This window comes from Nelumbo nucifera, chromosome 1, assembly GCF_055504915.1.
Source record: "Nelumbo nucifera cultivar China Antique chromosome 1, China Antique-T2T, whole genome shotgun sequence".
NCBI lineage: Eukaryota > Viridiplantae > Streptophyta > Magnoliopsida > Proteales > Nelumbonaceae > Nelumbo > Nelumbo nucifera.
In genome coordinates, this window is record NC_142649.1 from 73,484,441 (window position 1) to 73,545,388 (window position 60,948).

At 38.5% G+C, this 60,948-nt stretch overlaps 1 protein-coding gene across 1 annotated transcript; it reads left to right on the forward strand.

Moving 5' to 3' along the window:
- Positions 1-42,043: 42,043 nt before the first annotated feature.
- LOC104604990 (gibberellin 2-beta-dioxygenase 8-like) lies at positions 42,044-53,998 on the forward strand. Its single transcript, XM_019199013.2, has 4 exons — positions 42,044-42,487; positions 45,484-45,923; positions 52,889-53,210; positions 53,292-53,998. The coding sequence occupies exons 1-4, from the start codon at positions 42,377-42,379 to the stop codon at positions 53,526-53,528; spliced, it is 1,110 nt and encodes a 369-aa protein (XP_019054558.1). The 5' UTR covers positions 42,044-42,376; the 3' UTR covers positions 53,529-53,998.
- The last annotated feature ends 6,950 nt before the right edge of the window (positions 53,999-60,948 follow it).

Below are 60,948 nucleotides of genomic sequence, written 5' to 3' on the forward strand. Positions count from 1 at the left end.
TCAAGCTCTCCTAAAATTCAACACACCTTTGAACCAAATGTGAGGCTTCCCTAAAGGATCTTTCTATCCAAATTTTAAATTAGGGTTAGGCTGAACCGCATGTGAATGGTGGTGATTTTTGGGCCAATGAAGGGTGATGAAATCCCCGCCTTATCTTCTTTAGGTTGGATTCCTTTAAATGAATTAACGAAAACACAAAATAAACACAACAAGGTGCAACTAACTACAATGCATTAACAATTATTTCTAAAATGTAATTTAGCAATTAAACATAAAAAGAATAAAGCAAACAACTAAGCAAAATGAACAATTAAAATAATAAAGAGAACACCTAACACATTCCAAACTAACAATAATAATTTCAACAAATAAATAAACCTATATGATGCATGCTCTAAATATCAAACCCTAAATAATGGAATGAAAATGCAAGAGAAATATTCAAGAATTTTTTTCTCGATTTATAAACACACACACACACACACACACACACACACACACACATATATATATATATATATATTAAAAATTTTGGGAGTTTAAATTCAAATTCAGATTTTGAAATTTAAATTCCTAAAATTTAAAATTGAATATATTTTTTTTTTCAATTTTCAAATTTTTTTATTTAATTTAAATTCAAAATTTTAAAATTTAAAATTTGAAATTTGAAATTCAAATTTAATTTCAAATTCAGATTCGAATTTAAATTCAGATTTGAAATTTAAACTCCAATTCAAAAAGTTCAACAATTTCCTATTTAGCAATTAGTTATACAATTAAACAAATAAAAGAAAGGAAATTAAATAAAGCAACAAATAATAATTGCAAACAAAAAAATAAAACAACAATTAATTGTGCTAAACAGAATTAACAACTACCAATAATAAATTCTCACAAACTAATTGCTAATTTGAAAATAAAATGATCAAAAAGAAAATTATGCAAGAAATAGATAAAACAAAAGAAAAAAATACAAATCTAAAAAATTAAACTAAAAATAAAATAAAAAAGAAAAAAATATACTGAATTTTTTTTTATATTTTTTTCGTTTTTTTATTAAAAGAAAAACACAAATCTAAAAATTAATACAAAAAGAAAAATATGCTACAAAAAATAAATAAAATAAAATAAACAATTTTTATGTTTCTTTTTTTTTGTTTTTTATCTGAAATAAAAGAGAAAAAATGAATCTATAAAATTAAGCCAAAAAGAAAAGAAAAGAAAAGAAAATTATGCTACAAGAAATAAAATAAAATAAATGAATTTTTTTAAAATATGAAATAAAAGAAAAACACAAACCTAATAAAGCAAAAAAAATGAATAAAAAATTAATATAAAGAAAGAAGAATAGATCTAGATACAAATTGGAAGCAAAATAATACTAGAAAAAAAATAAATTAGATCTACAAAAATTAATTAAAAAATCAAAAATCACTATTCAACTAAAAAAGAATTCAAAAATAAAAATAAAAAAATTGAAATTAAAATAGGACGACTACACATAAAACGCAATCCAATTTCTCTTCTCTTCTCTTCCGTCTCGTAGTTCCACAACGCTTTGGTAACCCACCTTTCGCTATTCCGTCCTGTAGAATCAAAGAGAAACAAGAATTAAACTGAGATAATGGATCAAGTAATGAAATGAAAAAGAAAAAAATAATGAAACAGATCCGAAAAAATAAATAATTTTTTTTCCGTGCTTCCTCGACAATGGTGCAAAAACTTAGTGTCTCCAGAAGCGCGTCATTAAACACCCCAGAACACCAGTTAAAACATTTATAATTTTTACCATTTCTCAAATAACTACTATTGTAGTAAATGGGTGAGAATGGGTCGTATCCACAGGGAGCAAATGAAAAGTTGAAAAGTTAATATATACTTAGATCTGGACAAGAGAATTCAATCAGGAATGGCAGAAAATACGAATTTAAATAAGATAATAAATAAAATTCAGAATTTAATAAAGTATAGGAATCAATAAAGGAAATAAAAGAAATAAATAAAAAAATGATCCAGAATCCAGATCCAGTGGTGGTAGTTGCATATTAGCTAAACAACTTGCAGAAACCCCTCTTGACAAGAATCGGGCGTCTGTCCTTTCTACAATCCTTGAGCTCCTCGAGACACCTTAGCCTTGAACCAAACAGATTCAGATCTGCAAAATAGAGAAGCGAACAAGAATTAAATCTAAAAGATAGCATAAATAAAAATAACTGAAAAGAAAATAAAGAAAAGAAGAGAATGATTGATCAGATCGAGTAGCAATAGTTGTAGAATAGTTGAACAGCTTGCAGAAGCCCCTCCTGACAAGATCTAGGCATCCTTCCCTTCTACAACCCTTGAACTCCTCAAGAAACCTTAGCCATGTTAATTGGGTGAATTGACCAACCCCTTCTACAGGGCCCCTGGTATGGAGGGTGTAGATTAAAACATCTAAGGTTGAAGGGTTAAGATTAAAAGAATATATGGTGCCCTAGATTGAATGGTTGGGATATAGGATGGAGGGAGTGGCTAAGATTTAATGGTAAGGAGCTGAATGGTGAGGATTAGCATAATAAGTGGCACCCTAGGGTTTAAAAGCTATAAAGGAGAGCCCTAAAATGACTGGTTGAGATTAAAAGAGGTTGAGGGTGGAAATTAAACACCTATGAGCGGTTAGGGTTTGCTAAGAGTGAAAAGATTAGGTTAAAAAGGCTCCCTAGGGTTTGCTAAGGAGAGGGGAGCATGGTAATACAATAGAATGTGCGCTAACTGGGTTTGGCAAATAGAGGCGCCCTCCTATTCTCAGTTCTTTACAAAAACACCCCCTCTCTCAGCTAGTCTTCACACTAGCTTCTCAAAAACTACACTTCAGCCTAGAAAGTTTCAAAGTTTTCTACATAATTTGCACAGAGACCCTTAGAGGTCACATAATTGATTTTAACTGGGAAAATGATACACTTTGACTATTCTAAGGCCAAAAATACCCCTGAATTTATGCCCTTAAGGCATCAAAATGCAGGGTTATCACTCTCTCCTAGACTGCCTGGGAAGGCTTTTGCAACTGTTAAAGGATCATGCCGACGTGTTCACTTGGTCGGTGGCGGATATGCTAGGGATTGACCCCAAAGTCATCACACACCGCCTAAACTCCTGAGTTTCATGGATGCCTTCTTGGGGAACTCCTGAGTTTCATCATCGACCGCGAACTATTCTGCTACAAGGTGATGCACTTCGGCCTCAAGAATGCCGGTGCCACCTATCAGCGGCTGGTGAATGAGGTATTTAAGGACCAACTCGGCCAAAACGTGAAAGAATACATCGACGACATGCTCGTGAAGAGCAAGAAGGCCAAGCACCACCTTGCTGACCTAAAGGAAGTCTTCGGCACCCTCAGGTAGTATAAAATGAAGCTGAACCCAACCAAATGCGCTTTCGGGGTCAGCTCGGGTAAATTCCTAGGGTTCATGGTGACATAGAGAAGGATTGAAGCAAATCCAAAGAAAATACAGGCCATCCTCGACATGCAATCGCCCCAGACTCACAAAGAAGTGCAATGACTCACTGGTAGAGTAGCCGCCCTTAGCAGATTCATGTCCAAATCTGCAGACCGGTGTTTGCCCTTCTTCAAAGCCCTCAAGCGACTGAAGGACTTCCAATGGACTGAGAAATGCGAACGATTTTTTCAAGAGCTGAAGCAGTATCTAAGCTTGTTGCCTCTCCTCACAAAACCGAGCCTAGGGATGAGCTATTGCTCTACCTCTCAGTTGGGGATGAGGTTGTCAACTCAGTGCTGGTTAAGGAGGAAGACTGGCTACAAAGGCCGATCTACTATACCAACAAAGTCCTTAGTGGCGAGGAAACCCAATACTCCCACTTGGAAGAAATGGCCTTGGCACTAGTTACCTCGGCCAAAAAGCTCAGGCCCTACTTCTAGGCCCACAACATTCGAGTGTTCACTGACTAGCCGCTTAAGCAAGTCCTCCAAATGCCAGAAGCATCTGACTGCTTGATCAAATGGAGCGTAGAGCTAAGTGAGTTTGACATTGAGTATGCACCACGACTTGTGATCAAAGCTCACTCTCTGGCCGACTTCATTACTGAATGTACATTCATTGCCGAAGATCTTGCCCCGCTACCACAAGTATGGACTCTGCATGTGGATGCCTCATCAAATCAGCAAGGTAGCAGGGCTGGCCTCATTCTCCTCAGCCCAAATGACACGGTGTTAGAGCATTCTCTCAGGTTCGATTTTAAAGCATCCAACAACAAAGCTGAGTATGAGGCCCTGATTGCTGGACTTCGCCTCACCTTAAACCTGGGAGCTTAGAGAATTGAAGCCTTCAACGACTCCCAATTGGTAGTCAACTAGATCCTCGACCAGTTCGAGACGCGGACACCTATGATGGCGAGCTATCTATAGAAGGTGCTAGAGTTCATCCACCGGCTTGAGCATTTCAACATCCAGTAGATTCCTTGAGCTGAAAATACATGAGTTGAAGCACTGTCAAAACTAGCTAGCTCCCCGAAAGTTGACCTTGATGCAATAGTGCGGTTAGATACACCGGCTCAGTTGAGCATCGCATTGATAGCCCTCCTCATCCTTCCGGTGTAGCATGGTTCATTCTGTATGGACCCCATCACAAAGTTCATCCGAGAAGGCATGCTTCCAGAAGATTGGACAGAAGCAAAGAGGCTCCAACATAGATCATCCCGGTATTGCCTCATCCAAGGTCAGCTCTACCGTCGCTCTCGCACTCTCCCCTACCCGAAGTGTTTCTCCCCAACCGAGGTAAATTGCATCCTCAAGGAGATCCATGAAGGTATCTGTGGAGACCACCCCGACGCATGCACCTTAGCACACAAGGGACTCTAGTAAGGTTACTTTTGGCTGACGATGAAGTAAGACGTAGCCCATCTAGTTCGGGAATGTGATAGTTGTTAGTGACATTCTAATCTCCATCATTAGCCCACAGTCCCCTTGAAGCCGATCACTAGCCCTTGGCCATTCGCATAGTGGGGTATGGACATCCTCGGTCCCTTCCCCACCGTGGTTGCACAGAAGAAGTTCCTCCTGGTGGCAGTGCATTACATACAATGAAATGCAGTTTATCGATCGAAAGTTCGATGCTCTCTGTCGTACATCGACCCCAGAGCAATGGGCATACCGATGTGACCAACCAGACCTTATTGCTGAAGGAATGAGAGATCCATCATATGGATAACCGAACCTTGCAGGAAGGTTAGGTGAAATTTCAAAAATTTCTCTCTTCCATCTGTGAATCACATTTCCTATTTTAGAAAACTGTATTTTTAAGGATTGTTCTTGAAACCAAAACCAGACCAGATCTAAAACCAAAAGAGGAGGAGAGGGATATACCTGATACGAAGTAGCCGTAACTCCCAATGAAGGTGTTCGCATCCAAGGAGAATACCAAAGCCCGCTTCTACCAAAGATGACATAGTGTGTAATGAAGCAGGATCAGCAGGATGACTCTTCAGTAAGAACCAGAATCCTTCAGCAAGAATTGAATAGGGGCTGGTGAGCACGACTTCAGATTGTTTCTTCAGATTGGTTAAGTTTGCATACCTTGTGTTCTTGACCTACAACAATGAATCATTGCGGTTGTTGCATGTAGATATCTTCAGTAATATCTCCATTCAGGAACGCAGTTTTGACATCCATTTGCCAAATCTCATAGTTATGGTATGCTGCTACAGATAGCAAGATCCTAATGTACTTTAGCATAGCCACCGACGAAAAGGTTTCCTCATAGTCGATTCCCTCTTTCTGAGTGTACCCTTTCGTGACAAGACGAGCTTTATAGGCCTCAATATTACTATATGGGCTCTTTTCCCTCTTGTAAATCCACTTGCAACCAAATGCTTTCACCCCAGAGGGTGGGCCCACAAGAGTCTAGACCTTGTTGGTCTCCATCGCATCCATCTCGCTTTCATGGCATCTACCCACTTTAGGGAATCTATGTCCAACATAGCTTCTGCATAAGTCGTGGAATCCTCCTAACTTTTCGTGGCTTCCACCAAGTAACTTTCTTGGTCATAGTCGTAATGAACTGGAGGCCTGAATACCCAGGTAGACCTTCTAGGTTGAGTATCTAGAGCTTGTCGGACATCTCCTACTACTCCTGGGCTCACTTCATCAAGAACAACTTCTTGTTGAAGATTCTCCAGGATGTAATCTTCTTCTAAGAAATAGACATTTCGACTGTAAAACACATTTTGTTCTTTCGGATCATAGAATGGGTAACTTACAAAGCCTTTGGGGTAACCTACAAATAGGCAATGGCTGGTCTTAGATTCCAATTTGTCAGCACTAGTTCTTTTAACATGTGTCGGACAATCCCAAATTTTCAAGTGTCTGACACTTGGATTCTTACCGGTCCAAAGCTCATAGGGAGTCTTCGGAACGGATTTGGTTGGAACTTAGTTCATCACGTAAATCATAGTCTCCAATGCGTATTCCCAAAAAAATGTAAGTAATTTTGAGTGGATGAGAAGTTATTGGACCATAGCGAATAGTGTCCGGTTCAACACATAAATCACAGTCTCCAATGCATATTCCCAAAAGGATGTAGGTAATTCTGAGTGGATGAGAAGTTATTGGACCATAGCGAATAGGATTCAGTTCCTCCTCTCTGACACACTGTTTAACCGTGGTATAGCGAGAGGGGATAATTGTGATACTATCCCACTATCCTTTAAGTAGTCCCTGAATTCGTCGGAGAGATACTCACCACCTTGATATGATTAAAGGGCTTTAATTTCTCTTCTTAACTCTTTCTTGACTTCTTGTCTGAACTCTTTGAACTTTTCAAAGGATTCAGACTTATGTCTCATTAGGTACACATAACCATACCGAGAATAATCATTGGTAAAGATTATAAAATAAACGTGTTGATTACGTGTCCTAACATTCAAGGGACCACACACATCAGTACGTATAAGGTCATGTGTGCTTGTTGATCTTTCCGGCTTACCATTAAATGGCCACTTCGTCTTCTTACCCTAAAGGCAAGGTTTACAGGTTAGAAGATCTTCTACGGTTAGAAAATCTAAAGGACCATCATTTATCAACCTTGTGATACGATCTATGTTAATGTGGCCAAGTCAGTAATGCCATAAGCATGTGGGACTAACTGTATCATGAATTCTTTTCTTGGGGATTATTTCCGACGTAGTTTCGGTAATGTTGGTTTGCAGAGAGGGATGGAGAACATAGAGACCATTCTTAAGTTCCCCATATGTTAGGAATTTGTTATTCCGTTTAATAGTAATACTAAACAAAATAGAATAAACATCCATGCATAATTTTGAGACAGAAATCAAATTTCTTCTTAAATTAGGTATGAAAAATATAATCTTTCAGTACAATAATTCATTCTCTCAAAACTAATTCTACAGTGCCTATGGCTGTAGCTGCAACAGTTGCAGAAGTCCCTAAGTAAAGTGTCACTTCTCCATTACTCAGTCTTCTACTTATCTTGAACCACTGCAGTGAGTTACATGCATGAGTCAAAGCCCCATAGTCAATACACCATGAAGTAGAAGTGACCAACAAATTGGTCTCTATGATGAAAGAATTGATCATACCTTGTTTCTTAGTCTTCAGAAATTGAGGACAGTTCCTCTTCCAGTGGTCGATTTGTTTGTAAAAGTGATAGGCATTCGATGCCTTGTCTTTCTTCTTCTTTTTAGTTTTTTACCCTTCTTTTGAGCCTTCCACTTTTTCTTACTCGATTTGCCACCTTTAACAAGCATGGCTATCGGCTTATCCTTCTTAATTAGTTCTTCAACCCTGTGCAACATATTGCTGAGTTCCTAAAGGCTAACGTTTAGGTTATTCATGTTGTAATTCATGATAAACTGATTGAAGTATGGAGGCAAGGAATTGAGGATAACATCAATTTTAGTGTCATGATCTAGCCTTGACCCAAGAGCCTCCAGTTCATTGATGTAACCCATATCTTTAGACAATGGTCATGAACTTGTTGGTTCTTGGTCATCTTTGTGGTAATAAACGATTTTAAGACCTTTTGTTGAGTAGAGCGGTTCTACTCTTCATACATAATCTTCAAACTATCCAATATATCCTTGGACACTTCGATTTTATCGAATTGTCGTTGTATCAAATTGTCTAAAGAGGCTATAATATAAACATTGGGCAAGAGAGTTTTCTCTTCCCATTCTTGGTACTCTCTTCTTTGGGCCTCAGAATCCCTGTCACCTAGACGATTCGGAGCAGGGTTCTTAACAAGTTTGTCCAATTTCTCAGACGTTAAATCTAGCATAAGGTTTCAGAACCAGTTAGCATAATTAGGGCCCTTGAGTTTGTTATCATCCAACAATTTGGTGAAGTTTCCATTTGCCATTTCTGTTAAAGGCAAGGCAGATTTGTAAGTCCACAACCTAATTAATTCATAACATCACATAGAAATGGCTTTTAATCTACGCTCCATTTCCATTTTGGGCATCTCTGAGATTCCCTCTAATCTTAGTGATGGAGACAGTCGTGTCTCTGGAAATGAAGGAAACCACATAAGGTGCATGAAGCCAACTGTTTCAGCTGCAAAACCCTATCACCTTCTATAAAGGATCTCATCCACTCATTTTATGAGCTTTCCCTTTGGCCTCTGTTAGACAAGGGTCATAGCCATTTTAGGTTAAGCATTTCTATCCAATAAGTGCTCACCCATCATGTTTGTGAACGCCAATGTACCATGAGAGAGTCTTCCATTTTAGGATAGGCCCCTCCCACATCGGTCTATGACGCCCCTATCATCTCATGAAGCATTCTAGCTAACTGCATTAGCAGATGGATAGCCCAATTTTTTGGTGCATCCCCACCCACCAATACTGTCAACCTTCATAAATGGAAGGCCTTTAGAGAATTCATCATATGAAATTCCCTATCACATGCACTTATATTTAATGGAGGGAACAAAAACCCCCTATATCTGATTTAAGTCAAACCAAAATGGCTCCCACTGGCTTTCATGAAGCTAGATTTAGGTGGGCCCTAAACAACTAGGGTTCCGCATTGTTCCTCTTGGGGAGGAGGCTGGTGTGGGGCCCACCACATAGGGAGATCATCCAATGATCTTAAGGATACCATGGCAAGGATGTGCATTCAACTATGGTGTGCGTAAGAGCCACTATCGAATCAGCATGGGCCAAGTGCTTATGACCCATGAACGTAGCACATCACACATCCATACATCAAATGCATGGAATCCATAATTGATCTAATCAAATAAATAACTGTAAAACCCATATATAAAGCCCATTTAATTTCATAATATTACCAATTAGTATTATCTGGGTGAAATTGCAAAGAGCAGTTCAGCCCATATAGCATTTATGTTGAATTGGGTTAAAGAAGTTTTAACAGATTAAAACTAGGTTTTACAGATGTGGGCTGAATTGCGTCTCGCAATTAACCATCAATCCCTCAGCCCATATAGAAAATTTTAGGGCTGAGAACAGCCCTCTATCGAACCACAGATTCGGTCCAACCAGTTTGGTATAATCTGGTTTGAATGGATCTAGGGTTTGATGTTTAATTCAAGATTCAATTCAAGAAGATGATCTGAAATTAAACAACTGATGCATGACAATTAAGAATCAGCAAGAGGGCTGTTCGTATGACTGCTACCCTGCAAATCGCATATCGTTGAACCAAAATCTACGAAATTCTCTCCTTTGCGCTTTTCTGCTTCGACTTCGAATGAAATAAAATAGAAAACCTAATTTTCTATTATTATTACATTAGATTTGAATTCCTATACATTCCGTCTAAAAATTAAAAAAAATATATATAAAATTAATTACAGACCAAGAATGAATAGAATAAATCAGTAGGTGCGTAGATTTCTTGCGCCATTTAAAGAATTTGATCTCCACCATACGAACAACCCAAAATCTAAGAAAAATATATAGAACAGTTCTAAATGTAAAACAAATAATAAAGATTTAATTTCAGATCATTCGCCCAAAAACTGAGAACCAATTTCCTAGAAAAATGTTAACTACGTAAATCAGGAAGAATGCCTTCTGCCCATTTGCGTAGATCTAGATCTGGTTTAATTCGGTTCAAGATTTGAACCTGGCTCTGATACCATTGAAGGGATGAGAGATCCATCATATGGATGGCCGAACCCTGTAGGAAGGTTGGGCAAAATTTCAAAAATTTCTCTCTCTCCCATTTGGGAATCACATTCCCTATTTTAGAAAACTACATTTACAAGGATCAATCTTGAACCAAACCGGACCAGATCTAAAACTAAAAGGGAGGAGAGGGAAATACCTGATACAAAGTAGCAGTAACTCCCAATGAAGGTGTTCACACCCAAGGAGATAACCAAAACCCGCTTTCACTGAAGATAACAAAGTGTGTGGTGAAACAAGATCAGCAAGATGACTCTTCAGCAAGAATGGAGTAGAGGGATGGTGAGCATGACTTCAAATTGCTTCTTCTACCGACAAGCAATATCAAAAACAATTCTTGATTATTCCCACAAGTAGAGATCGAACTGGATGGGGGCAGCAAGATCAGGGAAGAACTTTGTAGTTTGCTATGTCTTGTCTGGTATGTTTTGCATGTCTACCCCAGTCTCTTATTTATAACCTTAAAGAGACAACCTCCTAATCTGATTAAGAGTTTCCTGATCCAAATCTTTACTTGGATCTGTACTCTTTAAGTGATAAGGATAATCCCTTATCTTATTTGTAGTTTAAGATCAGCTTAATCCTAATCAAATTAGGAGTTTCCTGATCCAAATCTTTATTTGGATCTGGACTCTTTAAGTGGAAGGCTTATCCTCATATCCTTATCTACTAATCCAAACCTAGATTTGCCCTTATTTAATTAATCTAATTAACCTAGTTCGAATTGGGCTTTAGGCCCATTAAGTTTATGTGCTCACTTAACCTCTTAACCTACTGCCGAGTTGGCTCTCCTTGTATGCATGGGACCCAAACATTGATCTACACATCAACCACATGGGTTCAGCCCAGCCTTTGTTATAAGGCCTAGCCGAATTCACTGTAGGAGACAGTGAACCCCTAAGTCCATTACCATGGGCTCTTAATGGGCCCAACATTTACACTAAATGGTCCTTAGGTCCAGCCACCTTATGAAAACCCAAGGACTATGGGCAGATGCAAGATTAGCCCATCAGGTATTAACTTCAATGTTCTTACACTTAACCTCTCAACCCATAATGATCAAACACTGCCTGACAAGATAGGACCTCTCCTTCGACTGCAAGGAACAATGCTGCACTCTCTACTTACATGGATCCTGGGAATCTGGGAATTAAAACCTTTTGCAAACATTTTGAAAATATTATATATATATATATATATATATATATATATATATATATATATATCTTTATATAAATATATTTTGTAAAAAAAATCAACGGTTGAAATCAACTGCCGATAGTTTTAGGTTTCCATTAGAGAGAGTGTATCCCCGATCATTCACTTTGTCTAACAAAGGGGCTGATCTTGTCACTATGATCACCCACTCAGATGAACTCTCATATTGTCCCAACATATCCAGGATTTGACCCCCTCTAAGGATCTCACTAATTGGCATATCAGAGATAGCCCAATCAGGCACCTGGTGCAGTACCATAATCGAGTATAGGGGTCAGGTGTAACATTCCAGTTTTGCCCATTTATCTCCAAGGTCTAGGGTAATACTAGAATTTTGATCCGGTTCAGGGCTTCAAGAAAACCCGCACTGAATATACCTCAGGTCTCACCTTGAAAGCTGAGACAAGCCACCCCAACCAACTTGGTGGTACATCAGTGTTAGCCTTGGTAGGATAAATCTCCACAGATCTATCCAACGACTGTAAAGATTCTAAACTAACATGAATCTCATAAGTGTCTAGTTTAAGGGTATTACATAGAAACACACCACAATGGCATGAATCAATTATGCACTTTATTCATTTACACTAAATGTCAAAAGTTACATTAATCTAATTGGAGCTAAGGGTAGCCACTGTGTGGGTGGCCTCCTGTCGGATGCCCTACCTCGTCCAATCTTTGGTCTAGGTTGTCAAGCCTATCGAGGACCAGGTTGAATTTGTCCATAGTAACCAAGTTCTAAGCATTCTAGTGTGGTCTTGCTTATCGGCTATGTCGAATACTTAATTAATTAAGTTGAGAGTTTTTCTTTTCTTAGAGGGAAGTCTTGAAAATGTTCCCACAGATTGTGCCAATTGTTGCTGCCAAAGATGGGGCCAAGGGCAACAAGGGAATTTCGTTGTTGCCGAGGCTAACAGGTCTAACCTGTAAGCCTATCGAGGACCAGCTTGAATTTGTCCATAGTAACCAAGTTCTAAGCATTCTAGTGTGGTCTTGCTTATCGGCTATGTCAAATACTTAATTAATTAAGTTGAGAGTTTTTCTTTTCTTAGAGGGAAATCTTGAAAATGTTCCCATAGATTGTGCCAATTGTTGCTACCAAAGATGGGGCCAAGGGCAACAAGGGAATTTCGTTGTTGCCGAGGCTAACAGGTCTAACCTGTAAGCAGGAGAAAAGCACAAGTCAGAGACCCTAGGTGTTATCCTAGGTGCAGAGACTTCGATGGTCAACTTAGCTAAGTGCCAAAGAGGGGTCGGACCAGGCTTGAGACGAGGGTGGGGGCTTAGAGCTTAGTCCTTAATAGCCATGGAGAATTCTCGTAGGATTCAGAATGCAAGAGAGTAAGTGTCTTTACCTTGAGATGAGAACCCCCTTTTATAGCTAAGCTTACTGTGGAGTGGTTGGAGGCAGTTATAGATGTGCAGCCAGGATTCCATCTGATCGATACCACGTGGCATGATCCGAGGCTTGCCAAGTACACACCTTCATCAAATGGATTTATAAAAAAAAAGAATACGTATTAATGGAATTGTGGACAGATAAAAGGGTGTCTCAAAAAATGAAGACTACTCTTATTTTGCGATGGTGGTGGACCTTGTGGTTGCTTAAATTAACTAATGGTTAAAGGGTTGCAGTGCTGTTAAAGTACGTAGAGAACGGGGTTGGAGACTTGGATGGTTGGGATATGGGAGAAAGAAGAAAACTGAAAAAGGGTTCTAGGGTTTAGGAGACTAACTTTCAAAATAAAAAAAAAAAGAACTCGATTAGTCTTCATATGCAAAAAGAAGAAACAAGGACAGATGGTGAAGCCACAATAGAATATGTGTGCTAATTTTATTGGATACGTACACTGCATTAACATGAGCTTGTGAATATGTGTTACCCCATGTTGTGTAGCCCCTCTCGTTTTATAAAAAACAACACATGAGCTTGTGAATATGTGTGTTAATTGATGAGGGGTGATTTGGCACGACCTAGTAAGTGAAAGACACGCGGACATGACTCGCCAATAGGAAGACAACTCAGCGTGGAGAGTCTTGTCAGCAATTTGGGAGCTTGGGTGTTTGGGTACCTCAGTACCAAAGCCACTTTGGCACTCAAGTACCGAAGTGCCACGTAATCGACTCTAGAAGTTTCTCTGCGGACTCCAAACCTCTTGGGATCACGCCATGTAACAGCATGCCTTATCCTCTCCCTGCCGGGATCGAAAGGTAATGATAAACTTCATTGACTGATACATTACTCTCCTTCTAAAGCATAATGGATCCCAACTACATGGGCCGAGGATCCTGGAGCCATTTCGTGAGACCCACGATAGCTGAACTATATAAGGGAATCAACCCCCAAGGCCCAGATACACACGATTAAGTGCATTCTAACTCTCTCATTTCTTAAGCTCTCAGCTCACATATTACAGTTACTAACTTAAGCATCGGAGCGACCTCACCGAGTTAGCCACCTCGGGTTCTCTGATCCCCCTTTTCTTTGCAGTTCAAGCGATCTACTTGGCAACAGATGTCTGAGCTACCCTATAGCTAGGAGCATCCAGATTGCACACAATTAATTAGCGTCGTCTATGGGAAACAATCGAAAGGTCATTTCACATCTCATCTTCTATTTTACCTAATCTCAATATCGATGGCATCTTCCAGTAGCACCGGAAAAGGTATTGACATGAATGCCACCGGGGGGCAAGATCAACAGATAACTCTTCCCCAAGGTTCCTTGGTGACCATTGGACAGTTCACCATCCCCTTCACAGCCTCGGGGATCCCATCACTGTCTGTACTCCAGACCACCCCGTAGGTGAATGTCACGCTCCCCTAGATGAATACTACCCTCTTGGAGTTCTCTGTGATCCCACCTGGGTTCGGACATTCCCAGTTCACTGAGGTCGTTTAGAGCTTCCGGATGATGCAGATCCAGATGCAACAGATCAACCAGTTTCAATAGTTCCAGCAACATTACTTCTTCCAGCAATACCAGCTGTAGTTTCCACCGTTGTAGCCAAATTAACAGCAAATTCTGCCTCAGCATGCAGGTCAGTACCAGGGGCAGAATTAGAACCACCAGAACCAGCACCAGCACAAGGCCCACCAGAACATCCACCGATCTTCTCATCGGGGTGAGGGGACCTCGCAGGTACTGGTCTCTCCCAGGGGCCAAACCCCACCTTGGGGTTGGATGGACAAACAACATATCCCCCAATCTTTCAAGGGGAGAACCTGAAGGATAGGCCAGAAGTCAGCCAGCCCAAGAGGGACAATAAGCAGCAGCATTCACGGTTGGAGGACAACGGGTCACGATGAGATGACAACCAGCTCGGGGCCCAGGGTGCGGACTCAAGGTAAGCCCCCTCAATGCTGGTTTCAGAACCAAGAGGAACCGGTAGGAAGGAACCCTGAGGATCAAAGTGCCAGATCACACTGAAGCTAGTAGCACCAACGCCGTGCTGACAAGAAAGCAGGAGCGGCGACGTCGCAAGACTTGCCATTCCTCAACTAAGAACAACCCATTGGTGAAGCCCAGCCAGTCGGTGGAACAAAGCAAAGAAAGTGAAGAGGTAAGCTTGGTGGCTACGAGAACGACACTTGCTCTGTTGAGCCGGCCATACCCCTGTCACCTAAGCTCCTGGTGACCCCAATGCCAAAGGACTTTAAAGTACCTCCGCTGGACAAGTACGATGGATCTTTTGACCCCAACAATCATGTGGATGCATTTTAGTCTCAGATACATCTCGCCGGGGCTAATGAAGCTTATATGTGCGTGGCTTTCTCCACCACCTTTAGAGGTGTAGTCTAGACCTGGTACAGGAACCTCACACTGGGCTCCATTAAAATCTAGGCATAATTCGCAGACATGTTCACGTCCCGCTTCATCACTAGTAAGAGTGCTCGAAGTCGTAGGAGAGCCTTCTAAGCGTGGTGTAGAGGGAAGGAGAGTCGATCCGAAGCTATATCAAGCATTTTAATGAAACGTGTTTGTAGATACCGAACCTTGATCTAGCAGTGCGCCTCACCGTAGCTCGGAAGGGAATCACTCATAAGGATTTCAAGTGGCATGTCATAGTGAACAAGCCAAAGACCATCATCGTGTTCCTCAAGCTGGTTGACTAGTTCATAAGCACTAAAGAAGAAATCAACCCGAAGAAAGAAAATCAACAAGGCGAGAAGAGGAAGAGAGAAGAAGAAGGAACAAGCAATGGCAAGCAGAAAAGGAAAAGGAGCAAATTCCCGAGGAGAAGAAGTAAGTTGCCGTGCTTGAGGAGCAAGTCTCCCTCCCGAAGCTACAGGTCGGGTCAGCATTACAGGACCCCCTATAGAAATAACCAACTACACTCTCCTTAACGTGAAGCGAGGAGAGATCTTAATGGCCATCAAGTACTCCTCCATTGTTAGGTGGCCACCCAAGCTATGAGGAAACCCAACGACCAGGAACACACATGTTTATTGTCACTTTCATCAGAACCATGGTTATAGTACGAAGAACCGTAGGAACCTCCATGACGAGATCAAGGAACTCATCCTTCGCGAGTATCTGAAGAACAATATTCTACGTGAGGAGAAAGGGCAGGGGGACCGACAAGAAGATTGGAGATGCCCCAGAGACCAGCAGACAAAACGAGCAACCACCTTGATAGTTGCCAGAAGAGATACCGATCTGTGGAGTGATCAATATGATCACTAGTGGATCCATTGTAGCGGGGTGTACAACAGTAGCAAGGAAGACTTCATTCCGGGAACTAGAGCACGAGGCAGATAACCCTCCAAAGCGACCTCAGATAGAAGAGCCCTTCTACTTTTACTGAGGATGGTGCTCGTGTGAATCAATACCCTAATGACGATGCCCTTATTGTAAAGCTCATCACCAATGACTTCGAAATGAAGCGGATCTTGGTGGACTCAGGCAGTTTGGCCAACATCCTCTTCAAAGGGACCTTCAACAAGTTCTAATTACAACAAAATGATTTGAAGCTGACGGATACACCCCTAGTAGGGTTCAACGGAGAAGAAGTCAGACCTCTTGGCCATATCACAGTAAAAGTGGAGGCAGGCACGTGGCCGAACATTGTGTGGTTCGAACATACCTTCCTGGTGGTCGTGACCCCATCCCCCTACAACACGATCATAGGTCGGCCCATTATGCATGCCTTATGCCTTACGTTGATCTAGAGTAACCAGTGGACTACAGTGAGGAGTGAGCTGCCCCGATGGAGGAAACAATCAACATATAGGTTTCTGAGACCGAGCTGATCAAGACTCTCCAGATCGGTGCCTTGATAAGCAAACTGCTTACACAAGTAGTAAGTGATAGCTATAAATATATAACCCTAGCAAGTGCACTAGTTATCAAGTAATATAAAAATATCGTTCCCACGGGGATTTAACAAAATAAGTATTAGAACCACCGTCTTCCCTAATTATCTGGACAATCGAATTTCAGATTTGAGTAAGATCTACTGAAAATAAAAACTAGAGAAAGATAATAGAAACAAAGGTGATCACTAACCAAATCTGCAAAGGATGGAATCACTAGGGCTATTGGTCCACCTAACCAATGCAATGAATATTGATGGGTTCGATTAACCAAGATTATTTGTCATTCTCATAAGCTGAGATCTTTCCAATTTTTATTTATATCTCTATATACCATTCAATTCACACTATGAATTATTCAGTCGATTATGTGAATTCCTCTCTCGATTCATTCACATAACTCAAATCAATTAAGAGGTGGCCAAGCTCTTAATTGCATTAAGCACAATAATTCATATACTATATGAAAATTGAAGGGATGAGAGATCCATCGTATGGACGCCCAAATCTTGCGGAATAAAGGGGCGAATTTCAGAAATTTTTCTCTCCCTTTCTACTGGGAATCGCATTCCCTATTTAGAAAATCATATTTTCAAGGATCAATCTTGAACCATAAATTGAACTAGATCTGAACCAAAAGGAGTAGGAGAGGATTATACCCAATACGGAGAAAAAGTATCTCCCAACGAAGGTGTTCACGCCCAAGGAAGGATCCAAAGACTGCTCCCACTGAAGATGGCGCAGTGTAGGATGGAGCAGAATCAGTAGTATTATTCTCCAAGAATTTAGTCCTTCGCAAGAAACAGCAGGATGGCACATGAGCACAGATTCCTATCAATTCTTTCTCAAAGAACTGATGTCAAGATCGAATCTTGACTTCTCCCACAACTGGAGATCGAACTGGATGTCAGGCGGCAAGAAAGATCTTTGCAGGGACTGCAGAAATCTTTCTTCTGTGATTTCAGCTCTGTAGAGGATTTGATTATGTGATTCTTCTAAAGGCTGCCACCCCCTCCTTTCTTTTGTAACCCTAAAAGATCAGCTCCAATTAGGAGCTGCTAATCCAAATCATATTTGGATCAGACATCCGTTTAGATGATAAGGATAAACCCTTATCTTATCTGCAGATTAGATCAACCCTCTCCTAATCTCATTAGGAGGTTTCTAGATCTGAATCATATTCAAATCTGGACTCTTTGAGTGGATAGGGTTAAGACCCTATCCTATCTACTGATCCATTTCAGAATTCACCCATATTTAACTTATTAAATAAGTCCAGTTCGAAATGAGCTTTAAGCCCATTAAGCTTATGTGCTCACTTAACCTTCCTAACCGCTGGCCAGTTGGGCTTCCTTGTATGGCGTGGGACCCAAGCATTGATCTACACATCAGCCACATGGGTTCGGCCCAGCCTTTGTTACAAGGCCTGGCCGAATACACTGTTATGGACAGTGCACCCCCTGAAACCCGTCAAATGGGCTCTATGGGCCCAACACTTACCCTAAGTGGTCTCTGGGCCAAGCCACCTTGTAACACTCAAGGACTGTGGGCAGATGCAAGGTTAGCCCATCAGGTATTATCCTCAATGGTCTTACACTTAACCTCTCAGCCCTTAATGATCAAACACTGCCCGACAAGAGAGAACCTCTCCCTCGGCTGCAAGGAACAGTGTTGCACTCTCTACTTATATGGATCCCGGGAATTAAAACCTTTTTGCAAACATTTCAGAAACCATAATATATATATACTTTTATATCTCATATAAAATATACTTTGCAAAACAAATCTCAACGATTGAAATCGGCTGCCGGTAGTCATGGTTTCCATCAGTGAGAATGCATCCCCGATCATTACCTTTGTCCGACAAAGGGGCTGATCCTGTCACTATGATCACCCACTCAGATGAATTCTCAAACTGTCTCAATATATCTAGGTTTTGACCCCCGCTAAGGATCTCACTGATTAGTACATCAAAGACAGCCCAATCCGACACCTAGTGCAGTATCATAACTGAGTCTAGGGGTCGGGTGTAACTTTCCAGTTTGCTCATCAATCTCCAAGGTCTAGGGCAATACTGGAAATTTGGTCCAATTCAAAGATTCAATTAATCGTACACTGTATGTGCCTAGGGTCTCACCTTGGCAGCTGAGACAGGCCACCCCAACCGACTTGGTGGCACAACAGTGTCAGCCTTATCAGGATAGGTCTCCCCAGACCGACCCACTAGCTGTGAACATTCTAAAGTAACACGAGTCTCATTAAGTGTCTAGTTTAAGGGTATTACACAGAAACATACCAAGGGAACATTAATCAAATATGAACTTTTATTCATTTACAATAAACTCATTAAGTACATCATTCTGATTGAAGCTAAGGGCATACAAAACTGTCCAATAGCTCCCACTTTCACTTAGGTCCAATCAGGTACAAGCCAGAGTCCCATGCTTTCCACGTGTTTCTCAAACACTTTCTATGATAGTGGCTTCGTCAATGGGTCTGCTACATTTTCTGCTGACACTACCTTCTGAATCAGGACGTCCCCTCCACCAACAATCTCCCGTAGTACATGGTACTTCCTCTCGATGTGCTTCAACTTCGAGTGGGCTCATGGCTCCTTAGCCTGAGCAATGGCTCCATTGTTGTCACACAACAACGAGATGGGTGATGTGCTGGACGGAACTACTCCCAACTCGTGAACGAACTTCTTCATCCACACGGCTTCTTTGGCAGTCTCACTTGCGGCAATGTACTCGGCCTTGGTCGTGGAGTCTGCAGTGGACCCCTGTTTGCTGCTTTTCCAACAAACAACACACGATCCTATCGTGAAAACATATCTATATGTAGACTTTTTATCATCTGGATCCGATTGGAAATTGGCATCTGTATACCCTTGGATCTGTAGTGAGCTACCGTCGAATACTAGACAAAACTCTTTTGTCCTTCGAAGGTACTTAAGTATGTTTTTCACAGCAGTCCAGTGCTCCTGCCCTAGGTTGGCCTGAAATCTGCTTACTACACTCACTGCCTGAGCAATGTCAGGACGAGTGCACAGCATGGCATACATGATGCTCCCTATGGCAGAGGCATAGGGAACGTCTTTCATGCCATCAATCTCCTCCGAAGTCTTGGGAGACATCTTCTTGGAGAGAATGACTCCATGCCTGAAAGGAACATTTCCTTTCTTGGAGTTTTCCATGTTGTATCTTTTGACTATTTTGTCAATGTAAGCAGATTGGGATAATACTATTATCCGCTTTGATCTATCTCTAAAGAGTCGAAGACCCAGTATATAGGAGGCTTCTCCAAGGTCTTTCATGGAGAATTGCTGTGAAAGCCATACTTTCACCATAGTTAACATTCCTACATCATTCCCAATGAGTAGAATGTCATCTACATACAGAACCAAGAAAGTAACCTTATCTTCACTGTACTTCCTGTAAACACAATGTTCATCCAGATTCTTCTTGAAGTCAAACGATTTGACAACAGAGTCAAAATGGATGTTCCAACTTCTAGAAGTTTGCTTAAGTCCATAAATGGATTTATTAAGTTTACATACCATGTTTTCCTGACCTGCAACAATGAAGCATTGTGGTTGCTGCATATAGATATTTTCAGTAAGATCTCCATTCAGAAATGCAGTTTTGACATCCATCTACCAAATCTCATAATCATGGTATGCTGCTATAGCTAGTAGGATCCTAATGGATTTAAGCAAGGCCATAGGCGAAAATGTTTCCTCATAATCGATGCCCTCTTTCTGAGTGTACCCTTTCGCCACCAAACGAGCTTTGAAGGTCTCAACCTTACCATCAGGGCCCTTCTTCCACTTGTAAATCCATTTGCAACCGATTGCTTTTACCCTAGAGGGTAGATCTACTAGAGTCCAGACTCCATTGGTTTCCATTGAGTCCATCTCTTCTCTCATGGCCTCCACCCACTTTTGGGAATCTATGTCCAACATAGCTTCCGCGTAAGTCACGGGATCATCCTCACTAGTCAAGGTTTCCACCAGGTAACTATCCTGGTCATAACCATAACGGATTGGTGGCTTGGATACCCGAGTGGATCTTCTAGGTTGGTCACTACCTAGAACTTGTGGGACATCTCCCACTGCTCCTGAACTCTCCTCATTAAGGACTATTTCCTGACGATGGGTGTCTAGGATATAATCGGTTTCCAAGAACTATGCATTTCGGCTGCAGAACACCTTCTGCTCACTTGGGTCATAGAATAGGTAACTCATAGAGCCTTTTGGGTAGCCTACAAATTGGCAACGACTGGTCTTAGATTCTAACTTGTCTGCACTTGTTCTTTTAACATGTGCTGGACAACCCCAAATCTTCAAGTTTCTGACACTTGGTTTCTTTCCAGTCCAAAGTTCATATGGAGTGTTCGGAACCGATTTGGTTGGAACCCGATTCAGCACGTAAATCACAGTTTCTAACGTGTAACCCCAAAAGGATGTGGGTAACTCTGAGTGTATGAGAAGTGACCGGACCATATCCAATAAGGTCCTATTCCTCCTCTCTAAAACACCGTTAAGATGTGGTGTAGCAGGAGGAGCTAACTGTGATACAATCCCATTGTCCTTTAAGTAGTCCCTGAATTCGTCAGAGAGATACTCGCCACCTCGATTTGATCGAAGGGCTTTAATTTTTCTCCCTAACTGTTTCTCGACCTCTTGTCTAAACTCTTTGAACTTTTCAAAGGATTCAGATTTGTGTCTCATTAGGTACACGTAACCATATCGTGAAAAATCATCGGTGAAGGTGATGAAATACACGTGTTGATTCCGTGTCCTAACACTCAGGGGACCACATACATCAGTATGTATAAGGTCAAGTGTGCCTGTACATCTTTCAGGCTTACCGTTAAATGGTCGTTTCGTCATCTTGCCTTGCAGGCAAGGCTCACAAGTGGGAAGATCTTCTACAGATAGAAAATCCAAAGGACCATCCTTTACCAACCTTGTGATTCGGTCAACACCGATGTGGCCAAATCGGTAATGCCACAGGCACGTGGGATTAACTGTATCTCGGGCTCTCTTCTTGGGGATTTCAGCCTATGTAGTTTCAGTTATGTTAGTTTCTAGAGAAGGATGTATAACATAGAGACCGTTCTCCAGTTCCCCGTATGTGATGAATCTGTTATTTCTTTTAATAGTAATCGTATTACTAAAGAAGATAGAATAACCATATGCACATAGTTTTGAGATAGAAATCTAATTTCTTCTTAAATTTTGTACATAAAGGCAATCTTTCAGTATAATAGTTCATTCTCTAAAAAGTAACTCCACGGTTCCTATGGCTGTGGCTGCAACTATTGCAGTAGTCCCCAAGTAGAGCGTGACTTCTCCTTCACTTAGCCTTCTGCTTACCTTGAACCCCTGCAGTGAGTTACACGCATGAGTTGAAGCCCCGGAGTCAATACACCAGGACGCAGAAGCTACCAACAAGTTGGTTTCTATAACACAAGTTTCAAGATTACCTTTCTTGGATTCCAGGTAGACAGGACAGTTCCTTTTCCAGTGGTCGGTCTTCTTGCAGAAGTGACAGGCATCCGATGCCTTGTCCTTCCTCTGCTTCTTGGGTTTGGCAGCCTTCTTTTGGGGCTTTCTCTTTGCCTTCCTTTTCTTGCCCGATTTGTCGGTTTCAACAAGCATGGAAATGGGCTCATCCTTTTTAATCAATTCTTCAGCCCTCTACAACATATTGTTAAGTTCCTGCAATCTGACGTTCAGCTTGTTCATGTTGTAATTCATGATGAATGGATTAAAGGATGGAGGCAGAGAGTTGAGAATAGCATCGATCTGTGTTACCAGATCCAGCCCGGATTCAAGAGCCTCCAGTTTGTTGATATAACCCATCATCCGGAGATAATGGTTGTGAACTTGTTGGCCCTTGGACATCTGCGCGGTCATGAACTGCTTCAAGACCTTCTTCCGAGTAGAACGATTCTGCTCTTCGTACATTGTCTTGAGACTATCCAATGCGTCCTTAGCAAGTTCGATCTGATCGAACTACCTCTGAATTGGCTTGTCCAAGGAGGCAATGATATAGCAGCGGGCAAGGGAGTTTTTCTCCTCCCATTCTTGGTATTCTCTTCTCCGGGCCTCAGAAGCCCTGTCTCCCGGATGATCCGGGGTAGGATTCTTGGCTACCTTGTCCAATTTCTCAAAGGTTAAGACCAACATAAGGTTCCTGTACCATTCGGCCTAGTTTGGGCCCTTCAGCTTGTTGTCATCAAGCAGCTTTGCAAATTGTCCGTTTGCCATTTTCTGATAAAAGAGCAAACATCAGTTCACAACCTAATTTGATTCATGTTCATTACATAGATATGGATTTTAATCTACGTTCCAATTCCATTTATTCATCTCTGAGATTTCCCTCCTTTCTTAGTGACGGAGACTACGGGTTGTCTCTGGAAATGTGGGAAATCACATAGGGTGCATGGAGCCAACTGTTTCAGCTGCATAACCCCAACACCTTTCTGTGAAGGATCATATCCACTCATCATATGAGCTTTCCCTTTGGCCTCTGTTAGACAAGGTTCAGAGCCGTTTTCAGGTAAACCTTTCTGTCCAGTGAGTGCTTACCCATCATATTTGTGAACGCCAAGGTACCATGAGAGAGTTCCCATTTTCTGGTGAAGCCCCTCCCACATCGGTCTATGACGCCCCTATCATCTTATGAAACATTCAGACAAGCCCAACAGCAAATGGATAGCCCATTTTCTGGTGTGTTTCCTCATTACTGAAGGACCCATCCTCATGCTAATGATGGAAGGCCTTTAGAGAGTTCATCATATGAATCTCCCTATCACATGCACTCATATTAGTTGGAGGGAACAGTCAATTATGCCCTAGTTTGATCTAGGTCAAACCCAAGTGGCTCCCACTGACTTTCATAAAGTCAGATTTCGGTGGGCCCAAATCGGCTAGGGTCTCGCACGTAACCTCTCCATGAGGTGTGGGGCCTACCATTGAGGGAGGTCATCCAATGACCAAAAGGGACACCATGGCAATGATGTGCATTCAGCCATGGTGTGCGCAAGAGCCACTGTCGGTCGAGTATGGGCCAAGCACTTATGGCCCATGTACATAGCACATCACACATCCATACATCACATGCAAGGATAAATTGATCCACTCAATTAATTATCTGTAAAGCCCATTTGAAGCCCATTTTAAATCCATAATATTAACTATTAATATTATCTAGGTATATGGGCCAAATTAGGGTTGATGGGTTCGGCCCATATAGCTTTATCCGCAGAGTGGGCTTTTAGCAGTTTTAACCATTTAAAACTGAGCCTTTACAGGTTGGGCCGAATTAACCATTTAATTAAATGTTAATCCTCAGGCCCATTAGTGGGAAAATTAGGGGTGGTTTTCAGCCTTGATTGAACCTAGATTTGGTCCAAACAATTTGAACCAATCTTGGTTTGAATGGGTCTAGGGTTTGACCTTTAATTAAATCTTTAATTCAAGAAAATAATCTGAAATTAAATACTGATAAAGGAAAAGCCATAATCAGTCTATCAGGGCTGTTCGCACAATCCTTCCTGCAAAACAGAGGTTAGATCACAGTTTGCAGTTTCATAAACTGCAAATCGCAGATTGTAATTCTCCCATCTGCGAAATCTCCTTCTCTGCGCCGCCTTCTTCGATCCAAAATAAAAATCATAATTTCTATTAATAATTACATAAGATCGAATACCTATACATTCAGTCTAAAAAATAAAAAAAAATTATTTTACAGACTAAATGTAACAAAATAATCCATAATCTGCAAAATCGTAGGTTCCCTGCGCAAATCATGATTTCGATCTCCTCTTGTACGAACAGCCCATAAATCTAGAAAATCATAAAGAACAATTCTAAACAATAAACAGATTTTTATAAAATTAATTTCAGATTATTCGCCCATAAATTTTGGGAACAAATTTCCCAAAACCCATATCTGCGCAAATTGGGTAGAACGCCTTCTGCCCATTTGCGCAGGTTCAGATATGAAATAGATTGGTTCAAGATTTGAACCTGGCTCTGATACCACTGAAGGGATGAGAGATCCATCGTATGGACGCCCAAATCTTGCGGAATAAAGGGGCAAATTTCAGAAATTTTTCTCTCCCTTTCAACTGGGAATCGCATTCCCTATTTAGAATATCATATTTTCAAGGATCAATCTTGAACCATAAACTGAATCAGATCTGAACCAAAAGGAGTAGGAGAGGATTATACCTGATACGGAGAAAAAGTATCTCCCAACGAAGGTGTTCACGCCCAAGGAAGGATCCAAAGACTGCTCCCACTAAAGATGGCGTAGTGCAGGATGGAGCATAATCAATAGTATCCTTCTCCAAGAATTCTGTCCTTCGCAAGAAACAATAGGATGGCACATGAGCACAACTTCCTATCAATTCTTTCTCAAAGAACTGATGTCAAGATCGAATCTTGACTTCTCCCACAACTGGAGATCGAACTGGATGTCTGGCGGCTGTAGGAAGGAGGCGACAAGAAAGATCTTTACAGGGATTGTAGAAATCTTTCTTTTGTGATTTCAGCTCTGAAGAGGATCTGATTATGTGATTCTTCTAAAGGCTGCCACCCCCTCCTTTCTTTTGTAACCCTAAAAGATCAGCTCCTAATCCAATTAGGAGCTGCTGATCCAAATCATATTTGGATCAGACATCCTTTTAGATGATAAGGATAAACCCTTATCTTATCTGCAAATTAGATCAGCCCTCTTCTAATCTCATTAGAAGGTTTCTAGATCTGAATCATATTCAGATCTGGACTCTCTGAGTGGATAGGGTCCCTATCTGCTGATCCATTTCGGAATTCGCCCATATTTAACTTATTAAATAAGTCCAGTTCGAAATGGGCTTTAGGCCCATTAAGCTTATGTGCTCACTTAACCTTCCTAACTGCTGGCCAGTTGGGCTTCCTTGTATGGTGTGGGACCCAAGCATTGATCTACACATCAGCCACATGGGTTCGGCCCAGCCTTTGTTACAAGGCCTGGCCGAATACATTGTTATGGACAGTGCACCCCCTGAAACCCGTCAAATGGGCTCTATGGGCCCAACACTTACCCTAAGTGGTCTCTGGGCCAAGCCACCTTGTAACACTCAAGGACTGTGGGCAGATGCAAGATTAGCCCATCAGGTATTATCTTCAATGGTCTTACACTTAACCTCTCAGCCCTTAATGATCAAACACTGCCCGACAAGAGAGAACCTCTCCCTCGGCTGCAAGGAACAGTGTTGCACTCTCTACTTATATGGATCCCGGGAATTAAAACATTTTTGCAAATATTTTAGAAACCATAATATATATACTTTTATATCTCATATAAAATATACTTTGCAAAACAAATCTCAACGATTGAAATCGGCTGCCGGTAGTCTTGGTTTCCATCAGTGAGAATGCATCCCCGATCATTACCTTTGTCCGACAAAGGGGCTGATCCTGTCACTATGATCACCCACTCAGATGAATTCTCAGTCTGTCCCAACATACCCTGGTTTTGACCCCCGCTAAGGATCTCATTGATTGGTACATCAAAGACAACCCAATCCGACACCTAGTGCAGTATCATAATCGAGTCTAGGGGCCGGGTGTAACTTTCCAGTTTTGCCCATCAATCTCTAAGGTCCAGGGCAATATTGGAAATCTGGTCTAGTTCAAAGATTCAATTAATCGTACACTGTATGTGCCTAGGGTCTCACCCTGGCAGCTGAGATAGGCCACCCCAACTGACTTAGTGGCACAATAGTGTTAGCCTTATCAGGATAGGTCTCCCCAGACTGACCCATTGGCTGTGAACATTCTAAACTAACACAAGTCTCATTAAGTGTCAAGTTTAAGCGTATTACATAGAAACATACCAAGGGAACATGAATCAAATATGCACTTTTATTCATTTACAATAAACTCATAAAGTATATCATTCTGATTGAAGCTAAGGGCATACAAAACTGTCCAACAAAAATCACAATCTTGGATAAATCATAAAGACAAAAATATACTCATTAACATGATTAGGCTTTCCTCAGCCCTAGCAAGGAACAAATCAGTTCATAATAGAAGAATTAGAGCAAACAAAGGGAAAGAAAGAACTCTTAGAATTGCCCATGATGCTGAGATCTCCTCCTCTTGCCTTCACCTTCTTCTTGAATTCTTGCTCTTTTCTTGACTGATTGGTCCTTTCTTCTTGATTCAACCCCCAAGATTGAGTGATTGTGTTATGCCTAAAGCTGGTCCTTCCCCTCCTTTATATAGTTAAAAGGGGAGGGGGTGGTCTCCTACTTCCTCTTGAAGTTGATCTTTACAAGAATAGAAAGTCCTATCCTAATTCTAATCTTATCTTTTTATCTAATGAACGCAATCCTCTTATCTCTCTAAGATTACATCAAGAATTTAGATCTTGAAGGACTCTTCTCAGTTTTTTATTCTTGGATTCGTATTAGACCTCCTCTGTGAATTGGGCTTTAGCCAGGCTTTTCTGCAAGTTGGGGGCTTCAGCTGCGGATAGGGCCTTCCTATGAAATTGCCGCGACTTCGGACCCGGATTTGACTTTGATGCAAGCCGAATCTGCGAAATCCCAAAACATGAAAGTTGTGGCATTTTCTCTTATCTTTCCAGTGGATCTTGAATCAGCCCATTCGGAGTTCGGATACGCGAGTTAGGCCTAGATTACTGAACGATATCGAAACTGTGAAAAATCATCTGATTTGTCTTTCTTTGCTCCTGATGCCTTCTTTCATGCCCTAAACAGAAATATGAGTCCAATTAGGTGCTAATTCAGTATAAAAGACAGAATAATTGGGGATAAAAATATGATAAATTCTACTCTCATCAATAAGTTTCTTACTCAATAACTTAGATGTTTTTGCTTGGTGTATAGTAGAAATTCTCAAAATCGACCCTAGAGTGATAAGTCACAAATTAATTGTGGACCCTTTAGTCAAGTCAGTTAGAAAAAGAAAATGCAACCTCTTCCCAGAGCGATGGAGGGTAGTCGATGAGGAGGTCGGGAAGATCCTCGCCACAAATTTCATCAGGGGGTCCATTACCTAAGCTAGGCCACCAACCCTGTGCTAGTGAAGAAGGCCAACAACAAGTGGCACACGTTTGTCGACTACACCGACCTGAACAGAGCCTGCCCGAAGGACTGCTTCCCTCTGCCTAGAATAGACCACCTGGTAGATGTGACCTCAGGGAATGAGTTGCTGAGTTTCATGGACGCCTACTTCGGCTACAACCAAATTAGGATGTGAAGGGATAGGGATCCATCATATGGATGGCCGAACTCTATAGAAAGGTTGGGTGAATTTTCAAAAATTTCTTTACTCCCATCCGGGAATCCTATTCCCAATTTAGAAAATTGCATTTTCAAGGTTCATTCTTATAACCAAACTAGACCAAATCTAAAACCAAGATTAGGAAGGGATATACCTGATTCTGAATCCACGCAAAAAAAGCTCCTCCCAACATAGGTGTTTACGCCCAAAAAGTGTACCAAATACTCTCTCCACTGAAGATGACACAGCTTAGGATGGGGCAAGATAAGCCGGTAGTTATTCACCAAGGACTTGTGATTCTTCAGCAAGAATTGAATGGGGTAGTGAGCACAACATCAAAATTGTTTCTTCTAGCAAGAAACAATATCAAGATCAAATCTTGATCAGATCCAAGAATTGGAGATCGAACAGGGTAGGGTGGCAAGAGCAGGGAGAAAAAGTACTGAAAGCAAAAATAGTCAAACTGAGTTGTCTTCTGTGTTGTGTATCTTTTTCAGGTCCGCCTTGCTCTCTATTTATAGCCTTAAAGAGACAACCTCCTAATCTGATTAGGAGTCTCCTGATCCAAATCTTTATTTGGATTTGGACTCTTTAGGTGATAAGGATAATCCCTTATCTCATCTGCAGATAAAGATCAGCTATTCCTAATCAAATTTAGGAGTTCCTTGATCCATTATTTGGATCCAGACTCTTCAAGTGGATAAGAGTTATTCTCTTATCCTTATTTGTTGATCCAAACTTAGATCCGCCCCTATTTAATTAACCCAATTAACCCATCTCGAAATGGGTTTTAAGCCCATTAAGCTTTCAGGCTTACTTCCATTTAATGTTGGCTGGCTTGACTCTCTTTGTATGGCGTAGGACCCTAACATTGATCTACACATCAGCCACATGGGTTCAGCCTAACCTCTATTACAAGACCTGGCCAAATTCACTGCGGACTATAGTGAACCCCTGAGTCCATCACTATGGGCTCTTAAGAGCCCAACATTTACACTAAATGGTCCTTGGGTCCAGCCATCTTATGAAGGCCTAGGGACTGTGGGTAGATGCAAGATTAGCCCATCAGGTATAACCCTCAATAGTCTTTTACTTAACCTCTCAACCCATAATGATCAAACACTGCCCGGCAAGAGAGAACCTCTCTCTCGACTACTAGGTACAGTGCTGCACTCTCTATTCACACGGATCCTAGGAATTAAAACCTTTTGCAAACAATTTGTGAAACCATAATATATAAGTATATCTCTATATAAATATATTTTGCAAAACCAAATTTCAAATACATTTGAAATCCACTACTAGCAGTTTAGGTTTCCATCAGAGAGAGTGCATTTTCCCGATCATTCACTTTGTCTAGCAAAGGGGCTGATCCTGTCACTATGATCACCCGCTCAGATGAATTATCAGACGGTCCCAACATACCCAGGTTTCGACCCCGCTAAGGTTCTTACTGATTGGCACATCAAAGACAGCCCAATTAGACACCTAGTGCAGTATCATAGTCGAGTCTAGGGGTTAGGTGTAACATTCCAGTTTTTCCCATCTTTCTCCAAGGTCTAGGGCAATAATGGAATTTTGGTCTGGTTCAGGGTTTTAAGAAAACCCACACTATGTGTATCTCAGGTCTCACCTTGGTAGCTGAGACAAGCCACCCCAACCAACTTGGTAGCACATTAGTGTCAGCCTTGGCAGAATAAATCTCTCTAGATCTATCCAATGGATGTGAAGATTCTAAACTAACACGAGTCTCATATGTATCCAGTTTAAGGGTATTACACAGAAGCACACCACAATAACATGAATCAAATATGTACTTTATTCATTTACAATAAATGCCATAATGTACTTCATGCTGATTGGAGTTAAGGGCATACATTGTCTAACAGGATGGACATAGTCGACCAGGACAAAACTGCTTTTGTAACCGAACTCGGGTTATACTATTATGAAGTCATGCCCTTTGGTTTAAAAAAATGTTGGAGCAACTTTCCAACGACTTGTAAATAAGATCTTTGAGCCTTTGATTGGCAATAAAATGGAATGTTATGTTGATGACATGGTCATGAAGACCTAATTTTCTAATTCTTTAATTAATGATTTAAATGTTACTTTTCAAATTCTAAGGAAGTATAATATGAAGCTAAATCCGAACAAGTGTGTCTTCGGGGTCACATCAGGCAAGTTCCTTAGTTACATAGTAAACTAACGTGGCATCGAATCCAATCCGGATAAAATTAAATCCATTTTAGATATGCGACCACCCCAAAAAATAAAGGAAGTCCAATGGCTAACTAGCTGGGTAGCTGTCCTAAACCAATTTATGTCTAAATTGGCGGGTTGGTGCCTACCCTTCTTTAAGGCGATAAAAAAGAACGAAGACTTCGAATTGACTGAAGAGTGCTAGCTTACATTTGGTGAGTTGAAAAGGTACCTAAGTACCACCCTTGTTTTATCCCGACCTGAGGAAGGAGATGAATTGAAGTTGTACCTCTCTGTGAGTGATGAGGTGGTCAGCTCGGTACTGTTCAGCGAAGTAGACTGGGTCCAATGACCAGTCTACTACATAAGTAAAGTCTTGTAGGACGCGGAGACTAGGTATCCCGACACCAAGAAGTTGGTGTACGCGCTAGTAGTAGCAGCTTGGAAAGTACGCCTGAGGTGTCAGGGAGATTGACGAAGTGGTCTACCGAGCTAAGCGAGTATGACATCTGGTTCAAGCCACGTCTAGTGATTAAAGACCAAGTCTTGGCGGGTTTCATTGTAGAGTGTACGTTTAGCATGCCGGCCCCAGAACTAACTGAGCCCGCTAACACGTCGGAGGCGTCAACCAGTGCGGTACTAGTCCCGATTGGGGTAGGATCGACTTGGGACAAGGAGCCCTAGATCTTCCATGTAGATGACTCATCTAACTTGTGAGGAAGCGGTGTTGGACTAATACTGTATGACCCAAGCGAGGTGAAACTAGAGTATGCTCAACGATTCATATTCGAGGCATTGAATAATGAAGCGGAGTACGAGGCACTAATTGTTGGGCTCAACATATCGAAGGAGATGGGTGTTAAACACTTTGTAGTGTGTAGCGATTGCAGCTAGTAGTAAACCAGGTCAACAACGATTATGAAGCTCGTGATGCAACTATGACAGCCTACTTAGTCAAAGTTAGAGAAATCTTACCAGGTTTCTGCTCTTGCTTCATCAGGAAGATACCGAGGTCCGAGAACACTGAGGCCAACACCCTGTCATGATTGGCAAGTACCAGCGAAAACACAATGCGAATTGTGTACATAGAAGACCTGCCTTGACCCAGTATTCTCCAGGGGGGGAGGGGTAGAAGAGGTTGCTCCTGTGCTACAAGCGGAACCGAACTGGTTTGAGCCACTCGTTAATTATCTACTCCACAGGACTCTACTAGCAGAATGCAATGCAGCTCGGAGGGTAGAGCATCAGTCAGCTCGGTACATCCTTGTCGACGGGTAGCTATAGTAGAGGTCCTTCATGCTCCCCTACCTACGGTGCATGCGACCTTCAAACGCCGAACTAGTACTTCACGATATTCATGAAAGACTATGCGGAGGACACTTGGGGGGTAGAGCGCTCGCCCAAAAAGCACTAAAGCAGGGCTACTACTGGCCCACTATGAAGGTAGATGCACTCAAGCTCATTATGAAATGTGATAGATGTCAGAGGTATGTCAATATCCTCCATTAGCCTACCGCCGATTTGAAGTACCTAACTAGCCTGTAACCCTTCGTGTAGTGGGGAATCGACATCCCTGGTCCATTTCCGTTGGCAATCGGGCAAAGGAAGTTCTTAGTCGTAGTAGTGGATTATTTTATGAAGTGGGTGGAGGTTGAGCCATTGGTGAACATTACAGCCTGCAACATCCAAAACTTCTTTTGGAAGAACATTGTGTGTCATTTTGAACTACCCAAGGTGTTGATCTCGGACAACGGGAAGCAGTTCAAAGACTTCAAGTTCCAAAATTGGTGTGCCGAGATGGGGATTCAACAAAACTTCCCTTCGGTGGCACACCCACATGCAAATGGACAAGCTGAAGTGAGAAATATGCTTATCTTCTGTGGATTGAAAGCTTTCCTTGTGTGAGCTAAAGGGTTGTGGCTGGACGAGCTGCCTAGTGTCCTTTGGGTCTATCGAACAACCATCAAGAATGCGACTGACGAAACACCCTTCAACCTCACGTATGGAATGGAAGTTGTGATTCTGGTAAAGATTGAAGTATCGACATTGTGGCTCGAACAATTTGATGAAGAGGCGAATGACAACAAGCTTTGGACCAATTTAGACTTGGTCAAAAAGGTACACGACCTGGCTTACATCCGGACTGTGGTTTACCAATAGCGGGTAGCTGTGTACTATAACGCTCGGGTCAGGAAACGATAATTCTGAGTCGGTGACCTGGTCCTCCATAAGGTGATGGTACCTGAGCCCGGGATGGGTAAGCTTGGTCTGAACTGGGAAGGTCCGTATCCAGTTAGACGGGTGTTCGGAGAAGGGACCTACGGGCTTAGAGACCATGGAAGGAAAACGAGTACCTCGAGCTTGGAACGTTGGCAACCTGAGAAAATACTACCTATGAATTCACGACTCCAACGTAATTGAAAAACTACTAAGTCCACAAGATCATTGAGCTTATCAAAAAGGATGACGAACTGGAGAGAGGACCGCGAGTCACTCCCAGAGCCTAAGGGTTATGGTGTCAAGTTGATAAAAGACATCGACACAATATAAGATCCAATCGCCTCTTCGGCATGGGTAGAGAAGTCCTAGTCGCTTCTTCGACATAGGTAGCCTAAGACCCAGTCGCCTCTTCAGCATGGGCATACCAAGACCTAGTTGCTTTGTGGTGTGTTTGGAAGCATGTTGTTAAACACTTCGAAACAGTAGTTTAAACATTTATAATTTTATTTTGGTTTTCAAACAACTACTAACGCAATAAAGTGATGAGAATGGGTCATATCCATAGGGAAGCGAGGGAAAAATAATTATGTACTTAGATCCGGGAGAAGAGAATGCAAGTGGGAGTTGTAGAAATAAAAAAATTAATTAATTAAAAATGGAATTCATTAAAACCATATTTGAACAGTACTGAGAATAGCAACTGCATAAGAATAAATAAATAACAAAGACAAATAAATAACAGGAACGAAATAAAAATGTCTGAGAATCTGATCAGAGGTGGTAGTTTCTAGATCTCTCCTTCGACCATCGAAATTCTCAAGCTAGGCCTTCCGTCTTACCTGGCCAAATTCCAGATCTGCAGAAAAGAAAATGAAGATCAAAGAGAATGAAAATAAATTGTAGAAAGAAAGAAATGGAACTGGAAATGCAAGAACAAAAATTAAAACTAAAACTAAAGAGACTGGTTGGGATTCGATTCTAGAGGTGGCAGCAGTGGTGTTGGCAAACTGCAAGTAGGAACCCCTCCTCTTGCCTGGGCATCCTCCTCTTCCTCTACCCTTGAACTTCTCAAGATCAACCTTCCTTCTTACCTGGGTGAATTGACCAACCCCTTCTACAGGGCCCCTGGACCCTTTTTATAGAGAAGGGTGGACATAACTAGAAATAGGGAGAAAGATAAGGGGTGGTGGCAGATGGGATTTAGCAAAGTTAGGGACGCCCTACGGTTTCTCATGGATGGCTAAGATGGTTTTGGGGTGATTCTATGGCTGAAAATAAAAGGAAAGGGCACCCAATATTATGTAGGGTTGAGATTTGGGCACCTAGAAATGGAAGGGGTAGATTAGAACATCTAGGGTTGAAGGGTTAAGATTAAAAGAATAGGTGGTGCCCTAGATTGAATGGTTGGGATATAAGATGGAGGGAGTGGCTGAGATTTGGAGGTAAGGGGCTGAATGGTGAGGATTAGCAGAATAGGTGGTGCCCTAGGGTTTGAAAGCTATAAAGGAGAGCCCTAAAATGAGTGGTTGATATTAAAAGAGGTGGAGGGAGGAGATTAAACACCTAGGGGTGGTTAGGGTTTGCTAAGAGTGAAAAGATTAGATTTAAAAGGCTCCCTAGGGTTTTCTAAGGAGAGGGGAGCAAGGTAATACAATAGGATGCGCGCAACTAGGTTTAGTAGATAGGAAGCACCCTCCTATCCTCAGTTCTTTACAAAAACACCCCCTCTCTCAACTAGTCTTCACACTAGCTTCCCAAAAACTACACTTCAGTCTAGAAAACTTTCCAGTTTTCTACATAATTTGCACAAACACCCTCAGAGTTCACATAATTGATTTTAATTGGGAAAATGGTACACTTTGACTACTCTAAGGCCAAAAATACCCTTGAATTGATGTCCTTAAGGCATCAAAATGCAGGGTTATCACACCCCCAACTTAAACATTGCTAGTCCCTTAGCAATGCAGCCTTAAAATTACACTGAGTATATAGATCTTTCTGATTACAAGGTCATCCCTAACAGAATTAATCAAGCATCCTGATTCCAACATTCTCAAACTCTGTATAGATCGGTATTGGGCTTTAGGGGTAAAACTGTCTTATTTTGAATATTACCAAAACATGGCTTAAAAATCTTATTTACCCTTCCATTTGCAATCTGTCTTGATAAGATGAGATTGATTTTAAAATCAAACAGGTATTCTTCTTATTTATCTTGACAGCGGATTTCTACCCCTGAACTTATTTTTATTGTTACATTTCACCGTTTTATGCAAATCTCGACACTTGACTTAGGTGAAGAGACCCGGTTACTAAGTGTTAAGTAAGTGTCTCTAGCATTCCCTTTTCCGTTTGACGTGAATCACGACATTTGACTTAGGTGAAGAGACCTAGTTACTAAGTCTAGAGTCTCCATTGACCTTTTATTCTCTCTCTCTCTCTCTCTCTCTCTCTTTTTTTTTTTTTTTTTGAACCACTGTTCAGGGTAGTCCACTGTCTCTTAACAATTTAAAGAATTTTGTCTAATTGCTCAATCTTTCTCTTCCTATCTTGACAGAGGCAAACTTGGGAGTATCTTCTAATTTCTAAATGGTTTCGACAATATTTAAACAAGACCAATTTTTGACTCCTATCACTTGCTACCAATTTTTACAGAAGGAAATAAAACCTGAGTATTGAGAAAGTGCTATGAAGAATACAATCCAAAGATCAGGTACGTACCACCATGCAGTGAGTCCTTGCTCTGGTCCTGAGCTGAGACACCGGTAGATCGGCCCAATGTACAACCTCTTCGGTGAAGACCGCTTCCTTACTCTTGAGGAAACTGAACCTCGGTGTCAAAATGCTCCAGGCTACCCGGGAGGTGTCATCTCTTGAAGGGGTGGTCTCCTGAGTGGGTTGGGGTTCGGATATTGGGACCTCCTCGGGTAGGTGAGGCAGAGAATCCTTACCTTGGTCTTCCTCAACCAAGCCAATAACCGGAGGGTGCTCGACAACTGAAGGATGTTCGAGGACGGCGATGTTGACGCTAGAAGTGGTGGTGGCCTCATGAAGACGAGCCTTTTTGGAGGCCCTCCTCTTTTTCATGCTTTTGAAGAGCTCGACAGCAAGGGTGTCAGCCATGGCTACTAAAAGTAACGAACAAGGTAAATCACAAGATCAAGATAAACCAAGAAGAAGAAAACAAGTATGACAATTGTGATGGCGACCTACCAGGAGGATTCAGCCTGGCTTGTATGAACTTCTCTTCAGTCACGAAGTTTTTGAACTTTAGCTCGAGCTTTACCCAAGATCGGACTTCCTCTTGTGTCTGTTCGTCTAACCTAATGCCGGGGTCCTGAATGGTAGGTCTCTAATGAGTTGGAAATGGCCACCCCGCAGTGTTACGCACTATGAAGTAATGCCTCTTCTAGGTTGGGACTTTGTTCGAGAGGTCGTGCATGATTTTGTACTTGGGACGGGGAGACATGTAATAACTTCGCCTATGCTCGGGGAGAACACTGGCTGAATTCTTTATTATGGACAAGATCGAAGAAAAGGTGTTGGGATTCAAAGATCGGTTATAGTCATGGAAAAGGGAGATGGTACCTAGAATATTGCAGATCAAGTTGGGATGGAGCTGATCTATGGCGATGTTGAAGAGTTTGACGACCTCGACTATGAAAGGGTGAAGTGGGAAATGCAGCTTAGCTATGAGTTGCTCCTCGAAGACCACGATCTCGTCGTAACTGTGATCCCTATGAAAATTACCTAAGGGAATGCTATATACAAGGCTATCGGGCAGTTTATACTGAGCTACCAGGGATAGAAGCCTGTCCACCGTCATCGTAGATGGGTCAAAGCTATTTGGTGCCCGACCTTGGTGCAAAGTGGTGGCCGACTTGCCAAAGGCCTCGCATTCTTGTTGAGGTGAGTCCACCTCAGATGGGTTGGAGTCCACATCCCTCGCTGAGGTATCCACCTCGGTAGGGGGGACTCAACGGCTTGCGCCGAGGTGCCCACCTCGGCCCTAGCAAACTCGCCACTTTCATCAAGAAGGCTATCTAAACTAACACTAGACATGCCAAGCTAAAGGAATAGGACAACGAGAATTGGAAACAAGGAGAGGCGATCTCACCAAGATGACCGAAGAAAGTGGGATGACCTCGGACATGGGAATAGTTGACATCGAGCTAGGAGACTTGAACGTGATATCAAGGAACTCAATTACGTGGTTTGTGGCAAGAAAAATGGGCCCTTCAGCCCCTATTTATAGCCACCATAACTGAGGTTCAACGGATGGGATCTGCATGATCCAACTGCTCCTATGAAAACCGGTTGCACGCCACCCGAGGTTGAAATCGGTTGAGCCCGCATTTTGATGTCCGCGGAGTTTATAAACGACGTGATGTCTATGCGTATCCAATATGCGATCTAGGTCATTTCTTGGTCGAGCCAAGTGGTCATACAGGTTCGACTGAAGAACCGCCCTCCGTACCATCTAGACATCGTGACAAATCCACGTAAGCTTGTCATGAACTCCCCGCACCGGGTTAGGACCCCTGGCAAGAGGAGTGGGGGTGATTTGGCCCATCCTAGTAAGTGAAGGACACGTGGACACAACCCACCAGTAGGACAACAACTCAACGTGGAGAGCCTTGTCAGTAGTTCGGGAGCTCGGGTTTTCAGGCACCTCAATACCAAAGCCACTTTGGCACTCAAGTACCAAATTGCCACGTAGTCGACTCTAGAAGCTTCTCCGCGGACTCCAAACCTCCTGGGATCATGCCGTGTAACAGCAGGCCTTGTCCTCTCCCCGCCCGGATTGGAAAGTAATGATAAACTTCATTGACTGATACGTTACTCTCCTTCTAAAGTGGAACGAATCCCAACTATGCGAGCCGAGGATCCTGGAGCCGTTTCGTGAGACCTACGACAGCTCAACTATATAAGGGCATCAACCCCCAAGACCTAGGTACATGCGATTAAGTGCATTCTAACTCTCTCATTTCTTAAGCTTTCAACTCACATATTATAGTTACTGACTTAAGTATCAAAGCGACCTTACTGGGTTAGTCACCCCAAGTTCTCCGATCCCCCTTTTCTTTGCAATTTAAGCAATATACTTGACAACAAATGTCCAAATTGCCCTACAGCCAGAAGCATCCAGATCACACACAATCATTAATGTTATTGGATGCACAACAGAAAAATGCGCACTATATGGACTAAGGACGGATTCTCTTTGGCCTACCACCCCCGAGCCCCGACACAATCATCCACATTCCTGATTTTATTCACTCTCACACTCTCTGCCTCTCTGCCAGTAGCCACCTTCCACCCTGTCGTATGGTTAAAAGGAAAGTATTGTATGTCTCATCACTCCCATCATTCAAATATCCTTACTATATATAAGATCGATTGTTACAAATTTTGTCAAGTTAATATGATGAACTCAATTTTGGATTTACGCTATCAACTCCTTGTAATTACATTTATATATAAGAACTTTTACAAAAGATGAACAAGTAATCTTTTTAAAAGAGATTATATTTGGCCTAGGAACTCTGGTAGATAAGTAAAAAAATGAATTCTTCAAAAGAAGATTTTAAAAATTGGACCGGAAACAGAACTGTTAACAGACCGTTCATTCTGATTTAAAAAAAAAAATAAAAAAAATTAAAATTAAAAAATGCCATAAACTATTGTGTAAGTTAATGGGTCAATAATTCACTACTCAGATCAATGGATTGTTGATCAAATCAACAGTTTTTAGACCAAAAACAGTTTTAAAATAAAACAAAACCAGTTACCTAACTGATTTCTGGATCAACCGGTCCATGGTTCCTTTCTGGTTTCAAAACCATATTTCAAAACATATCCATTACTTGTGTTTTTTTTTTTTTTGGGTGAGAGGTCTTCTGGACACTTCTCCCAGTTTCCAGTTATAACAATTATATATTTTTATTTATGTTTTATTATTATGGTCTTTTTGGATGGAGCAATGGGATTAAGACACATGTGCAACTCTAGTACTGGCAATTCAGTCTTAATCCCAACTACTTTTGTTCATTAGGACCAAGCCAAACACATACATGTACCAATATATATGCCATCTGCTGCATGTCCCCCACCCTCCAACAAGCCGGGCCTTCACGTAAAGCTATGTTTCGCTGCAATGCAAATAAATTTGTACTGATATAAAATCATGACAGTATAAATAATTTGAGTGTAAATTTTGAGCTATTTTTGTTTTAAATTTTAGTTTATCTTATTTGATTGTAGTACAAATGAAATAAATTAAGACATGAAACAGAATAAAGTAAAATCTATTCAACAATCAACACCAAAGCCGGCCTGCCTTCCTTGTATTAATTAATGTTAATATATAGTTAATCCAATTTGTGACCAAGTTGATTAGTCTCAGTTTGGAAAGAGAATATGTTCAATGCAAAATCGTGTACTTTGTATTGTACATATTTGTATTTCTAATTAGGGGTGGCCAGGAGCTGAATTCCTCACGAGCTATTCGAGTTTGGCTTGTGAAAAGTTCGGTTTGACTTCGCTTCAACTGAGTTTTGACCCGAGCTCGAGCCCAATTTATAGGTTTGTTTATTAATTGAACCAAGTTTGAGCCTAATAAAATTTGGCTCGTGAGGCTCGCGAGCCGAACTCAAATAGTTACATAATAATAATAATAATAATAATAATAATAATAATAATAATAATAATAATAATAATAATAATAATAATAATAATAATATAAAATTACAGAAAATAATATATAATAAAAATATTATATATAATTTATTTTTATATATAATAATAACTAAATATTATAATTCTTAAATTTTTAAATATCAAATAAAAAATATTTTTATATATAATTTGTTATTTTTATTAAACATTTTTCTCAAATCGAGCTTGAGCCGAGCTGAGCTCGAGCTCAAGATTCTAACTTGAACTGAGCTCGAGCTCAAGCTCAAGGTTCTAGCTCGAACCGAGCTTGAGCCTCGTACTACCTTGGCAAGCTGAGCTCGAATAGGTAGCTATCTAGCTCAGCTCTGCTCAAATCCATTCCTACCTCTAAATCTTATACATTACCCACTTTTGAAAGATTAATTTCCATTAAGGCTATTAATGATACCTAAAAATTCGAGATCCAGTTTGATTATTTCAGATTTGAATGATGTATTTATATAATTGGATTGGATTCAGATGTTACAATCTATATTTGATTAATAATTGGAACAGATTCAGATTTGATCCCTTTCGATCTGGTTAAAATCCAAATCCAGTTTTATTATAATATTTGTTGATTTTAATATATAAATTTTATATAATTATATTTAAAATTATAAAAATATATATAATAAATTAAATATATTATAATTACATTAATTTATTATATATAAAAGTTGAAAAGTAATTAAGTTTTTAATTATTCAGATATTTTACAAAATTAAAACAGTATTAAATCCCAATCCGATCAAAGTCTGTTAAGATTTGAATTTGAATATAAAGTCTTCAAATTCAATCGAATTTCGGATTGGACTCAGATGCAGATTTTCTGAATCCAATCCGATTACAGCCAATTTCCATTCCTCAGGTAAAACCACCGTGATTCAGGTGGGCGGAGCACATGCACACGGATTACAATACAAAGCTCATAAAAGGGACGAGTCTAGATTTCCTCATAAAATCCTTCTCACACCCAGCTCACAATACTTGCAGCTATATATGCATTGGAAACATATCCTATAAATGAAGAGGAAATTTGAAATCCTAACTCCTAATCATGGTTTTAAAAACCGGACGAAATAGAATCATTTTGATCACTGATTCATGAGCCAAACGGTCCATCTGATCATCCAGTCCTAAGTCCCGTTATATGGTTTTAAGCAGGGGTGCTCACGGTTCGGTGAACCGTGGGGCATTTTTCGGATTCAAATCAGTATTATTGGTTTTTGGAAAATTAGTAATCGGAACCGAATCAAAATTAGTTGGTTAACCGGTTGACCAGTTTGGTTAATCATCGGTTTGGTTTATCGATTTTTTAGTTTTTTTATTTTACAATATATTATAAAAATATATAAAAATATAATAAAAATTATAAATATATATATATAATACTATATTTTCAATAATAAATAATATATTATAAATATATATTTATATATAATGCATATTTATTAATTTATAATATATAAAAAATATATAATATATATAATATACATAAATATATATAAATATAAAAATATATGTATATTGGTCGGTTTGGTTAACCACCAGTTTTCTATATTGGTTAACCGAAACCAAACCGGTACTTTTGGTTTTTTAGAAACACCGAACCGACCAGTTCAATTAACTGATTTTTCGGTTCAGTTTCCGTCAATTTTTTTGATCGGTTCGGTTTTTTGATTTATTTTTGCTCATCCTTAATTTTTAGGTCTAAAACTGGACCCATAACCATGACCGATTCTTGGGTCAATCGTCCAACCATCTGGTCCGGTTTTCAAAACAATGGTCCTAACTCCTAAGGGACTCTGGACTTGCTAATCATTGCTCACACATCATGTTGGCTAGACAACTACAGCGATACATTCTGGTCAGCGAATTATAGACAACTACAATGTTCATGTGGTTTGGTTAGACAATTTTTGCAAATTGAACGAGTACCACTGGTTTTTCCATTTTTCTAAACCGAAATTAAACTGGTATCATCGATTAATCGGTTCATCGGTTTTGGATTTTGATCAATTCGGTTTTTCGGTTTATAATATATATTATATAAATATATAATATTATATTATAAATAATAAATGCTATATAATATATTATAAATATTATAAAAATATATAATATAATTATAAATAGATTATTATAAATATAATATATGTATATATTTATATATATAAAAAATATATATTTATATATAATATATAAAAAATATGTGACGTATATTAAAAAAAATATATATATATATATATATAATACACATATAATGATATAAATATATATACTGATCGGTTCCATTAAACGCTGGTTTTTTTTAGGTTAACCAAAAACTAAACTGATTATTCGGTTTTTCAAAAGTATCAAACCGAAACCGAACCGATCTTTCATTTAACCACATTTCCGAATCGTTTTTTCCCCTAGTCACAAAGCACTAATGACGTGCAATTAAGTGGTACAGTTTTAGTGCACTAGAATCATATGCCTTGCATTGCTTTGCTTTCACACCTGTTAGGTCGTGTTTGGCATGGCTGTATTTTAGATTTTCCCTTGTGTTTGTACCTGTTTTTATCTGTTTTTATGGTAAAGGAATTGTAACACGTGGGGGAATTTGAGACAATACACTTAAAAAATAAATAAAAACTTGTTAAGGTGGGTAATAAAATGAAGATTAATTTCTCTTTTTTTTTTCATTGGATTTTGAGTGATTGGGGGTGTCTTAGCATTTATTATTGTTTTAAGTGCATAGATGCCTCTGGGCTCCATTAAACACACCATGTATATAAGACACCTTACGTGGAAACTCTATTGGGCCCTGGGGGAAATAATTTTTCAAAGTTTCCTCCAACACTTCTATACTCATAATTCTATATATATGCAAATGGTAGCACAAATGCTTTTACTTGATTTACCCAGCCAAACAGGATGTCTACAAGGTAATAGTCCCCAATCCCCATTAGTATTTTCAAGTTTCCTCCAATATCTCTTCAAATTAATAGTCTGCATTAATTCATTCAGGTCCTTTTTAGAATACTTTCCTTTTCTTTTTGCCCTCTCTCCCTCTACTCTATAGATCTGAACTCTTGATCAGTCTCATCTCGCTCTCATGTCATCTACAACGACTCTTTAACTGAGAAAACCCCAAGTGATTTCCCTGATGAACGCGTGTTCTTCTTTTCCACCACACATTCTTATCTTTTGGTTCCTTGTCGTGCATCGTGATGATCATCCATGGAGGCACTCCTACCTTTTCTCTTCTCTATAAATAGGTGCTTTGTTGTGCCAGCTTCAGGATGGAGCGACTCATCCTTTCAAGTTTCAAGTGCTGCTCCCTTCTCTCCTGTAAGTTTACATATTTATTTCTGCTTATATTAGCTCATATTGGTGGTGTGCCGCCTGTTTCAAACTGATGCATGCTCTCAACTTTGAAAAGATCCACAGATCCTCAATTTATTACCATTTTTCTCATCTTATTATTCATTGTTATATTCTGCTTTTCTGGCTCCTCTATATTATCTACTTTTGTCGGGAGAACGAGATACTGTTTAATAATTAAGAGGAATGCTAAAAGAATGCTTCACATTGTTTGTTGATGTAAGTTCTGTTCTTCTTGGATATTTATTATTAAGTGCAGTTATATAACAAAAACTCACATCGTAAGACCGAGTAGTCCGGAAGCTTTCTTAGCTCTCCTTGCGTAATCAGATGACCAGACGCTGATACAAGTGCTGCGCTTTGCTCAACTTACCACGTGGCAATCCTTCTTACCCATTCAGCTAGCCAATGATGACGTTGTTTCAGCAGTATACGATCCATAACCATGCCCCGAGATATACTCTCGACATGGTGTGTTTTACATCTACTATCTATATGTTTGGCATCGATGCAGAAAACGGTGCTGTATATATGTGGATTGGAAGCACCGCTTTCTAAAGCAACGATGTCTTTTTTTTGTTTGGAAACGCTGCTGTTAGTTAGAACGGTTATTGGAGCAACAGAAATACTTCTGAAGTCCATATCACTACTATATCATATCTTTATTGGTAGAGATGAGCTCCAAATTTAGAAAATGTCCAATTTGATATTTTCTCATATCACTCCTCAATTTTCCAGACATGATTTAGAGTACCAAATCATGATATATCACTATTTTCTGGAGCATCAAACATATTACTATTTTCTGGAGCACTAATTTTACTAATATATATATCACTGTTTTTAGTGCAATGACATATCAAACATCACCCTACAATATCCCACTGCCCACAGTACATCCCCCGTGTATTCAAAATATCTTTCGATGATAACATCATTATTTTTTATTTTATCATCGGAAAATGTTTCTAATACACGGCGACGGCGAGAATGTACCGTGAAACGTTGTGAGAGACAATCTTACCGAGGGCTGATTTGATCTTATCTGGTCGGGGCTGTAGATTAATGATAAGATTCTATGCATTTAAATAGATGGGTCCGCGTCTTCAGTGAGATTTATCCCATCAGCTTTAATTTCGGTGTTCCTTGTTATATCGCCTTTTTCTTTGAAAGAAGATTAGACAGTCTTCTGTCTATTTACCCCTTGTAAACACGTAAAGGCCATCTGGGCTTATGCAAGGATCATTTATTAAATGGCTATCCGGATTCCTAATACAGCCATTAATGGCTATTGGGAATTGGGACCGTGTGTTGGGGCCCTGGGACCAGGTCCGAACTGATAATGTGTTCGGTAACGAATGGTTGGTTTCGTTTTAGAGTTGTTTTTGTTTTGCAAAAACGAAATCATTATTCATAACAAGCTTTTATGTCTAATAGAAATATTTACATTTGCAATGGTGATAAAAACAGGAAAATCTGTAATGCGGGAAAGACATGGTTACCGGTACAACTTTGTCCAATCGAAAACCCACCGGATTATTGTGTACCAACTTTTTATGACACCGGTTGATTTGTTATAAGTTTCTCTGGTATTGATCTAAAAAAGAAAAGAAGTGCCCCAATTTCACACACTATTTACTTCAACATTTTTTTCTTCTACTTAAATTATACACATCCATCCATTAATTCAGTTTCCGGAAACTGTCAGGAAACTGCCATGAAACCAGAAATGCATGTAGGCCATGTTTAGTTTAACTCTTATTTTTAATTTTTTTATTCTTATCTAAAATAAAATTCTTATATGGAAATACTGCTATTTAAATCAAACATTTATCTTAAAAAATGAATCCTTTTCAAACTGACAAGTGTCTTATGTTTTTTATCTTCATTCTTAAAAAAAAGTATTAAGATCATAAACTGTCTGCTAATTCTCTAAAATTGTCGGCATAGATGTTTATTGATGGATGGTAGGTGGTCAATGTCCATTAGCATAAGTTTTCATTTTAATCCACCAGTAAACATTTATGGTGATAGGTTAAAAAGTTAACCTATTTTTAAAAAGTCAATCCACCAATAAACATTTATGGTAGGTGGTCAATGTCCATTTGCCCTTTATTGATATTATTTTTAAAAAGTTAATATATTTTTGAAATTTTTTTGCAGTTCATGATCATTCTTCCCATTCTTGACAAGAATTTTATAATCAGACATTCTAATATTATTCATTCTTCCCATTCTTATCTAGAATGAGCAAGAATTAAAAAAAATAAGGCGTAAAGCAACAATGGCATAAAAGCTACAACATTTTCATGATCGAAGATATGATTAAAAAAGAAAAGGGTTTCTAGCATATAAGGGTAACTTTTGGGGTTTAATATCAATAAAAATAATATATTTAAAAATTTTCAAAAATAGGTTAACTTTTTAAAAATAATATCAATAAAGGGCAAAAACACTGTTCATCTTCTTATTCTTGCCATTTATTCACTAGAGCTGTCATCCGCCGTCATTCGCCACCATCGTCCACTGCTACCCGCTGCCGCCTCTGCCCACCTCCACCTCCACCCTGCCGCCACCTCTGCCTCCGGCCACTTCCAGCAACATTGCCGGAGGTAGAGGCGGAGGTGGGCGGAGGCAGAGGCGGCGGCGAGCGGCAGCAGACGACGGTGGCGGGTGGCGGCGGACGGCAGCGGACGGTGGCTCTAGTGAACAAGGCAAGAAGAAGAAGATGAATAGTGTTTTTGCCTTTTATTGATATTATTTTTAAAAAATTAACCTATTTTTGAAATTTTTTTAAATATATTAATTTTATTGATATTAAACCCCAAAATTTGCCCTTACATACTATTAACGTAACCTGTATTTATGATGCTTTCTTTTTTACTACTCTTTTAGTCTCAAGCTTCTCTCTCTAATGCCCCTTCTTTCACCCCCCTCTCTCCCTCCTGCTTCTTTGTCTACAGCCACTCAAGATGGACGTAGATCCACCATTTGAAGAGCACTACAAGAGCCTCTTCGAGAAGTCCATTGGCAAAACAAGAATCAACGATATTTTTGAAGAACTCGAGCTCCCTTTGATCGACCTGAGCCGTCTGAATGACGCCAAACCAGGCAGAGAAAAGTGCGAAAGAGAAATCGCTGAAGCTGCAGAGAAGTGGGGTTTCTTTCAGGCTGTGAATCACGGGATACCTCGTGAGATTTTGGAAAAGCTGCACCGTGAGCAGCTGAAACTGTTCGAACAGCCGTTTGCCAAGAAGGCTGGCGGAAAGCTCTTCAACTTTTCTGTGGACAGTTATCGTTGGGGGGCACCTTCAGCAACCTGTCTTCGGCAATTCTCGTGGTCAGAAGCCTTCCATATTCCTCTGACCGATATTCCGGATTCGGGTGAATTCAACAGTCTCAGGTACGTGTATATTTATTATAGACTGCATTCTTTTACACGTAAAGGGCAGGGATCTGCTATCAATAAAACGCTTCCAACACTGTCTATGAGGTGGGTGTGAATACCATTTCCTTGAAAAAAATGGTATTAAGTAGGATAATAAATCATTTTCTTACGTAATGATATTCGATAAAAAATGAAAAATTTTCCTCATTTTTTTTCTGTTGTTTCGCTTAACATGGAAAACCAAACCCGAATGGTTAAGAAATATGTAGGTCTATAGGATGTTATCGAAAGGACCAAGTTCTACCTAAAGAATGCTTTGAAGAAAATTAGAAGTCAAGCCATTTTTTTAATTACAACTAAATCTGTTGAAAAAAAATTGTCTTCCACATCATTTTACGTGAAATACTGTAATGAAGACAATTCATTTTTGAGCATCAAATGAAGCCAAATCAATGGTTTCCTTTTCAATATATACTGCACCTTCTATGTATGGGTAAAGGGTTCAACTATGATATCTGAGATTTTTTTGACCGATCAAAACTAGTTTCATATACATGGTAGCCAATCAGGTGTTATTTATCAAAATTCATAGATGGGTTTTGATCATCGGTCAAAACTCTTCCAATACCATGTTTTCTCCAACAAGCCATTGCATTAGATAGGAACCAGATTTTCTCAAAACCAAAAATTTTCCCAACACATTCCAACTAGATAATCTGTATCTGCATATCACATACATGATGAGTCCCAGTCTCATGGTGAGATGTGTGGACACAGATCATGTTAGAACCGTTTTGGGGCAGTTTTTGTTGTGATCAGATCCCATCGCCATTAGATGCATGTATGACTTCAATGGCATGTTGGGATCAAATCTGGATTTGTAATATAGATATTGGCTATTAGAAATTAAAAATGTTTAAATACACTAGTGTTAGCGGTTTGGTTAGCATGAGCTACTGTAAGTCTAGACCGTCTAGTGGTAATGAGTCATGGCTTCAAAGGGTAGATTATTCAGGCGAGGTATTGCTCAAGTATGAACATATCACTCCTTTATTGTAAAACCTTATGGTTATGATCCCCTCAAGGAGGGTGAGATCTAATCCTACATTTACTTACAACTCTAAACTTATGCTTAGAGATAAAAAAAAAAAGTATGGATAGAAGCAGTAAGAAATGATTTAAGTATTATTAATTTAATAGTGGATGTGGTTTTAAATAAAATTGATTTATTTATGTAACTGACCCATATATCGTTGGGAATTGGGATAAGTCATGGACGGTGATGATACTCTTTCTTAGGCTTCAAAAATAAAAAAGATGACACTCTTTCTTTATATTTAATTTTCAATCACACCATTAATATCGTCAATGGAAAAATTTTTACCCAAAAGTTCAGATCTACCATCTTCATCATCATATAAGAGATGAAATGGGTCTATGACAAGTAAGATTTGATCTCAAATCTCGACTACAACCAGCGTATTTACCAATTGAGCCACCAATTGGCCAGAGACTTGTTCGGATTCACATGCTCGTAATTGAACTGGACTATGCTAACTAGCAAGGATTGTAGGACTTGGTTTGAACATGGTTTGGTTGGTTAGAAGTTTATTAATTATGCCTGTTTGCTTCGACAGAAAATAAGTGAACTTTCCATCATCACTCTTATTTTCATCAAACCAAACACAATCTAAAAAAAGGTGTAGATTTAATTATACTGCTTAATATACAGAAATGCATATGATGAATATGCTAATAAAAAGAAAAATAAATGAAAGTACTGACCTTTCCGCATTATGGTGCATAACAATTAAATACTCTAGTTCATGTCTACATTATATCCCAATGGTGGAAGAGTATGTGTTATGTAATTAGTTGTATATCATCTTTTATATATATATATATAAGAGAAATATTGCCATTTGGTAAAAAGGAAGATTACAAAAATTACAAGTAAATATAAAATCATTTTGGCTATCGGTTTTTAGGTTGACGGTTCGATCGTTTGGGTCGAATGGACGGCCCATTTTGATAACAAATATTACAGGCAAAAAATGAGTGTGTGAGGTCCATTAAGCAGTACCATACGTGTTATGCCATTCGAGCGTGTGACTCATACAACCCGAAAACAGAACCGTTTTGGCTACTAGTTTTCGGGTTGACGGTTTGACTATCCGGTTTGAACGGACGAACCGTTTTGACAACAAAAAATTATGGAACCATTTTGCCCACCGGTTTTTGGGTCGACGGTTCAACCACTTAAGTCAATGGGTTGTTGACCGATTCAATGATTTTTGGCCAGGGACCGGGATTGGGATAAAACGGAACCGGTTGCCTAGACGGTTCCCAATTAAAAAAAATGGTCAAAAACCATTGAATGGGTCAACGGGTCAACCGCTTGGGTCAATGGGTCGTTAACCGATTCAACAGTTTTTGGCTAGGGACCGGGGTTAGGGCAAAATGAAACCGGTTTTCTAGATGGTTTCCAAGCCAAAATGCCCGGTCAACGGCGGTTCGGAAGCCATGGTTTTTAGGCTTTTGGATTTTTACTATTCAAAGGTTTCTTATACTGTGGGCTTTATTCGAGCGTGCACGGTATATTCCTTTTTTTTTTCATTTTCTACTTTAGTTTTTTTGTCTTTGGTATTCTTCTTCAAAATCCTCCAAAACGGCATAGGGTTTACCACCATTTTATTTCTTCCCTTTTGTTTTTTCTTTGGGTTTTCTTGTGCAATTTTTCTTTTAATTTTCTTACAAAACAATATGCTTTGTCTCTTTCTTTGCTTGCACTTATGTTTAACTCCGCCACTCCGCCTTATAGTGGAACTTTGGACTCGATTTTTTTATTTTTTTCCTTGGTTTTTCCAATTTGGTGGATTTACCACCAATTTTTCCTGTGTTTAAGGTCACATTGGATTTATGTTTCAAGGTTTTAGAATCCCTTGCAATGTCCACCCTTTCCATGACTATGACTACAAAGTTATTTCGTCTAATTATTGACATTTAGAAAAAACGGCTCAGAAACGGAACCGTTCTAGCCACCGGTTTCCAGGTCGATAGTTCGATCATCCAGTTCGAACGGATAGCCTGTTCTAACAACAAAAACTTAAAAATAAAAAATGGCCAAAAACCGTTGAACGAGTCGACGGTTCGATCGCTCAGGTCAACGGGTCATTGACCGATTCAACAATTTTGGGCTAGGGACTAGGTTTGGGGTAAAACAGAATTGATTACCTGAACGTTTCCCGGGCCGAACGGTCCTACTGTTTAGGTCAACTGGGAGTTCTCGATGTGAAACAAAGGACAACTATGAAGTAGAACTCAAAACTATCATTGTATGATCGTGTTCTTTTATATAAGATGCAATATTTAAAAAACGAGCACATGATGATCTCTTTTAAGCCTTTATATGAGTTTTAAGACTTGAGTACTTGTAATTGCGAGTTTCTTAATAAGAAACCATTATCTTTTTTAATGTAGCGAATAGCAATGCTACAATTTCATTCCAGCCCCTGCGAAACCACTAGTATATGATATATGATATTTGGATTTAACTTTTATGATTTGCATGGAAATCAAATCTAAGTATTCCCCTTTATACATTATTAATATAGTAACCCGCATGCAAATAAAGAAGGATAAAGATATAAGGGTCCGTTTAATTTGCAGATGGAATTGGAATTGAAATCCCTTAAAATGAGAATGAGAATAATTTATTCCCATAGCTTATTTGGTTGAAATGAAAATCAGAATTGGAATTAAAATTAGCTGAAATAGAATCTCATTTTCAAGGGGAAAGACCATTTCCTCGAATGGGAGAATACCATTCCACCACAAATAAGAATAGGATTCGGATTCCAAACCCCTATTCCCATGAATCAAACAGTCCTTTATAACCTTCATCAAAACCGATGCGAATTTCCTTTTATATAATATAGATTAATGTTCTGGTCTTTCTTATTGCTATATATCAAGCATCAAAGCTTCGAATTTACGTTTAAAGCTAGAAAAGATTTCAGATTCATCACCCGAGAGTAGCGGCTCCATCATTTTCCACTCTAAACTCTAAATTAATTGGGTCAAATAGCTAGCTAGTTGATTAGCTAACTCGATTGTTTTCCAGATGGGTAAATGCAGAATGTGTGGAGCCCAAAAATCATAGATATTGGTAATTCCAATACTTGAATTATTGAACCCTCACCCTGACAAAAACGATATAAGACCCAAAACATATGGACCCTTTCCGTCCTTAAAAGTTCAGAAAGTGATTTGATAATGGATATACCAGGTATCACACTGCATCACCCTATTGAACCTCAGTTCAAATCAGCCCCTCACGATATTGTCCCCCACAACATATTTCCGTCGTGTATTAAGAGCATCTTTCGAGGATGACATCGTTATTTATGAGATTATCAACAGAAAATGTTTCTAATAGACGGCGGGATGTGCTGTGGAATATTATGGGAAAAAATCTTCTGGGGGCTGATTAGGTCTCCTGGTCAACATTCCGTAAACTGAAAAGTGACAGCTCCACGTGAATGCCATGTGCCTGACCCAGTCTATGCATGTGCTTGACCAGCACCGCCCCCTCCTCCATGCTCCAGTCCACGGGTGTAAATTGATCCGATCCTTTTGGTCGCATTCGGATCACTCCTGTTCGAATCGTGGGATAAGATGATCCGATATATATAAATAATATGCATGTATTATATATATTTATAAATATATTATATTGTATTTTTATAAATTTATTATATTATCTAATTTTTTATAAAAATGCATATATATATAATGAAAATAATTAAAAAATAATTATATTTTTTATTTTTCTATATTTAAATTGGTGTATTTTATTTTTATTTTAATAATTTATTAATTTTTATAAAAAATAAGTTGGATTGGATCAGATCCAAAGATCCGATTTACCGATAAGATTTGAATTCAAATTGATGCCTATTAGATCCAATCGAATTTTCAAATAGGATTGGATCTGAATGAATAGTCAGATTGGATTTAGATAATACCCTTATTCGAATCCGATACTATCTGTTTGCATCCCTACTCTGGTATCCCCTAGTCCTTGTGTTAGAGTACTTAAGCAGTTGCTATTAAACCTATTCATGGGTTAGGTCGGGCTGAGTTTCACCTTTGTATTAATAAAATATATTCAGGCCCAAGCCCAAACTTGAATCTGGCCAAAAAATTGAAAAAGATTTTTTCTTTTTTTATTCAATAAAAAGTGATTTTATTTATTTAAAATTTTCTGTCCATGCCCAATTTAGATCGGGCTGGGCCAAGCTAGTCTATCCGGTTACCCAGCCCATAAACAAGTCTAATTGCTGCGTACAACTTTATTTCCACTTAATTTTCAGATTGAGCACCATGTGTCTTATTTGTATGGGTTAGAGGGTTCCTCTCTTTAAGTGGCTTTGTCTCATCTTAGGAGTTTGAAAGATATTTTCACTCATTTCGATATTTTCCTCTTTTCCCATATCTCAATTTTGAAAAGAAATATAAATATACTACACCGAACGGGGGTAATACGTCCCCAAAAGTCGGCAAACCTTCCCATATCTCTGTTCGTCGCTCTCCCTCTCTCTCTGGAGAGAAAAAAAACCTAGACCATCAAAGAATTAATAACGGTGATTAAATGCCTGTCATATATTATTGTTAAAATGAGATTTTCCCAGCGTTTATTACAATGAAACTAGCCCATCTGTCCTGATAGTTCCGTTGCCTGTCCGGGCTAGCAAGCCAGGCCTGGGCGGGTTCGCATCCGCCTCCCACAGGTTTGCCCCCCAAAAACATCCCACGGATTCACAGCGCGCCTTAGACTCTCTCGTGCAGAGCTAACCCACTTCGCCCAAAAGGTCATCCCCTCTCAGACTTTCACTCCTCTCTCTTTCTCTCTTGAATTTCAACCTCACTTGAACCTTCGACCTTTCGTTCTCAGAACGTCCCCCTTCGAGTTCCGCCAGTCAACGCAGATATCCTCCGGCGGCGTCGACTGGAACGATCGTCGGCGTCGACTGGCGGAACTCGAAGGGGGCAAGCTCCGGCGGGTTTCAGTACTGAGAACGGAAGGTCGAAGGTTAAAGTGAGGATGAAATTCGAGAGAGAGAGAAAGAGGAGTGAGAGTCTGAGAGGGGATGACCTTTTGGGCGAAGTGGGTTAGCTCCGCACGAGAGAGTCTAATTCGCGTGTGGAAGGACACGCGGCACGCTGTGAATCCGTAGGATGTTCTTAGGGGTGTGGGGAGCGGATGCGAACCCGGCCTGGGCTTATTAATTCACCCTTATGTTATATAACACAAGGGTATATAATATCATAATTGGGGGTGTTAAAAGTTTTAACTTACGGGAAAAACACGGACAGGCTTAATGCAAAGTTATAAATATTTAGAAGGTCCAAAAATCATATTCTATGCATCATATGTATCCGTGAATTGACATCAATTCTAAGTTGGTACCTATCTCAAATGTACTTTGAACTTATAAATTCTGACCCTGAAGTTATCAGTCATTCTTTCTTTAATTTATATTTAAAATAAATTTACTATGAAATAAAAATTTGTGGGGTGAATTTTAGTAAGATTTTCTCAACAAAGGCCCAAGCTCAACCAATGTATCCAAAAGTGCGGCCCAAGCCCATATTTAATAGATTAAATGATTAATAGTAATAATACCATGTATTTCTGTTGTATCTCAACTATATTCTACTTTTTGTTTTTTCTAAACACTGATTTGATGATAGAGGGCTGGGCTATTTATCAAGATTGAACACACCAGTATTTAGTACAGATGGGGCAGTCAGTGAACACATAGCCGAGCCCGGTGTTCACAATTTTGTCTCCAGTTCATCCGGACTGAGGTGGAACTATACAGTTGATCAATGAACAGGCGAAATGCGTATTACATAAAATTTATACTGTTTCCGATGTGTGGTTCTGGTTCATTTTTCTACCTTTTGTCTTCCAGTTCAACCATTAAAGAATACGAGGCAACAGTTTCAGCATTGGCGCAAAGTATAGCAGCAACTCTAGCAGAGAATTTGGGTGTTGAATCCAATTTCTTTGTGGAAAATTGCTTGCGTAGCACTTGTTATCTTCGCTTGAACAGATATCCTCCATGCCCGATCTCTGCTGAGATCTTTGGGTTGATTCCACATACGGACAGTGACTTCCTCACAATTTTGTATCAAGATCAAATTGGAGGACTGCAGCTACTGAAAGATGGGAGATGGATCACTGTAAAACCCAATCCGGAAGCTCTAATTATTAATATTGGTGACTTATTTGAGGTACTCCAATTCGCTTTCATTACTGTAATACTGAATATCATCCAATCCCAGCTGTTGAACCCAGATGTTCTTGCGATGCAGGCGTGGAGTAATGGTCTTTATAAGAGTGTCCAGCACCGAGTCATGGCGAACAGACAAGTGGAACGATTCTCTGTAGCGTATTTCTTCTGTCCATCCTACGATTCCGTGATAAAAAGTTGCAGAGAGCCTTCAGTTTACAGAAAGTTTAGCTTTAGAGAATATCGACAGCAGGTTCAAGAGGACGTCCGGACAGTAGGATACAAGATCGGGCTTTCCAGGTTTCTCCTTCGAAGCTAGTGCACTTCAACAAGAGCGGAAATGGAATAAGCATTGTCAATGGACGAAAAGTGTATACAGTTGATGGATCAGACGACATTCTGGGAATGTTTGGATTCGGGGTTTTCTTTATTTCCTTCATGCTTATTGATTAATTTGAGTTCACAGCATTTTCTTGCAACCCCCGATTAACCCTCAGATGGAAGGGTTTATTCTGCTTCCAACCATACTTCGTAGTTCTTACCTTTGGCCAACTCTACACAGCGCTTAACTCTAGCTAGTAGATAGGCGCAACAACAAAATGGAGCGTGGAATTTTCAAACAAAAAAAGAAAAAAAGAAATGAAACATAGAATGGTTTAGTCTGAAACAGGTTGGCGAGTCACCCTGGTCCAACGTGGCCAAAGAGGTGATTACGTGGCAGATTAGAACCATCAGCCTAAAAGATCAGATCTTAAGGCTGTGTTTGGTTGCAGTGCAATTTTATTTGCACCAGTATAAATGTATGAGCGTGCAAATGTAAAAAATGCAAATTCTGATTTAATTTTATTTTGAATATTATTTTATTATGTTTTATGTCTTAATTTACTTCATTTGTATTGCAATCAAACAAAATAAGCTAAAATTTGAAACAAAAATAAGTTAGAGTTTACATTCAAATCATTTACACTGCCATTGTTGTGCATCAGTGCAAATTTACTTGCATTGCAACCAAACAGAGCCCAAATATCTCAAGAATCCAATTCTCCCGTTAGCCAGCTGTTCCCCAACAATTTCTGTCTACATTTTGCAAAACAGACTTGTAAAATTTTGGCTGATGTGGCAATTTATGAATGAATCCAAACATTAGAGGTGAAGTACAAATCAGATAATAAAAAATTTACACTTATTTATAACTCAATCCCCCTCAGATTTTTTGATTGGTTTCCAAATACATGTTATACCCCCGAGAAAAAACCATTCGATCCTTTTAAATTATAGGTACTATCACCTTTAACGGTGGATGATGAATCCATGCTTTCTCGTTTTTGTCAAAATAACGATGAGGTAGCTTTAAATCCACATGAAAAAGTGATAGTGCTTACAATTTTTTTTTGGAGAAGTACGAGATTTGCCTAATGCAGATTTTTGATTTACACTGTAGAGTTATAAATATTCATAATGACTACAACCCACACTCTATGCATCAACACCCGCCCATGATTTATCATCAATTTCGATCTAGCACCTACCCCGATAGTGCTTTGAGCCTACAAATTCTGACCCTGAGCTGATCGGTCATTCTCCCATTTTTTTGTTGGTATTGGGTGCCATGCACCATTAATAACGTCCCCCTGATGCCCCCTTGTTCTCCCTGGTTATGGATCCGATTCCGAACTCTATGAATGCATTAGGATTTATGAGGGGATTGAATAGGGATGATTATTTGGTTTATTTGGTTAAAAACCAAATTGAATAAATCAAAATTTTTAAAAGCAAATTAAAAAATAAAACCAAACCGAAATCGAATTATAAAAAGGCTGAAATAACCAATACCGAAATTTAATAATGTCTATACTATATTATATATGTTATTATAATATTTATTATGAAAGTAAATTTTATTAGATTATATATTAATATATAAATAATATAATATATTATACATTATACCTTACATATTATATATTTTATATTACATCTATATATATAGTAAGACTTATTTTTTTTAACTCCGCATAAATTACCCAATAAACCAATAAGAAAAATAACATAAACTTAACTATTTCTAACAACCATAAAGAAAAAGGGATTTGCTTTTCTAATGTTTAGCCAAGTGGTACAACTTTCCCCCACTTTCTCCTAAATTGTCTCTTATACCAATTTATCTCCTAAATTATCTCTAACTCCTATTTATCTCTTAAATTATCTCTAATTTAGTAGAGATATTCCCTTCTAAACTATCTCTAAATCCTATTTATCCTCTCCCCCACTTTTTATTTACATATATCTCAAGAAAGTTTCAATTAAAAAATTCATTTAAATATGATAACAAAATTATATACTAACTTAAAAATATTTATTTAAAACACAAAAATTAATTATAATAGGTTTAACAATATTCATATTATTAACAATTATATATTTTTACAAAATTCATCATGAAATTATATAGTAACAATATAAATTATAGTTTTACAAATTATTCAATTTAAATGTTATTCAAATAATATAAATTTAACAATAAAAAATAAAACATTATTTAAATATTTCAATAACTAAATATCTTAAATAACAAAACATTAAAAATATCTAAATAATTATATAGCAAAATATTTAATATTACATAATAACATTAAAATAAATAAAATTTAAATAATAAAAATTATAAACATTTTACATATTATTTAAATGTTTAACATGACTTAATTTTAAATAGTTAAAATAATGAAATTATGTAATAAATTTTAAAAAATTCTTAAAAGTAGAAAAATAATTATTATAGATTTCATAATATTCATATTAATAACAATCAATAATTATAATTTTATGGATTATTAAATTCAATAAACAATCAATAATTTAAAATTTTAAATAACAATGTTATTTAGATAACTAAATAATATTGTAAATAACTAATGTCACTTATATCAAGAAAATAATATTTATTAGTAATAATTTTACATTAATAATGTATATTCATTATATATTTATATATAGACTAAAATTAATATTTATTTTGTTTTCAGTAATTATTTATTGTATTTTTTGATAAATATGTTTTCAATAATTATTTATAAATCTATTTTTGTTTTTACTATTTAATAGTAAATTGTCAACAATTATTGGAGATTTATTTTTAGTAATTATGTATTTTTTATAATTTATTGATTAATATTTATTAGATATTAAACTATTATTTTATATTACACTATTTATTGACTAATTTAATATATTTTTAGTATTTATTGTATTTTTGTAATTATTGTATTTTTGTTAGTTATCTATTGTATTTTCATTATAAATTTATTTTCAATAATGATGTATTTTTGCTATAAACTTTCAATAATTATTGGAGATTAAACTAATCTTATTTATTAGAGATTAGACTATTAATTTAGTTGAAATTTGGAGTGTCTAAGAATTGGTTTAGTTCGGTTGCATGCTGTTGTGCCAACCAAATCGACCTATTTAGGTTGGGAGTTTGTCTCCTGAAACAGATTGACCATTAGTGAAAACTCAACAACTGGGTTGTATCAATTTTCGTATATTTTCGGTTTGGTTTGTTTGTTCAAAAGATTTAAACTTAAAAGTTAAATTTAAATTTAATAAATTATAGTGGTATTATTAAAAAATAAATTAGAAAAATTAAATTTATGATATAAAATACTTTAGACTAAGAAATATGGGAATTCTCCCACTTTCTTGTATTAAACATTTATATTTAAAATATAAAATTTTAATATATATCTATGGTTGGGTCTGTTTATAAATGGCCAAATTAAAATTGACCTAACTTGGTCGAGTTGGAAAATTGCTAGACAAAAGCCGACCAGAAATACTAGAAAACTGACCAATTCGGGTCAAGTTAGATCAGATTGGTTATTTAAAAGTTAAAATATAAAACAATTATACAATCCTATGTATTTCTATCGTTTAACTTTCGCTTAACAAAGCCCATGGATCGCAGAGGTCCCCACTAGTTATTACATATAGATTACATCAAGATGTAGGTCTAAAGGTTCTAGAAGAAATAACCAAGAAAAGAACCTTTGTTTTGGAAGCAAGGGTGCTCATAAAAAACCGACAATCCAAACCAAACTATTAAAAACTCAGTTAATCAAATGGATCAGTTCAATATTTTTTAAAAACTGAAAGATTAGTTCAATTTTTGATTAACCTAAAAAAGCCGACAGTTAACCAAACCAACTGTTTATTATTTATAATATAATATATTATATATATTTTATAAAAACAAGTCAAAAACTGAAACCAAATGATTTGGAACAATTTTAGTTTGAGAATTTTGCCCACAGTTTAGTCGTAGTATCCCTATTTGAAGGTAAGGTTTATAGGTATTCAATGGTGTATATCATTTGTGCTAGTATGCAATGCACTAGAATATATATATCTACAAGGACACTAACTAAGATCCAAGTACATCATATTGATGTTTCCCCCTAATCCCTGGTTTATGTTTTTAGTAAAAATATCGCCTTAATCAGATATTGTACATCTTTATATACAAACATGCTACTTATCAAAAATAAAGAAAATATAGTTAATATCATGTTTCATATGTGTACGATTTTTTTCAATCTTTTCTAACTCTTATGTTTCCTTTTCTTTCCCCTAATTCTCACTGGTGATGGACTGGTGTTTATAGAACCATTTTTTTAAGGCAAGAATCATATTTCATTCAAACTAAGAAACTTGTATGAATACAGGAAAATAATTACAATATTAAACAAAAAAGCGCAGATACAAATCCTTAGAAAGAACAAAATATAGACTATGGATAAAGGAGAACAAAAAAAAAATTCTGCAACCGACATAAGGTGAAGCAGAATCACCAACAAAAGAAACAATTGAGCGCATCTCCAACCACTGAAAGTTAGGGATAATAGCAACTTGCACCAAGAAACTAGAGCCACCCGGAATTGTAACCACCAAAACTATACCTGTCGGAACTGTAACTATCTGGAATTGTAACCGTTAGAACTGTAACCGCTGGTGAAATACACTCTAGAAAATATCCATTGATGGTAAAAGCCAAAGAAGCGATGAAGGCCACAGCCCAACACCAAAATCTTCAAGGAAGAGTCAGCCTCTTGTATCAAAATCCTTGCATAAAAGAATAGAAAGAAAAAAAATAAAAGATAAAGGAGAAGAATGAGTGAGAGGAAAGACCAAGAAGTGGAACAAGAAAATCAAAAAGGAGTGTTGATTTAGCTCTAGCTATATATTTGTGCTATATATATGTCTTGTTGACAATTTTAGGAGTGTTGTCTAACTGAAGTGCATGCTTTTGTTTTTCAAAATAAAAATAAGTGCAGCATCAAGCAAAAACAATTTGTTCATTGCTTCGTTTTTGTTTTATTTAAGACTAAGGCTAATAGGTGTTTAGATAAGCTTCTACTTTTGAGCGACTCTGGATCTCCTGCCCATGAGAACTTTGCCCACGTCTACCCACAACACACTATCCTCCCATGAATTGGGAACATCTCCCCCTAAATAATACTATGCAGGGAGGATGAGATGTTCTCCATGTGTGGCTGTGATGTTATGTGAGTAGACGTGGACAGAATTTGTGTGGGTAGGAGATCTAGACTCCTTTTGAGCTTGGGCTGTGGTAAATGAAATTGTGACAAAAAAATGTTTTAAGCATTTGATAACTGATAAGTTTCAAGTGTTACTTTCTTAAAAATAGAATATAAAATGAAAATATTTTTTATTCGAAACACACAAAGGCTATAATTACTTAACTAGTAGGGACCCATGCGATGCACGGGAAAATCTGAAAGATTTAATAATTTTATTTTTCATTTAATGTTGATTTATAAAAAATAATTATTGTTAATTGAATATGAACAAATATTTTTTAATAAATTTAGTTTTATTAATAATTTGTAGTAATTTTAATATTTTTTATTATTTTTAAATGAAATTTTGATTAATTTTAAATAAATAAAAATAATTATAAAGCTAATATTTTTATTAATTCCACTAATAATTAACAATTATATAGGAATGACAACGGGGTGGGTTCAGAGCAAGGTAACCACTCCTCAATGTCGGGCGAGTTTAGGGGCAAGGCACCCCACTCCTCATCAAGGATGAAGAATCCTCGAATTTCCCTGCCTCGTCCCCAGTATTGGGTGGGTTCAACTAGAGGTGTAAATTGGGCTGTGCTGGGTTGGCACGACACGACCCGCATATGGTCCGCACAAACTACGAGTCGTGCTGTGTTGGCCCACGAGGAGTCCCCGACCATGCCTCCCTCCTCTAGGATAATTTGGGGGGATCGATTTGGCACGGCCCACGGTTTGAACCCGCATGGGCCCATGTTGTGCCATGGGTTGGTCTGGTCCATGGGTTGGGCCTTGGGCCAAGCCATGCCACACATCAAGCCAAGCTCAAGGCAAGGCACCCACTCCCCGTCCAAGGTTATTAAAATTAGACCGGATAGGGAACCATTATGGGGTCGAACGGTCTGATTATCTGGTCCAAATGGATGACCTGCTCTAACAAAAAAAATAAAAAATTAGAAAAACAAAAAAGGCCAAAAACTGTTGTCCGTGTTAACAATTCGACCGCCCAGGTCAGTAGTTCACTAACCAAATAAACAATTTTTGGACAAAAGCGGTTTTAAGGTGAAATGATGTCCGATTCCCAATTTTTTCGGTCTAGCCATCTGGTTTGATCCAGTTTTGAAAACACTGTCCTTGTCAACCCAATATTAAATTTGATGATAGAAATGATCAAAAGGATATATTCAGTATCAACCACATGGTAAATTTCTAAAAGTACACTAAATTGTCTTTAATATTCAAAAATGTATTTTTATGAAAATTTTGGAAAATTTATTATACTTGTGTAATTTTGAACATTTATTTAAATTTTTATTAAATAATTTATTTTCTTTTTAAATGGTTTACTTACAGAATTATACTAATTTATCTTATAATTTCTAATGTAAACTAACCAATAATTTCCTTTTTCCAATATTATACTATTTTATATTAATAATTTGTGTAATTATTTGTTCAAATTATAGTTTTCCATTTCCCATAGTCATTTATCTTTAATAATTTTCCATAATTTGAAATGAAAATTACAAAATTTTTCAATGGTTTTCCAAAATCTATTAAATGTAATAAATTTTCCTAAAATTTCCAAAATATTGTAATAATTTTCAATACTTATATAATGCATTTTAAATAAACTTTCAAATGCTTTATATCTTTTCATTTAAAAAATGTTATTTTACGAAAATGTAGTTTTAGGAAAATTTTTGAAAATTTTATTACATTTGTGTAACTATGGGGATTTATTGAAAATTTTAAACTGTTATTGAATATATTTTTTTATTTGGTAGTTTACTAACAAAATTACACTAATTTATCTTTTATTTTTCAATATAAATTAATTAATAATTTTATTTTCTAACACTATAATATTTTGTTCCCCCATTTGTATTTGGTTATTAATTATAATAATAACAATAACTAAAATTGTATAGTTTTTGATAATTGTTAAATATAATTCTCAATTTTATAGAAATTAGTTAAAGAGTTTTCAATTTCTACAAAATGTTGTTAATGAGTTAATTAATAACAATATTTATTAATTTTTGGTAATTTACTAACCGTGTTTATTAACTTTTGGTAATAACACTATTTAATACTCATTGAATATGGGTGAGATTAAATATTAACCATATTTAACTATTTATTAATTAA

What these genes read in the sequence shown, in the direction of transcription:
- LOC104604990 (XM_019199013.2), top strand. Translation starts at nt 42,377, where the DNA reads ATGGAGGCACTCCTACCTTTTCTCTTCTCTATAAATAGGTGCTTTGTT. An exon ending in GTGCTGCTCCCTTCTCTCCT is followed by an intron (nt 42,488 to 45,483) that starts GTAAGTTTACAT and finishes CTTTGTCTACAG; the next exon opens with CCACTCAAGATGGACGTAGA. An exon ending in GGTGAATTCAACAGTCTCAG is followed by an intron (nt 45,924 to 52,888) that starts GTACGTGTATAT and finishes TTTGTCTTCCAG; the next exon opens with TTCAACCATTAAAGAATACG.